The 72089-nt window shown below is 36.7% G+C and overlaps 4 protein-coding genes across 4 annotated transcripts; 1 reads left to right on the forward strand and 3 right to left on the reverse strand.

Moving 5' to 3' along the window:
• Positions 1–2698: 2698 nt before the first annotated feature.
• LOC113336047 (SKP1-like protein 1B) lies at positions 2699–12601 on the forward strand. The gene is made up of 2 exons (XM_026582043.1): positions 2699–3096; positions 12556–12601. The coding sequence occupies exons 1-2, from the start codon at positions 2699–2701 to the stop codon at positions 12599–12601; spliced, it is 444 nt and encodes a 147-aa protein (XP_026437828.1).
• A 16556-nt stretch (positions 12602–29157) lies between these two features.
• Positions 29158–30956, reverse strand: LOC113314340 ((S)-N-methylcoclaurine 3'-hydroxylase isozyme 1). The gene is made up of 2 exons (XM_026563140.1): positions 30074–30956; positions 29158–29871 (listed from the first exon to the last, which is right to left on the reverse strand). The coding sequence occupies exons 1-2, from the start codon at positions 30929–30931 to the stop codon at positions 29266–29268; spliced, it is 1464 nt and encodes a 487-aa protein (XP_026418925.1). The 5' UTR covers positions 30932–30956; the 3' UTR covers positions 29158–29265.
• A 438-nt stretch (positions 30957–31394) lies between these two features.
• Positions 31395–36847, reverse strand: LOC113314349 (MACPF domain-containing protein At4g24290-like). The gene is made up of 7 exons (XM_026563149.1): positions 36347–36847; positions 35323–35561; positions 34789–34987; positions 34626–34703; positions 34365–34548; positions 33916–34079; positions 31395–32456 (listed from the first exon to the last, which is right to left on the reverse strand). The coding sequence occupies exons 1-7, from the start codon at positions 36614–36616 to the stop codon at positions 31752–31754; spliced, it is 1839 nt and encodes a 612-aa protein (XP_026418934.1). The 5' UTR covers positions 36617–36847; the 3' UTR covers positions 31395–31751.
• Positions 36848–41900: 5053 nt separating this feature from the next.
• LOC113359226 (polygalacturonase QRT2-like) lies at positions 41901–43844 on the reverse strand. Its single transcript, XM_026602896.1, has 7 exons — positions 43695–43844; positions 43372–43581; positions 43070–43277; positions 42894–42975; positions 42680–42788; positions 42467–42586; positions 41901–42361 (listed from the first exon to the last, which is right to left on the reverse strand). Exons 1-7 carry the CDS (start codon positions 43842–43844, stop codon positions 42116–42118), a joined length of 1125 nt encoding a protein of 374 aa, XP_026458681.1. The 3' UTR covers positions 41901–42115.
• Positions 43845–72089: the final 28245 nt, after the last annotated feature.

Raw genomic sequence — 72089 nt, forward strand, 5'->3', positions numbered from 1 at the left:
TCCTTGTCTTTTCTCTGCGCCGTGTCTTCAAACTTCTTCTTAAGCAGCGTCAGCTTGATGGCCTTTGTCCTACTAGTCTTAGATATATAGAAGCTTTCCACAGAAGTTTTGTAGTCCCAACCCTACAGCTTGTTAGTAAGAGCGTGCAACTTCGACCATTCTAGCTCCGGACAATGATCTCCTCTGCAAATGATTTTCCAGTAACACTCAAGCCTAGAATGTTCTGAGCATCATCAGAGATCAAGGTCATCTCGCCAAACGGGAAGTGCATGGTATCTATTTCACCATGATACCTTTCGACGAAGCAATTGACTGTCACAATATCTGGCTTCACATAATTTTCAACCAAAGGATATAGACTAGAATCCTTTACTAATGTTTGGACCTCTTCACATTCCTTAGACAAATCCCAATGATACGCGGCTTGGTTTCGGCAAACACGCACAACCTTCTTATGATCGTACAATTAGGAGATAATACGATTAAGAGATTTTATATAAATACAAAACAATACATATGCACGGGATAGAAATTCTTACATAGGTTTGATAGATAGTACGAGCCCAAGAGTCCTTGTAGCCAAATAGATGCCCCGGATCAAAAGAAGCTGCACCCCAAATTCTACCACGATCAAAGTCAGGTATCATGTCATCAATATGAGGAAGGTGTAAACCTTTAACTTTTACTTTGCTTGTGCCCTTTACTTGTGTCGGTTGTTGACTTGGCCCACCTTGTTCCACTACTACTTGGCTTTGGGTTGCTAATTGACTTGGATCAATCTCATTATCTTCCTCCTCACTTTCCTCTTCATCTTGATCATCTTCCTCCTCAACTGCTCCGGTAGGTTCACGGATTGGGAGTTTACTACGGTCACAACCACTCTCCCAAACTTCACCTCTTGTAGATGCCCCCAAACGCTTGTTGCGCGACCTTGTTCTTTCCCTCTAGGAGGCAGAGATTGAGGAGTACCAAGACCGTCCTTCCTTCTTTTCTTAATGCCATCATCTTTAGTTTTTTGTTTGTTAGCTTCCTTTGCTTTAGCCCTATTTCAAAAGAAGCACGTAATAAATATAAGACAATTAACTTTCATTTCTAATACCGGCATAGATACACCACATAACGGCATAGAATCATCACTACCGGCATACCTTAACAAAGTATCGACCATGCCGTTACCAAAACACGGCATAGAAATTCAAACCATTACATGTCGGGAACCATTACCGGCATGACCAAATAATTATCGTGGATGCCGGTAATTTCTAGGAAGTTCCTGGATACCAAAACACCTTTGCCGGCACATACGTAAATCTAAAACACATGCAGTAACAAGGTACCGGTATGGAATCTAACCTAAAACCTATGCCAGTACCCTTCAGAAAATCCAAATGTTCTATGTTTATTAGAAGCTCAATATCGGCATGGTATTCAACCTAATTTTAACGCCTTAACATGGTTCCGGTGTGGTCTTCATCCTAAATCAAATGCCGTAACTAAGTTCCGGTGTGATCTTCAACCTAAATCGAATGCCGTAACACAGTGCCGGCGTGGTCTTCATACTAAATTGAATGCCGCTACACTGTTCCGGTGTGGTATTCATACTAAATTGAATGCCGGAAGCTACTGAAACTTAACTGTTTCAGTTAGGGTTTGCGATTTTGACCTAAACCATAGCTACAAATCGATTGAAACACTAATTAAAACAGTTCTAAATCACTTACCTTCTCACAGAAGCCATGTTTATGAGAGGTTGATCGTCAGAGTTCTCTTGTTCTTCTTCCTCTTGCTCTTGAGCAATCAAAGCAATCCTCTTTTATTTTTTTTGTTGAACAATCGATTTTGATTTCGATCGGGCATCTGATTTCTTTCGTGGAGGCATTCTTATGGGTTGGTTTTAATCGACGAAGAAATTTTTGATTAAACGACTAATCGTAGAGTATATGAAGAACGATGAAGAAGAGGAGAGGAAGATGAAAGAATTTTCTTTTTCAAAACCTAATCCTAACACACGAGTATGCCGGCACACAAATGGGGGATAACTTATTTTGTTTTTAGATTTTGATTTTAAGTTTTTTATTTTGTGGGAAGGGTATAACAGTCTTTTCATAATGTTTTTTAATTTATCAAAGGGTGTTTTAGTATTTTCGCCCCAAAAAACACCCGTTAGCAAACACCTTTGGTTGGGGGAAGTAATTCATATCCAAAAATTAGTTTTGATATCCCCCAATCGCGCGTTCATAAAAAGGTATTTCAGTAACTTTAAAACATAAAATAAGCTAGCCTATGGAAGCCATAACCATGTGAATTTTCAAATTTATCTTAACTTATCCCTGGTTACCAGGAACAACGTTTCGGACTAGTCGGTTTCACGCAACATGGTATGGGTGTTCTTCGGAAAATCAGGCTTCAAGATCAACTGTATTGTCATGTCTTCAAGATCAGCTGTATTGTCCCAAGATCGAACAACTCACAACTACTAAAGACGCGTCTTTTCGCTCTTACCATAATATTCCGTTTCCCAAACGAAGACAACTTCCATATTGCAGTCTTTCCTGATTCTAGAGTCTTCTCATAAAGCATATATATATATCTGCGAACGAAGGCATTGGTTCTCAAGTTCAATCTTTCTTCGCATTTCTTAATTTCTCTACTTATAAGATTTTTTCTGAATTATATTTTTCTTTCCAACCTTTTGGATATGTCGACTGCAAAGATGGTAACCTTCAAGAGTTCCGATGGAGAAACTTTTGATGTTGAAGAATCTGTTGCTCTTCAATCTCAAACCATTAATCATATGACCGAAGATAATTGTGCTAATAACGGAATACCTTTACCCAATGTAACTATCAAGATTTTGGCTAAAGTTGTTGAATACTGCAGGAAACATGATGATCCTACCAATGATAAAGACAAAGATCTCAAGGACTGGGATGCTGAGTTTGTTAAGGTCGATCAAGCTACGTTGTTCGATCATATTTTGGCTGCAAATTATCTGAATATTAAGAGTTTGTTGGATTTGACTTGCCAGACCCTTGCTGATATGATCAAAGGTAAGACCCCAAAGGAGATCCGCAAGACATTCAACATTAAGAATGAAAGATTTTTTGGAGACCAGCCTTTTTTTGGGGGGACCATTGTTTTATAAGGCCATCTACCCTATACTTATAAGGGATGTCCTAAATTGTATACATTACTAATTTTCCCTTAACCCTAATTAAGATTATAACTAAACTAATAACTACCAAAATATAAATTTAACCTAATCTAATCTATTATCAAAAAATCAAAATCAGACCTACCCTAGCCGCACAAACAGGTTTTGGGAGATTTTTTTTTTCTCTTCTTTTCCTTTCAACATCGTCTTCATCGATTAATCATCGATTCATGAAATTTTCATCGTCAATTAATCAATCGATCATAAGAATGGTTCTTCGAACGAAAAACCCAAGACTCCCTGGAAAAGGTCATGAATTAGGACATCTAGCAAATCTCCCAAATGAATTTGAGATTAATAATGAAGTGAAACCGGAAAGTGAAGTCGTAATCGGATACAATAGACGCAAGAAGAACCCTGAAACTGCCATGGAAAAAATCCGCAGGTATTTTCCCACAAACCCATTACTTTTAATTTGATTTTGATTCGTTAAATTGAATAGAAATCATCAAAATAGGGTTCAAATAGAAGTTAGAGTGTGTTGTTCGGTTATGACGAGTTTCAAAACAACCCTAGCTTTCTAACCGAACTTCCTGAAAGGAAGAACACGAAGAATGGTTCGGTTCCACGAAATTTAAAATTAGGTTACCAAACTGGCAGTTCGGTTGGTTCACAAAAAGTGTTAATACTCTTTTTCAACCGAACTTAACCATTATTACAAAAAAAAAAAATTTGAAACTTTGTAACCGAACTTTGCTATTTTGCCCACTATATTGAGTTTGTCTTTAACCGAACTTCCAGTGGATATATGGACTTCGGTTGGTTCGCAAAAAGTGTTAAAAATGTTTTTTAATCGAACTTTACCTTTATTATCGAAATGGCACTTTACTAGAGAAGGTTGTTCATCCATTGGTATAGGTTGGCATTCAATCTACAAGAAATGGAAGAACATCAATTGCAATCACAAATAAGTTCGGCAACGAAATAATTTTATCGAAATAACCGAACACATAGTTCGGTTGGTAAAGCAGTTTTGCGAACCAACCGAAGTTAACAGTTTGCTTAAAAATATTTTGGTACGTGAAGTTCGGATGGGAACTTGGTTGGGTGAAAGTTTGCGAACTAACCGAACTTCTTACATTTGGTATAATCTTATTTTGGGTAAAGTTCGGTTAGAAATTTGGTTGGGTTATAGTTTGCGAACCAACCGAACTACGTACACTTGGTATAATCTTAATTATACGTAAAGTTCGATTAGATATTTGGTTGCGAACCAACCGAACTTCTAGACCCTAAAGTTCGGCAACATTACGGGCAAACCGAACATAACTCTGTAAATCCTATATACAAAGTTCGGTAACATGTCTGTTAACCGAACGACTAAAAACCTCCATTAAGAGCGAGCTCGGTTACCTATGTCTTTGGAAAAAGTAACCGAACTATACTTTCAGATGTGTTCGGCTACCTGTTCTTCACATAAGGTAACCGAACTCCGTTGAACTACACTTTCATATTTACATTTTTTTTTTTGAAATTTTGGATCAATTCAACCAACATTTTCTAAGTTTGAAGCATACCTGGGTACTGATAGGCACATTTTTGTGTCTTCTATAATCTCAATTGTATATATTATTAGTGCTCGATTTTATATTTATTATGGCTTTTTATGTCCCTGTAGGTATTTTTGGAGAAATAAGCTTTTGCGGCGAAATTGGCTAAAAAAATGGTTTTTGCGCTCGTGGGAGAAAATTACTATACGGACTCTCAATTTGGATAAGGGGTACTCAATTACTAAGGGGCAACCACTTGCTATTTACACCATGAAACACCCAAGTGCTAAAGGCACCCAGCAGTTGGTTAGGGGGACTCCACCTTCTTCACGTTTTAAAGAGAAAAATGGCGGGAAATCAAGCTGGTTTGCTGCGGTGAATACTGGACGAGTTCTGTTGGATTCTCTTCATGGATACGAGTTGGATTGGGCCTGTTGAGATAAAACAGGGTTGAGAGGTGTTTACAAATCGTAAGAAAAAGGAAGTTAACCTATTTTCCTCAACTAAACAGCGTATATAGAATATCATGGGTATGATCTATATTAGGCAGTTACGTGAAGCTAGGGATATATTGACGGCTAAGATTCAACCTTCCGAGTTAGGATATGTTTCGGATACTTTCAGCAATTACAAAGACGCGTAGAGAAGTGAAGAAAAGGAAAGTTACGTCACTTTGAGCTAAAACAGGGAAGGAATAATACTCGGCTGTTGTTTTTCGGGAATTACGTGGAGTAGATGATGAAGAATATCTCCATGAAGATTCAGATATGTTAATTAGAAGAGTTTGAAAGGAAATAGAGGCGTGCAAAAGGAAACATGGAGAATAAAATCTCTGGTGACTTGTAGAGAAGAAAAGGGAGTTATTACAAAGATATTCTCGGGATTTACGTGTCCTGTTGTGTATATAAGGTGCTTGGGTATCACAGTAGAGGGGGTCGAGAGTTTGGGGTCGAGAGGAGGTCCAGAGAAGCAGAAATCAAGAGTTTATGAAACTCTGTTTCTGCTGCTGCTGATGATGAAGAACACCAAGAACACGAAGAACAGACTCGCAAGCACAGTCGTTTTTCAACAGTTCCAGCAGCAGTGGAGAAGTGTCGCAGTTTAGCGGCAGTTTTCTGGTATCGTTTCTTTCTGGACGTGTTTTGTGAGTCTCAGAACCACTGTTTTATAACTTTTGACTCTTTTAATCATACTTTGAGCATCAAATATATATTTTGAGAACATTATTATTATGATTAGCTAAACCCCAACACTAGGATGATGGAGGAAGCCGTTCTTTACGCATATGATAATTATATTAATTCTTTTTTTGACTACTTGCACTTTTTATTAATCGATTTATGATTTTTCTTAATTGGTTGTGATATCGTATGATGATGTATGCTTGGTCGTAGTGCTTTTGATGCGTCATGCTAGTGATATACAATAAATATTCTAAAAATCTACCTTGGCAAGAATGAGAGTCCTTATGATTTGAGCTATAATTGTTTCGAATAAATATATGAATTGTGTGAATGATTAATGGTGGAATCCTGTGTCCTAGTGTCTCTTGATCCTGTGACAAATATTGTGTATATATTTTTGTTTTAAAAATCTTTTCAAGTCCGAGCAACGAATTCTTATTTACCGCAATCTTAATACTACAACAAAATGGCGCCGCCGACGCGGACTTGTTTATAGATTTGTTTTTAGGTTTATTTATTTTTTTACTATTATTTGTTCCTTTTTACGTTTCTTTTTATGTCTTTGATTTACAAGTTCGAAGTGGAATACTAAGGACTTGGGAACAAAAAGCTAAAAGCTAAAAGAGAAGAAAAAAAAGACATAATTTTTTTTTTAGGATTTAATTTTTATTATTATTATTATTTTTTTGTATATAGCCTTTATTTATTTATTTTAGAATTTGTAAATAGGCTTTATTTTTCATAATTTTTGTTATTTTTGGACTTTTTATTTGGACTTTATTCTGGACAATTGGACTTTATTCTTTTTTTAACCCTATGGAAGGGTATTATTAAAAAAAAAAAAAAAATTTATAAATTGTGTGCAGGGAAGGACGACGATTACTATATCATCTCGGCCCCTCGGGTTCGTACATGACATAGGAGTCGTGGTCCGAGTCGACGTCAACGGTTCATCCCCCGTCTGGTACGGGAGGTAAGTCCATCGAAACACTCGCGAATCTCCTGTCAGCGGGTTTACTGTATTCCTTAAGGTGATTCATTGATTGAGGACGAATTTGGACTGTTTTTAAATTCCTAGTAAAGGGCAAGGCCTGGCCAATACAAGATAAGGGTTCGTATTTCATCACCGCTCCCTTCTTGCCCGCCTTAGGAAAACGAAACCTAACGCGAACCCAAGCTTAAAACTTGACTAGAACGAGACCGATAGGGTATCGCGCTTATCAGGAAAAATTTTCGAAGGATACTGGTTACTTTCTTAAGCACACCTCGAAGTTCATGATGGTTTCTGTGAGTTGAATGCGTGACTGCGCCGCCTTGTGATAGCGGTGAGGCCTTGGGTATCAAAGCTCCACTGAGCTTCCCTCGCCTCAATTCAACTTACTTTGACTCGGATTGATTCCAGAGGGGTTTGCTTAAATTGTAACGAATTCCCCTTCGAGAGATAGAAACAAGTCTAGAAACAATCTAAGTGAAGCCATCATGCTTTTTGTTTGCTAGAAATCTTTAGGTTTGTTTTGGTGGAGTCGAGTCGGCCTTGTTTGTGGTTGTGTAGAATTCCCTTGCAATTAAGAATGTCGAACTGGTATGATAGAAGCCAATACAATGAGTATCGACCCGAATTTGAATATGGACATCATCAGTTTTATGACCATGGTGGGAATAGTAGTTGGGAACGCCAACCTTTTCAAGGTTATGGTTCATACCATGGTGAGCCCAATTACTATCCACACGCGAATTGGTCTTACGAGCAAGAAAATCAGGAACACTGTAGTACTGGTTACTCGTTTTTGGAAACTAGTCCTGATTATGATATTTCTGAACCTGTTCCATCTCTAGAAGAGACCCAACAACGGATTGAAAGGACGTATAAACGTTAAGTTGCAATGAATAGTTCAAAAGAAGAGTGTACACGATATTCTGAGATGATAAACGAGAGTGGTGAACGTATAAGTGTTATGCTCAGTGAAATTCAGGCACGTCTAGAGGCAGAAAATGAACAGTTGTCTAATGTTGCTCGAAATAATCTAAATTTCCAAAATAGGGTTTCTAATTCTACCCTTGATATCAATAGTGAATATTTACCTAATTTAGAGGACGAGGCTAGAATAAAAGACACTACTTATTTAGATAAGGTTCAATCATCTTTGTACTATTATGATGATGAGGATAGTAGTAATGAAGAATCTGAAATATGTAGGCATAGTGATCAGGAATCTATTAATCCAATTGAGCTTTATAATGATTATATTATTTCTAGTTCAAATCCAAATAATTTTTATGATTATTCACCTATTCAAAAGGACGAGGATTTGATTAGGGATACCACCGTTTTATACGATGTAGTTCATGATCCTTTAGCCTGCAGTATGTTGGATAATCCATTATTTGATGTGCCTATCAGTGAATCGGAGGAGGTAACTACGATTAAAACCTTAGTTTATGAGCCTTTCTCTGATAATCGTTTATATGATTGTGATGATGATTTAGAGGAAAGAGTTTACCCTGAGAATACTGTTTTAGAATCTAGCGATTTAGAAACACTAGTCTTAGAAGATGATAAACTCGTAGAAATGAGTGAGGATGAACCCAACTTAGAAGAATCTATTGACCATTTCTAGGAATCTGATGACCTAGAAATTAGGGAAGTTGTGACTAGTCTTTCTAGAGACACAGAAAACTCTAAGTTTGGGGGTGATTATCATTCTCCGTGTGCTTTAACTCTTACAAAGTACCCTCCTGTAGGACTTGACATTTGTGCCTCAACCATCTTACAAGATTATCTTCATACACGTTTTCCCGAACCTAATGATGTCCAGAAAGAAGCTCAGTTTTTAGAAACCCATCCTCTGGTTGATGTGGTTAACCCAGGCTATGATACCAAGATTGACTTTGTTTTCCCACAAAAAACTTTTTTCCAATTGTGGGAACTTTTGATTTTAAGATGTGTCGGTTATTAAGTTTTGAGACTAAACCTAATCACTTTAGGATATTAGGGTTGACACATTTTCTTAAGGAAGAACACCTCTTTCATTGTAGTCAACTTTGTGAGTCAAATCTAATTGACTTAGAGGATCCCCTATTATTCAGGTTGTTATGTGCTTCTAAGTTCTTAGTTGAGTTTTTCCAGACTCTAATACCTGAACCGGATCTTAGCATTGAGGAAATCCAACCGATGAAAACCTTTTATTTAGACCCTTTTATAGAGCCTGAACCTGAACCACAACTAGATGTAGTTGACTTAAGCAAGGGTATGTTCGGTATCTTCTTGGTCTGTTGCAGTTTCCTCTTCTTGTGGGTAACACTTTTTGATCCAGATGACCCACAGTTATTTCGACTGTTACTATATGATTCTACGTGGTGTCTAATCCCTGCTTAGTCTGGCTGAAGACTTTAAACTTAGCACTTCTTGGGAGGTAACCCAATATTCATGCGACACGGTAATATCTTTCCTTATCTCTTTTGCTTCATTGGTAACAATTTCTCCTTGTTCATGCTTTTAATTTCATCTTTTGAACATTGAGGACAATGTTAGATTTAAGTTTGGGGGTATGGGAGAAACTTGTTAGTTGCAATTATTAAACTCCAGAGCCTAGAAATTTATGCCTATTAAGGTTTGCACTAACTAATCTAAGTGGATGGAAGCATCTTGGTTTTAGGAGTTGAGGGACCAATCTGACTAGATGGACACATCTAAAGAGTTTATTCATAAAAGCACAGAGCTCAGGTGTTAGAAATAACATGATAGTTTCGCCATATCTCGTTGAGTCCTTTTCATTTATGTTTCTATTTTTATTTTTAAACTATGTTTCTCTAGGTGATTAGGTGGGGCTCACGATTAAAGTTGTTACCACTGCTAGGGTAAAATAGAGTGACTGAGTATTGAAAAAAAATATTATTAAAAAAAAAAAGTTTTAGACCAGACCATTTGGCCAAACGGAATAAAATTCGATAAAGTCGGCCACTGGAACCCTTGTATATGCCAGTTGTGTTGACATAGAGTTAGGATTATCGAACACTGGTTCCCTTGTATATGCCAGTGATTTGATATTAGTCAGACTATCCCAGTCATTTAGGATAGGTTTATTTTGGTAGTGGCCTTCAGACAGATATGAGAAACATCGTTCACCTAGTTAACATCAAAACCATCTATATTTTTTCTATATCCATTTCTTAATCTATCCATATGATTAGTCTGACTCCGAGTATGATGTCCATCGTGCAACTATTTGAGTAGAGCTCTGTCACTTTATGTGAATTTTAGTATGCTTGAGTGCAAACTCGTGTACAACAATTGGAATTTCGCATCAGGGTACTTCCTCCTATAGTCAATGATTGTATGCCAACCAAGGAGATTCTTTAGTGCCTTCCAAGGTTCTGCGTAGATAGCTAGGGTCTGGAGTATTGTTTTTTTGGGTACACCTCTGGTAAACCCTCCCGAGATTAACTCGGTCACTAGGGGCACCCAGTGAGTTAGGATTTTATTTTCTATTTGATTTGCTCGAGGACTAGCAAATAATAAGTTTCGGGGTATTTGATAGGCACATTTTTGTGTCTTATATAATCTCAATTGTATATATTATTAGTGCTCGATTTTATATTTATTATGGCTTTTTATGTCCCTGTAGGTATTTTTGGAGAAATAAGCTTTTGCGGCAAAATTGGCTAAAAAATGGTTTTTGCGCTCGTGGGAGAAAATTACTATACAGAGTCTCAATTTGGATAAGGGGTACTCAATTACTAAGGGGAAGCCACTTGCTATTTACACCCTGAGACACCCAAGTACTAAAGGCACCCAACAGTTGGTTAGGGGGACTCCACCTTCTTCGCGTTTTAAAGAGAAAAATGGCGGGAAATCAAGTTGGTTTGCTGCGGTGAATACTGGACAAGTTCTGTTGGATTCTCTTCATGGATACGAGTTGGATTAGGCCTGTTGAGATAAAACAGGGTTGAGAGGTGTTTACAAATCGTAAGAAAAAGGAAGTTAACCTATTTACCTCAACTAAACAGCGTACATAGAATATCATGGGTATGATCTATATTAGGCAGTTACGTGAAGCTAGGGATATATTGACGGCTAAGATTCAGCCTTCCGCGTTCGGATATGTTTCGGATACTTTCAGCAATTACAAAGACGCGTAGAGAAGTGAAGAAAAGGAAAGTTACGTCACTTTGAGCTAAAACAGGGAAGGAATAATACTCGGTTGTTGTTTTTCGGGAATTACGTGGAGTAGATGATGAAGAATATCTCCATGAAGATTCAGATATGTTAATTAGAAGAGTTTGAAAGGAAATAGAGGCGTGCAAAAGGAAACATGGAGAATAAAATCTCCGGTGACTTGTAAAAAAGAAAAGGGAGTTATTACAAAGATATTCTCGGGATTTACGTGTCTTGTTGTGTATATAAGGTGCTTGGGTATCACAGTAGAGGGGGTCGAGAGTTTGGGGTCGAGAGGAGGTCCAGATAAGCAGAAATCAAGAGTTGATGAAACTCTGTTTCTGCTGCTGCTGATGATGAAGAACACCAAGAACACGAAGAACAGACTCGCAAGCACAGTCGTTTTTCAACAGTTCCAGCAGCAGTGGAGAAGTGTCGCAGTTTAGCGGCAGTTTTCTGGTATCGTTTCTTTCTGGACGTGTTTTGTGAGTCTCAGAACCACTGTTTTATAACTTTTGACTCTTTTAATCATACTTTGAGCATCAAATATATATTTTTAGAACATGATTATTATGATTAGCTAAACCACAACACTAGGATGATGGAGGAAGCCGTTCTTTACGCATATGATAATTATATTAATTCTTTTTTTGACTACTTGCACTTTTTATTAATCGATTTATGATTTTTCTTAACTGGTTGTGATATCATATGATGATGTATGCTTGGTCGTAGTGCTTTTGATGCGTTATGCTAGTGATATACAATAAATATTCTAAAAATCTACCTTGGCAAGAATGAGAGTCCTTATGATTTGAGCTATAATTGTTTCGAATAAATAGATGAATTGTGTGAATGATTAATGGTGGAATCCTGTGTCCTAGTGTCTCTTGATCCTGTGACAAATATTGTGTATATATTTTTGTTTTAAAAATCTTTTCAAGTCCGAGCAACGAATTCTTATTTACCGCAATCTTAATACTACAACAGGTACCCAAATACTCTTCCTCCGGTTGTGGTTGGTAAAATCCATCGTTTTCATCTGGATATTGAGTTTGGGGAAGAATACAATCACCATCTAAGAAATAACTCATATCCGGATCATTGTGAAGATTAACGAATACTCTAGGAGAGGAAGGAGATGGAGATTCAGATGAGCTATCATCACTTGAATACTCAAGCTTAGTGAACTCAAAGAAAAATTATTTTCCATGTTTTTCTTCTTCATCTTGTCTAACTTTACTCTCTCAGTAATTCTACTTCTTTTTAAAAAACCCATCAGATTTTTTAATCTCACCAATTATCTTTAACTTAATCATTTCACTAATCATTACACTAATTATTATTAACACTAATTAATCATTATCCAAAATTAATCAGGAGGGTAATTTAGGTATTAATATAAATATCGAGATAAGGGGTGATCTAGATTTACTTCTACTGTCTAACCCAAAATAAAACAATAGTCCCTCCAAAAAAAGACTGTTCCCCAAAAAATCATTTTTAAGAATGACTTCACCCTAAGGAAGAGGAGGAGGTCCGAAGGGAGCACCCGTGAGCTTTTGAATGATTTGAAAGCTAAACAAGCCAGATTATCATCTAGATGGGCTTTACTTTTCCTTTTATTATGTGAGTTACGTTGCAACTATTGCTTTAGTTTATGTTTTTGAGTAATCCAGACGGTTTTGTTTTTTAATGATTGGTAGAGATTTATTTATATGATTTGGTTTCTTAATTATTTAGTGTTTTATTCTTGTTTTGTTATTATTATTTGAAACTAATCTTACGATCAATGAAGTTAACTTTTAAAAGATTGGTGTCAATTCCTTTTTTTTTTCCTAGCTAAATTGGGGCCATGATATCTAATTTGGGGCCATGTATTAAAGGACAAAAAAAGTCATCCATCCTAATTTGGGCCACCCCTTATCAATTTTTTCTAAATGGCTAAAAAGCCCCTGCATAATTAGTAATAATTTTAATTAATTAGTGATAATCTTACTTAATTATAGTTTAACTGTTTTTTTCAAATTTTTTGTTTATCCATATTGTATGAAAAATCGCTGAGATCATGAATATTTTTTTTTTTTGTCCATATGAAAAATCGTCATGGTATTGAAGTGGTTCATTGACGACTCTAAACAGTCGTTAATGTTTAGACTGTTTCAGTGACGATTCGAAACAGTCGTTATTTTTTTATAAAAGAGTCGTTATCTGACTGCTGTTAACAGTCGTTACTGTTTCAGTGACGAAACTAAACAGTCGTTAATGTTTCGACAGTTTTAGTGACGACTCTAAACAATCGTTATTTCTTATAAAAGAGTAATTAATGGCGGAAATGTACGACAGTTTGGAGTCGTCATATAAAGATCAATACCCTGACGACCCTTTGAAAGGGTCGTTATTGTTTTTATTATGTATATGACAACTCTTAAAGTCATTATTGTCTTTGAAGGATCGTTAATTAGGGTCGTTATTTGAAAAAAAAAATTAATCAAGGGTAAAATAATATTTTCATAATCAGATGAATACGCCCCTGAAAATTTTGGGGTGCAAATAAAATGTCATGGTCCCCAATTAAATTTTATGGCCCCAATTAAACTAGGTTTTTTTTCCCCTTCATAATATTGTAAACATTCTTGGATAAAGATTAGTATTAGTTGCTCTCTTGAATCACGTGAATTATCATATGAAGCTCTCCTCTTAGATTTTTGGATGAACATCTAAGAGGAAATGTATAACCAACAAATGGAGTAGGGGTAACCATAATTCAATGAGCTAAGCACACCAACCAATTGGAATTTTAAGAGCGTGTGTTCGATCTTGTTGCCAGAGAATCTTAAGTCCGGAAATGGTCCCAATTTGCTTCTAACCAAACCAACCAATTGGGCCGCACATAGTTGCATCTTCAATGTGAAAATTTCCGCATAAGTGTCTAGATGGACAACTACTGCTATTTTTTCTTTCTCATGGCGAATGCTGTTCGATTTGGTTGTGCGTATACGTGCCTCGAGTTAGACTGTGCAACCTCACATTTTATTTTGATCATCTTTGAGACACGTGGAAACATACCAGATAGAAGTGCGTCATATTGTGTTGTGCTTAGTCATTGAATGCACGAGGCATGACACATTTTGCAAGAAGAGCGGGCGGAGGCAGCTTGAAGTATGGATGTGAAGGAACGATTTTTTTTGGGACCATGGCTTTTTTGAGGGGACCATGATTTAATTAGGCGACCTTTTTATGGTTATAAGGGGTGATCTAAAAGACGGAGATGACTAAGTTACTTTTTACTAATTAAATAAATATTTATTTAATTAATTAATTTTTTGAGTTTTTTAATTTTTAATTTTTTCTTTTATTTTTTTTTAATGAATTATTTGTATGTGGTTCGGCTAGGAGAAAGAAAATAAACCTAGTCGAACTTGAAGTTCGGCTAAGAGAAAATATATAAAAGTATTTTTAGATAGTAGTTCGGTTAAGTAAAAGTTCTCTAAAATTTTTGCGAACGCACCGAATTTTTAGTTCGGATTGCAAAAAAATTTATGAATATAACCAACACATGTTCAGTGTATTTTCACACAGAAGTTCGGTTAAGTAAAAAATTTCTAAAAGAATTGCAAACCGACCGAACTTAAAGTTCGATTAGGTACAAAATTTCCAAAATGAGTTCGGTTTGCAAGGAAATATTTCGTTCTAACGGACGTTTATACTTTAGTTGCACCCTTGCAAGACTTTGTATCCCCACAGTAAGATTTCTGGCTCGACCTATAATTACCCATGTTCTTCCTTCTATTCCTTTTTTCACTTGTTTAGTTTCTCATTATACAAAGGTTGCGTTTAGATATTTTTGATATGAGCGGATTTTTCATGTTTGCCGTCGTTACTAAGCAAGTGTTTCCTGAACAAGCCTCTTTCGCTTCTTACCACTACAAACGTTTACATAACAATTGTTTACAACATCTTCAGAGTAGATATTACCGTACGACATCAGTTGTTTCAAGTGCCTTTCAATGTACAAATAGCCCAGTGTTTTGTTCAATTCCAAAACAAGCATTCGCCTCGTTTATTTACTTTATTGATCGTATATGTAAATAAAAAAAGCAACATATTACCTGATCAAATTCATATAGTGGAACGTAATCATAAGATTTTACACAACATCTTACCTGATCAAATTCATATACATGTAGTTATTACCGTAATCGTATCTATAGTTAGAATTATATTCAGCTTTCTCCACCATCTTACGAATCAATTTGAGTAATATTTTGATTGCGTCAATGTTGGTAATATTTTGTAGTTTTACTCACTTCTGAAATTTTGAGAATCACAAAAAAATGAAAAACTACTGAAACAAGAGTTGAGCAGCTTTATAACCAAGTTTATTTAAAATTAAAATTATGTCGGCGTGTAAATAACTTGTGTACAAGTATGTGATGCATGAAGTTGGCATAAAATTGTTTATGTTTGTGAAGCATTTTTTCTTTCATGAAGAGTACATTTTTTATGATATAAGGGACACTTTAAGTATTATGGAAATGGTTGGTAAATACTAGAGCTGGGCACTGCATTATCAGGAAAGGTCATGAGAGAATTTTTTTTTGGGGTAGCTGCTGGTATAGTAAGTCTTCTATCTGTTGAAATTCACGAGCTTTTAAGAATCACACAAGTGTTAACTCCTTCATTGTTTACATTGCAAACATTCTTGAATGAAGCACCAAGTTCACTGTTTTTTGGATGGAAAATCTAAAATAAGAGGACAAGCATGGTTAATGGATCGAGTAGGGGTAACCACTATTCAATTAGCAAAACACGCCTTAATTGGAATTTTAAGAGTGTGTGCTTGATCTCATCGCCAGAGAATATCAAGTCCCAACATGGTCCTATTTTGCTTCTAATTAACAACATCAACCAATTGGACCGCAAATAGTTGTTGCATCATCTTCAATGTGAAAATTTCTCTGTAAGTGGCATTTTGATGGATAGATAGACATCTCTGATAGAAGAGCTAGATAAGGAGATTGATGATATTGACTGTATGGAAGAATTTACCATCTTACATATTGATGACATTATCCAGAGATAAAAGAGCTAATTAAACATGCTTCTGTCTCTCTAAACTTAGGTAGAAAATTGGGTCAAAGAGCTAAGAATAAGTGATCTAAAGATACTGAAAGATATACTAGATATCTTCATCAGCTTGCTTCTTATAAGTATAAGCTGAATAACATCAATTGCTTAAGAATCGGTGGGGATCTGTCTTATGATAAATCAAAGATTTCAGATGAAGCTGTTAATTTTTACTCTAACCTCTTTTCTGAGCAATTTCTAGTTAGACCAAGATTTGATGAGTTACAAATGCCATCTATTTCTGTAGAAGGCAGAATTCTTCTTGAGAGGCCTTTCACTGAAGAGGAAGTCAAGAATGTCATTTGGCATTTTGGAACTAATAAAGCTTCAGGTCCAGATGGATTCACTATGGAATTTTTCAAGTGTACTTGGGAGGTGATAAAAGATGATCTTATGAAGGTTGTCAAAGAATTTGAATCCACTTCTTCACTGGATTGGAGATTAAACTACACCAATTTGAAACTGATTTCAAAGTGCAGTGGAGCTGTTTCTCTATATAACTACAGAAAAATCAGTTTAATTGGAGGAGTCTACATGATAATTTCTAAACTGTTAGCTCAAAGAATGAAATTGGTCATGCCGTCAGTAATCTCTGATTTTCAAGGGGCTTTTATACATGAGAGACAGATAAATGATGGAATTCTTATTGCAGCTGAGCTGATTGACTCTAGGAAAAGAGAGAATAAACCCAGTATAGTATGCAAAGTAGATTTTGAGAAATCATTTGATAATATCAACTGGGGATGTGTTGACATTGCTTTGGAGAAATTTGGTTATGGTCATATTTGGAGGAGCTGGATAAAATGGTGCATATCATATGCAAGATTTTCAATTCTTCTAAATGGTGAAGCTACTTCTCTTTTTAAATCACAAAAAGGAATCAGGCAGGGTGATCCCATTTCTCCCTTTCTATTTATTGTAGTTGCTGAAATTCTCTCTTTAATGATTAAGAGAGATGCTTCTTCTGGTTTAATATCTGGTTTCAAGGTCTCTTCAAATGGAACCGCAGTACAACATCTCCAATTTGCAGATGATCTGATTGTATTTTTAGATGATACTCCTGATCAAGTTTCTAATCTGAAGAATATTCTTTTCTCTTTTGAGTTGATTTCTGGCCTTAAAGTTAACTTCAGAAAGAGTACAATTGTTGGTATTTGGACTAATCACAATGTTGCAGATTGTGCTAGGATTTTTGGGTGCATCTTATCTCAATGGCCACTGAATTATTTTGGCATTCCTCTGGGAAGTAACTCGAAATGTAAAGCAATATGGGAGATCATAGTTCAAAAATTTCATCAAAAACTCTCAACTTGGAAGTGTAGATATCTCTCAAAAGGTCAAAGACTAATAATGGTAAACGGTGTTTTATCTAGTCTATCAGTTTATTATCTTTCTTTGTTTCAAATGCCTGCTTCAGTCATGAAAGAAATAGAAAAGATTATGAGAGACTTTATTTGGGATTCTACAACAAATTCAAAGAAGAGAAGTTGGGTTAAATGGACAAGAGCAGTAATTTCCAAGAAGAGAGGTGGCATTGGTGTTAAAAAGCTGAAGCTTATCAATAAAGTACTTCATTGTAAGTGGATTTGGAGATATGGCTCTGAAAATAAAGCTCTGTGGAGACAAATTGTGCAACAAAAGTTTGGTGGTGATTTGAAGGGTTTTTTCCTAAGAGCTCCAATTGGGCTATTAAGAGTAGCTTATGGGCTAGTATTTTAAAAGCTAAAGAGCATGTATTACATAATACTTCTTTGACCGTGGTTTCAGGTGACATAATTATTTTTTGGGAAGACAAGTGGAATGGTGATTATCCATTGAAAGTTTCTTATAACTCACTTTATAAGCTATCTAGAAAGAAACTTTCAACTATTAAAGATTGCATTTCAGATGAAGCAGCTTGGAATTTTGGTTTTACAAAGAATTTAAATGCTTCTGAATTAGGAGAGGTTGTTCTTATATTGCAGGAGTTGGGTGATCCTTCTCAGTTTACTGGCAGTTCAAGGGGTGAAGATCAGAGAAAATGGATTGCTGAGGGTGGAGACTTCACTGTGAGTAACTGCTATATATCTTTGGATGGTTTTCTTTTCTTTCCTCATAAGCAGCTGTGGAATCCTAAAGTTCCAATGAAGGTTTCATTTTTTGTTTGGACCCTTTGTTATGGAGGTGCACCAACTCTGGATTTTCTTCACAGAACTGGTAGATCCAATACCAGTACTTGTTTGTTCTGCAATATGGCACATGAAACTAACAATCATCTTTTCCTGCATTGCATTGAAACTACAAAAATTTGGAATTATTTCCTTAATAGTTTTGGTTTTGATTGGGTTTTCTCTGACTCTGTCAAATCTACTTTGTGGGAGTGGCCTGCTAAGAGAGGGAAATCTATGCACAAGAAACTATGGGATTTATTACCCTTTCCAATCTGATGGAACATTTGGACTGAGCGAAAAAACATGCTATATGGGAATAAAAGAAGAGGGGTTAACCAGTTAATCATTGATTTTAAATGTACCATTTATAACTGGTGCAGATGTACTAAGATTTTTAGCACTTTTATTTAAGTACAATCATCTGTAATTGGGATGTTGTTCTGACATGAGCTTTTAATCCATGTTTTTTCCTGTGTTTAGTCATGCCTTTATGATTGAATGCTTCTTTAATGAAATTTGCTATTTTTCAAAATAAATAAATAGGCATCTCTGATTTTTCAAGATTGCTAATAGGGGGTACCAAATTACTTTGGGGTATACTAATATGCATATAGAACAAAATACATATTGGACCCCCAAGCAATTTGGTACCCCTATTAGCAGCCCTGCAATTTTTGGCACGGTGAAATTTTTGCAATTTGGTTGCGCATATGTGTGCCTCCAGTTAGACGGTGCAACCTCGCGTTATACTTTGATCAACTTGAGACGTGGAGAAATGTTATGCGGTACCTTTCACTTACCAAAATACCCCTAACAAACTTCCAATTACCCAGTCAATCCTTAGTGTTTTTTCTTTGTAATTTTACTTCTCCGTATGTGTTGCAGAAAAAACTCATTCTCCTTCCGCCACCCTACTCCACCTTTTTCTGTCACCACCACCACCCCTCCTCTTTCAGTTCCAGCAACACCATAACACCATTACGTTTCTAATTTCACCATCACCACCAATTTCATATTCGACCAACCTCAACTTCGATTTAAGTTTTCCCTGATTTAATTTTCAGCTCTAAACGGGATGACAAGATGATCACTAATTTTTCACCACCACCACTACACCACCAACACCAGCGTAACCAGCTCAATTTACTTCAGGTACAATTGTTACATCTCAATTTCAAAATTTTGGTTTCAAATACAGCTATTGCAACACAATAACATCGTTACATATTAATTCTACCTTCACCACCAGTTTTATATTTGACCAATTCACCAACTCCGAATTCAATTTTCTCCAATTCTGATGGCCAATAATTCTTTCACCACCGCCACTACACCATCACTAACATCGTAACCGGCTCTACCACCAAATTCTCACACAAGTATTAAGAATTTGGTCAAGTTTAAGTTTGTGAACATTCATTGGTTGTATAAATGCCTAACAAGTATTTACGTATTTGCAAAATCTATTCACTCAAACATCCAACATAGAAACAACATTAAAATTTTGAAGTAAGTTATGTCAGTAAGAATCAAGGAGAAAGAATAAAGAATGAGGTATATATACTAAAATTGGAATTAGATTCATAGTCATTTAATATCTTTGTATTCGGATTTATTATGATATTATCTTTGTAATTGTATTAACAATGAAATTTTTTTAGTCTACTTGATACTTGACTTACATGAAATTTTTAGTAGGTGAACTCATTTTGTAGTACAAAAATCTTCACATATTTTAATCCATTTCTTGGGTTGATTACTTTATAGATGGATCCAAAGCAAGGCAACGTTTCAAGTTTTCCTCCATGTCTAAGACCAAGAATTCTTGAGCTAGTTCGAATTTGAGAGTTAACCGAGAAGGAGACAAACAAAGATAGACAATCCGAACGTAAAAACAACTGCGACATATGTATTATAAAGCAATAAAATAGAGAATAACTGAAAATGAAAAGGAAGCAACAAAAGTGAGAAAATATGTATTACATTTTAGTATCAACTGTATGTGAATTTTCACTTACTGAAATTTACGTCATATCTTTTTCAGTTGATTACAAGAGATATAATTGTGAAACAGTAATTTGTATTGTTTCTGTTTGAATACGTTATTTTAGTTTGTTACTCCCTATGATTTTCTAACAAAACGACAAGTCGGCGGGGCATCGCACGTGCATCTTTGCTTGTAAAACTAATTTTATGACATTTGCTTATAAAACTTCAAATAATTGAGTTAGTACTCCACTTACAAAAATTAATTTTCATTATTATAATATGACATAGTTAAATTGTAGTTATGTATATAAGAATGAGATGTTGGCAGAAGCTGAAATTGTCTAGCAAGAAACTATGATTTGTCATGTGTTTAATTTAGATGCCCATTCAAACTATAACTTGCAGCATAGTTATGCTTATCAAGAATTTTGAAGAAACTTATTGATATCTCTGAAATTATTGGAAATAGTATGAGAATTTTTCTTTATCCAGTGAAAAGATATTTTAAATAGTATCATATTTAAAAACTATATATTTTCATTTGAAATAAAGAAAATATTTTTTAAAAGATCAAGAAATACGATATGATGTCTGATAACCAACTATTAATTAGTTATCCTTCTCTTTTTTCATTTTTTTCTCATAGTCAATATATTTTTTTTTTAATTAATATATGCATGTTTATTCATTATTAATTAACTGCAATATGTTGTTATGTTTTTTTAGACATTACGATTTCATTTTTGGTTTATAGCTCTTCAAAGTAAGTAATAACTTGAATCTGGGGTCGTGTGGAACGTCTCAGTAAATCAAAGCTTATATAAGTTGTCTTTCTTTTATCTTTAACTTATTTTCTATTTGCATTTATGTTAATTTAGTTATGAAAGTTTCGTACATATTAAAAACACAATTAACCAGTGAAAGCTTTTATTTTTTAAAATAATAAAAAAAAAGATTAAACATGCATATTTTTCCCCGTATCTATCTTATAAAGCTTAGTTTGGACAACTTAGGCAAGAAAAAGAGCGACCAGGATTCGTTATTGGGAAAGCTAAATCTACGGCCGTAAAATGATCAATTTAATTAACTTTCAATAATAAATGTTCTATAAGTATTTCATAATAAATGTTTGTTTAATTAATCAAATAAATACTTTCATTAACACAGTACATATAAATTTATCTTATATTAAATCAGTAGACATTAATGGTGGTTGTGATGGTGTGAGGAGGTGGTGGATCAGCATTGGGGATAATGGTGGCGAGTGTTGGTGAGAATGTTGAAGTGATGACGTTCATGGTGTGGTGGTGGAAGAAATAGTGGTAGTGGGATCATAAAGGTGTAAGGTACATAAATTACTTAATTTTTGAATTTTTTTTTCTTTTATTTTCTTAATTTTTTAAATTTAAATTAATACTTTCATTAATACAGTACATCATAAATTTATCTTATATTAAATCAGTAGATATTAATAGTGATTATGATTATGGGCGGGGTGGTTGATCAGCGGTGGAGATAACAGTGGTGGGTACTGGTGAGAATGGTGGAGTGATGTTGCTAATGGTGGTGGTGGTGGAAGAAGTAGTGGTAGTGAGATGAGAAGGTGTATGGTACATAAATTATTTAGTTTTTAAATTTTTTTTTCTTTTTTTTTTCTTAATTTTTTAAATTTAAACTAGTATTTTTTATTAATATAGTACATAATAAATTTAGCGGTGGGGTAATAGTGGTTGTGATGGTAGGCGGGGGTGATGGATCAACGATGGGGATAATGGTGGTATGTGTTGGTGAGAATGGTGGAGTGATGACGTTAATGGTGGTGGAAGAAGTAGTGGTAGTGGGATGAATTACTTAGTTACCCTTGGTTTATTTTTTTATTTGATATTAGTTTTTAAATTTGTTTTTCTTTTATTCTTTAAATTTTTTTAAATTAAAATAAATATTCTAGGACATATTTTTGTTGGGTCGGCACATGAAAGAAGATGAACCGTTGAGGACTATAGAGTAACCAAGCTCATTCTGAAAGTTAGATACCAAACCAAGATAAAGAGCGGTTATAATTGGAAAAGGGCTTTATTAGAGCAAACGTTTACAATGAATTGATTGTTAGTTGAGCGACAAACTGGGAACCAACCCCCTTTTGACATATAATAAATTATTTGCATATAAACTGTAAATAATGTTTTATTTTGTGTAGCATACCAAAAAAAAAAATTGTATTAATATAAGTTTTGCATTTGGACAAGTTAGTCAAGATAAAGAGCGGTTGAGATTTATTTAAGGAAAAGATATATCAATGGTTTTAGTTGTTTACATCATTATTGTGTCATTAACTTCATATAATAAATATTTTATTAATCTCTCATTATAAATGTCTTAATAAATATATTTTCTTTAAATAAATAATAAATTTGTTGATAAACATTACAGATGATCGGGGTAGTCTTTATGAGTGGTGGTGCATAGAGCCAGTGACGATAGTGTTGGTGGTAGAAAAGGTAGTGGTGATGGGTGGTTCCGGTGATGGTAGTGCAGGTGCTCAGTATGTTAGTGACAATGTTTATTCTATGTGGTTAGGACACGAATAACATTATTATGGATGTTGTGGTTGATTTTTTTAATGTGAAAGTAAGATTTTTATTAATACAAAAGAAACAATTGCACAAGATGACTGCTAGTTTTTCCGAAAAACAACCAGAGAAAAACCCAACAATGATAATGATAGTAAAGGTTTTCAATTGGTCTCACTACATGTTTCACCCAGTGGTTTTTTCAAGACAAATATTAGGTCAACCTAGCAATTCTCAAAAATATAAAACATAACAATTAAAAAACATAAAATAATTATGATTTTATATAGAGCCAACAAAAAAATGATAAATATTAAAATTGACATAATTTTTTTACTTACTATGGAGGCTCTGCCGTTACGGCACGGGTGAAGTTCTAGTATTCATACAATCAATAAAAAATTTATTTTCTTATAATCATTATGCTACCAAAAGTTACTAGCAGCAAAATGGTAATAGCGAAGAAAGTTTAACATAATTAATTAAATACACCTAGTTATAATTAAATCTTACGAGCATTGAGTCTAACATCATCAAGGTTACTGTACGAAGTTTGTTCATGTTAATCTATATGGATGGAAATTAAGATTTGATGTTTTGGTATACATCTGCTGGAAGCGTTAATATGTTGATACATGTGTCGTTATTGTCTTACGATTTTAGTGCTATTGTACAGTTTTTTAAAGCGTCTCAATATGATTATTTTGCTACATTTAAAACCTATCTTGGTTATGCCCTCTATAGTCTTTAATAGTCTTCTTTCTGTTTTGTTTACAGGTACTTTAGAAGATAATGGACAAGGATATTGTTACAATCTCTATGCTTTTAGCTGACTGGAATCGTTACCTGTTTGATGAGAAAGCAGTTGAGTTAGACCATTTATTAATAGATGTTCGCAATAAGCTAAGCACAAGTCGTGGTTTTTACGCACCAAATGAGATGTCTGAAGATCTAAAGCCAAGGTAAATAATGTATATGCCGTATTTTTATCAAATTATGATATCATTATCTTGTTGTAATTTATCGTTTTATGATTTTTGGTTTAGGTCATTCTTGAAAAGTTTGATGAGGAAGAGAAACGTATTGAAGTTGATGGCAACGTTTTTCAACTCAGACGTTCCAGATTGAATAAGAGAGTACTTGAGGTGAGGTTTTCTTCTTCTTTTTTCCTTCATATGGTTTGTCTTAAATAGTTATGTTATGTAATTTTTTTAGAAAACAGATTTTGAGTTGTGGGATATGGTAATTTCTTCTGAAAGTCTCCGAGATGAAGATGAACGTTGTATAAACTGGAAGGAGGTGCGTAAGATGGATAAAGAGCAATTTTTAGGAACGATTAAGATATATAAATTAAGTTGAAGATGATTTGTATGAATATTTGCTAAAGTTAAGGGGAGTTGAGTTGAGTTGTCGGAGAAGGATTTCATGGACATTACCTCAAGAGTGATCCGTGAAATGTTTAGCGAATATCGGGTATTTAACCTACATTCAGTTGTAGTTTCTGAATTTATTAAAATAATTTTTGGTTTTTTACATTTATAAGAATAGGCTTAATTTGGATGTGAAGATGGGCCGATTGGAATATGGATGAAAGAAACCTTCATGAAAACCCTTATATGGTGAGTGAGACTAAAGGACATACATTCCATGGATACAAATCAAGACTGCAACATCTCTCTAGAATCTTGGAAACCAAACTTTCAAAATGTAAGTTATTTTGTTTAATGTTTTCGAAAGAATTAATTAGCTTGATAATTTTTAAGTTGGTTTAATGGATCTGCGCTCAGGTGTAACTGGTCTGACTTAGGATGCATAAATTAAAAAAATATACTGAGTAATAACTTTTGCAGCCACATCAACAAGCTGATGATATAGTGTTGCATATTTTCGTAGAACCATCGGTGCGAGTAGTGCAAGCAGTGAAGAATTGGTCATTTGAAATAGTTAGGCTCTGCTTTTATGTTTTGTAAAATTATTTGTACTTGTATGCAACCAAACTCATGTCCATGTGTACTTTTGGATACTTGATGATGATTGGATGTGTTTGCGGTGAAGTTTCAGTCTAATGTTTATGTATTCCTAATATATATGCGACGGGAAAAAATTACACTTCTTTTTGTTATAATTATACATGGTCCCACAGTCCTATCCATTGATGCATTTTTCAGGATAGACACAACCAGTAATCATTTTTGTTTATCGCTAGATAGGAACCCATACTATGCACCAGGTAGCAGTATTTGTGGTTGGTTGCTTGTGTTTTAGTATTTTATTTTATCCGTTGAATGTGAGGTTAACATCCTTATTTTCTTGTTTGCATGTATGGTTGGTTACGAAGGTAAAGATGTCAAATATAGATGTTATACACTCTTTCATGTATACCATATACAATTTTCCTAAGTATACCACAATACGTACACATTGATTTTACTTTGGTAAGTTCATTCCTCTATTGATATTGTACTTTTGATTTGCCAAAATCAGTTACACGATTTGCTCTTATTGTGTTATTTTCTTGAGTTTGCATTTTCCAAATTCAGTCAACTTGCTTTGACAGTGAATTGCCAACTTTTTGATGTTATAATGAAATTCGGAAGAATTTATTACGGACTTATACCCGCTACTTAATTCTGTTTTTTACTTCAATTTTTCAATTGATCCTGATCATACTAGCTACGATGTTGCACCCAATACTATATGAAGTTTGTCATCATTATAGTTCGACCAAGTTTTTCAACAACTTCAAAAACTATTTATCTGATACTACTTACACGAGTAGCTTGACGTGGCTTGGATTCTCTTTCCTCATTCTACCATGATGACCTCAACAATTCCATACCCCAATCTTTGTTTGTACTTAGACCAAAAAGACGATAATTTCTCAATCACAGCCGACAATCGAAACGTAAACTTATCATTGATAATGCGCTAAAGTTTAAGGAATTGATCAACCACAATTTTTTCATTAAAAAATTTAAATTAAAAAAACTTAGCTACCATAAAATTCTTGCTTCTAGCACTTTCAGCTTGGCATTTTGCCTCTTGCAGCCCACAAATTAAAAATATTAAAGCCTCCTTCGCATTGTAAAACCATACAAAGCATCTTTAAACAACATCATTCTTTCCCATTGTAAGAAATAAGCTATTGTGTTAAGATTGTTGTAACTTGTAATTTTAAAATAACAAACGTTAGATGAATCTAGCAATCGGTAGAAAAGAAGGTTTATGTATTGCGGACTCACAATCGAGCGATGATCTCTTGCAATGATGGAGCAGTTTGGATACATAAGCTGGTCGCATTCTTGAAACTTTTTCAGACGAATTGTTCACAAACTGGGTAAAAGTTGTTAATATACTTTGTCATCGGAAATTTCAATTGACAAGGAAAACTGACGGCCTTTTTAGTGGACTCTATCAAGGATTTTGGCCTTTGTGAAGGATCTGAAAGAGAAGCAATTCTTCAAGAGAATCCAAATGTTCAAACCCAGAATGAGTTTCAATTCAAAAAAAGAATTAAGTGAAGAAAAACTTTAAATAGGTAAGCTAATTAGCCACGATATAGGAAAAACCCAGTATGAAGTTTCTTGCGTATTAACGCGCGCTATTTGTTATGATTATCTTGATTAATCGCTAGTTTTTATTTCTCAGTTTTCCAATTCATTGATGGGCGGAGGGAGTATCTTTACATTTTATATGAGATCTCATGTATATCAAACTGCGTCCATCAATATATGTCTGAAAAAAACAATAACAAAAATATAACCTTTCGTTCACTCTTCAATGATAGTTTCTTTTGGGTAGCAGACAATAAAATGTAAATAGCTAATAAATTAATTGAAATTAATATGTATCCAATAACAAATTTTATGCACACCAGTTGGAGCAAAATAAATGCCAACAACATATGTGTGTCAATCGTATACAATTTCGAACATAAATGCAAAACAAACATTAGACAGGATCATACATCTCAAGAAAAGAAAGTTGAAAATCCGTAAAGTCTATGAGAGAAGCAATGAAAAATAATACGATTTACCTTTTGCTCAGAAGTTTTGGAAATGATATTGATCAATATCTAAAATTATTTGAAAGTTATATATTTTTGGCACGGATTTGCCTATTATATTTATTTTTACCAATCACATTTACCTAAAAAAATACTTTACACTGCACAGTTTTGATCGATAAATTTTTCTAATTTTGGATAGCCACTATATTTTCTGATAACGGCTCTTACTTATTGCAATATTTTTGTCCAGAAAATACGAAGTGTATCCTCCCCAAAATAAAAGTATGGAAGTGTAAAAAGATAAATCAGAGTAACGTGAAGATCAAAGCACCAAAATGACGAGTAGATATTCACTTGCGGACTAATTCTTAAATGAAGTACCCCCAAAAGATATTTGTCGGTACCCGAATAAAAGATATTTGTTGGTACCTGAATAAAACTCTTTCGAACTTTCAAAAGAAAATGAGATAAAAAATTTTTTTCCAAGTGACTGCATTTTAAAGAACAAAAAGCAATTATTTCGAATTTCATACTTTGTAGTATATCTAACTGACTGGAACTTAGAACCTAACTATGATGATTTGGCATCTGTAAAGATAAACAAACAAAAGCACATAACCAAGCATTCAATATTTATATTTTCAAGCAAAAACAGAAGACATTCAATATTTATATTTTCAAGCAAAAACAAAAGACATTCGTATTGAAAAGTATTTCCCAACTCAAACAATAGTATTAACTGAATAACTAGATAAATAGTTGTTTTATTTGAAAATACATTAGATGAAGGAAATCCATATAATCATGTTTTGGAGGTCATTGCTTAAATACCTCATTTTGTATCTAATACATTTTTATGTTCGGTCTTGTGATCTACTTATCTCTTTCATGACTGCACTTTCTCTGGGCTTATTTTGAAGTTAGGTTATGTCAGTGATGTGCATCATAGTTGGGATGAGGAAATATCTTGGTGTGCTCAGAATTTTAAAAGTTCAGGCTGCATTTCTTTAATTAAAAAATTGGTTTTGAATGGATTCATCTATCATATTTGGACTAGCAGAAACCAAAGAATCTTTAAAGCTCAATACGACTTTCAAGATCAGATTGGTCTGCTTGTGGTTCAGGATGTTAGAATGAAGATCTCAGCTTCCAAGAAAAAGGTTGATGATAACTTAAATAACATATGGTTTATGAATAGATGGAGTGTGGATTTCCTTTTTGTCTTGCCTAAAGTTATTGATTGCATTTGGTAAGGTCCTTCTGAGGATGAGGTGGTAATTAACATAGAAGGATCAAAGTCTGAAGATTCTGGAGATTTTGGTGTAGTTATCCGAGATCATAATGCAGATGTTTTAAGTGCAGCTAATGGTGGACGCTTTCCAATTTCTGTTCTTGCCCATGAGTTACAAGGTGCTGAATTAGGGTTGAAAATGGCTGTCCATAAGAGTTTGTTGAATGTCCACATGGCTACTGATTCAATGGCAATGGAAAACCTTTTCACTAATCCGGGTGTTGTTCCCCCTTGGAATGTTTTGCAAATCTGGAGAAGAATTAAAATACTTCGTAATAGATTGTTTTCTTAGAAAATCTCGCATTGTTACAGGGAAACCAATAGCGCAGCTAGCAGTTTAGCCAGTAATCACCCTTCTAGCAGCTGGGTGGAGATTCGTTATGAGGATTTCTCTCCTAATTTCAGAGAAATCTTGGCAGCTGATTAGGCGAAGAAGATTTATCATAAGAGGAAGAGGAGAGATCTGATTAACTCATTTCCCGTCAGCTTCTCTGTTTTTTAGTTTCTTTTGTTTTTGTTTTGTTTGCTTTTTTTTTTCCTTTTGTTTGGTTTGGATTTTCTTAACCCAGCGGAATGTATCAAAAAAGAAAAAAGGGTTCCTCGTCTATTGTTATTGTATTGTCATGTAAACTACAAATGTATATATATAAATAAACTATGTTTCATCTTTCATGCATACACAGCTATTCGTTTTTATGACATTTCTTATAAAGTTTCAGATTGTAGAGTTTGTGCTCAACTTACAGAAGTTAAGTGTCATTAGAAAATATCTACTATAGCAAATTGTGTGTGAGAATGATATTTTGGTGGAAGCTGAATCGGTCAAACAGGAGACTATTGTTTGTCATGTGTTTAATTCTGACAAACATTCTAAATATAAATTCTTGGCACATCTATGGTTACCAAGATGCTTAAAAAAACTTATCAGACAAATGTAATTTCAATGTTGTAAAGATGATAGTAGAACTATTGTTATAGTGAAAAGTTAGTCTAACTGCATCATATTTAAAAACATTTATTCTTTTTTCAAATAAAGTAGCGAGAAATCCATAATCATGTGAATTTAAGATTTCTTGATTGAGATTAATCCCGAGTTTTAGGAACAATATACAGAGGTGGTTCCTTTTGCAGTGTCAACCCAAATTTCTCTTCCATGATCAGTTGGCTAGGATCCATTCCCTTCGGTAATCCCCAATCAAAATTCTGTACCAAACTAGACACAATAAGACTAATAAATTGAGTTGCCAAGGGCACACCAGGACATATCCTTCTCCCTGCACCAAATGGTATCAACTCGAAGTCGTTCCCTTTGAAATCAATGCTCGAATTCAAGAACCTCTCTGGTGAAAACTTCAATGGATCAGTCCACCTTTTTGGATCCCGACCAATGCCCCAGGCGTTCACCATAATCTGACACTCTTTCGGGATCGTATAGTTCAAAACTTTGCAGGTCTCAAGTGCTCGACGTGGAAGCAGCAGAGGAGTTGCTGGATGAAGCCGTAGAGTTTCTTTAACAAAAGCTTGAAGATAAGGCATGTTTGGTATGTCGGATTCCTTAACCGGCCTCTTCCCTACCACAGATAACAATTCCAACCGCATATTGGCTGTTACTTGAGGGTTTTTTGTGAGCTCAGACAACGCCCATTCTATTGTAGATGCACTTGTCTCTGTTCCCGCACCAAATATTTCCTGAAAAACCAAGAAACATAAAATGATGTTAAAACAACCAATTCAGTCTACGAGTAGACAAAATACGAATTGCAGATGCCTCTTTAGCAGAATATTGGGTTAAGTTGGTTTTAATACCGGTTCAAAAAAAAAAAATGAACTACACCAAAAATCAATTGTGTAAATGAATAACTGGTAGGCACATGGATAAAATTGAGTTTACCATGAGCAAGGCATTAATCTGCTGGTCATCGAGTCCGGAATCGAGCAAAATCTCAACAAAATCATTCTTCTTGCTGTTGTTATGCTGCTTGGCTATTTTTCTTTCTTTGAGCATAGCACCCCAAACACTATAAATCCCTTGCAGACAATCAGCAACATCTTTTCTTTGTCCAAACAAATCGAATTTACCCAAAAATGGAAAATAATCAGCTGGATTTGTCGAGTTCCCCAATTCCAGCATTCTCCATAGATGTTCTTTCATTTCTACACTTCCACTACTTTCATCACCCAACTTGAAAATATTTTGTGAAAATATCAAGTTACCGAATATATTCACCAACGTCCCAAATACAACTTCAGCAATTTTCACTTCATTTCCTACATTTTTCTTCAAATACTCCACCATTTCCATAGCCTTACTTTCTCTAACTTCAGCTTGACTTTCAATCATCTTCTGCGTAAAAAGTTCCGTTCTACAAACTTTCCGCAGTTTCTTCCATGTTTCATTACATTCAGACCACACAATAGAGTTCTCCACATGTTCTTTTACCCGGAAACTTTGAAACACGTATCGACCAGAGAGAACACGATCATGCGTCTTTAGAATCTCGCTAGCTGCTAATGGAGTTGAAGCTACAACAACCGTTTCACTTCCTAGTTTCAGTGAAAAGAGATCACCATAGGTTTCAGCAAGCTGAGCAAACTGAGAATGAGGTTTCTCACCAAGTTGAAGAAGGTTTCCAACTATTGGCCAGGGTTTTGGACCTGGTGGCAAACCTTTAGGACTTGAATCTCTGAAGATTAAGTATAAGAAAGTAGTGATCACAACTGCTACAAGTGATACTGTGACGATCTCCATATTTTCTCTCAATGTATTTTTCTTTGGTTGTTTATATAAAGAAGTTAAGTTTCATAGAGCAAGTATGTCCAGAATCTTGTAGGGAAATTCAATTTGGATGGCACTCGTGGATTGTCAAGTGCTACACACGAGATGCATGTGGGCATTTTTTTAAGGGGGTGCGTGGGAGAACTTTTTTGAATAATTTTTGGTTTAACAGACAAAACTTGTCAAATTGTGCATATCCACATGCTAACATATGGAACAGTAGCCTGCCTGTAGGTGTACAAAATAGTGGTTGATTCAACATGGAATCTAATCCAGATAACTGTTGGAAGGTTTTTTCTAATAATTTCTTTGAATGAAGTTGATGTTTTCAACTTACATGTACAAGAAGTCCCAGGATATGAATAACCTTTCAAGGCACCCATATGTCATGTTCTGATTTCACAGTTAAGAGTCAAGTGGAATTGATACTCAGAGATGATATAATCATAATAAGCTTAAATGAAAATACATTATTTGAAACCACCAACCAAACTCTATAACTTCTCAATTTACATACAGATTAAATTTAATGAGAGAAGAAAAAAAAAAAGAAAAAGGAAGAGGGGGAGGCCTTGAGATTTCTGTACACGGTTTCTTACTTCTAAAGCTTTATAGTAACTATCCCCAGCGACAAAGTAGAGTTGGTCGAAAAACTTCAATAACTACGGATCCATTATAATACTTACATTACATTAGCATGGGGTATTCTTCGAACCGGAGTTTGAAACAAACTTCTCTTCAGGAGGATAGATGGGGAGATTTAGGTGAGATCCAATGTGGATCAAACTTTCTTCTACTCACTCGTGGGACTGGAATAATCAAGCAATGCAAATTTTACAAGTAAACCAATCTTGCCACCTTCTGTAACTAGCTTAGCAGCAATTACCATCCAGTGTCCGGGAATATCGTGTGGCCCCCGGACTATTTCTGACGTCTCAACATATTTAAGAAGCTTTTGAGAGTGAACTGGTCTTGGAGGGCCATCAGAATACACTCCGGAATTTATAGCTACCACAGGAGCTGCCTTTGAAGGACCTGAAGTCGTGAAAGTTGTGCTGAAATTGGCGAGGAAACTTGATTTTTGTGAAGATGCTGGTGCAACTGCCCATTCTGTTTTCTGGATGCTGAAACCAGGAATATGTGTGTAGAGTAAACGAAGGTGAAGAATGTGTTTTGGCCATTTCCCCTTGGTCATGAGTTGAGCTCCAGTGACAATGAATACACCTGGTGATTCTCCATGCAACCAACCTGGATCATGTTTTACGACTGATGTGCAAATGTTGGAGTATCTTTTCCATTTTATGGGTTCTAAGTATGGGACACTGGATTCATCAGACCCTCGCCATTGACATTGTTTCAGCGTAGTGGGGCCAGCCCATGAAGATTCAAGTAACCTTGGAAGGTTCGAGAGGTGCTGTACATGTATGGCCAAGCGGTTGCATGCCTTCCCTTCTAGGTAAAGACGAAGACCTACCACAGGAGTCCTGCCACTTGAGACCTAGAATTGACGCCAAAAATTTATTAATACAAGTCATACACGACAAATTCTGCTCTTAACCTAAAATATTAATGATTGTGATCCTACCAGGTAATGTAATTGAAATTGGTAATAACTACATTGATCCTACTGAGGCTCCGGAAGTCATATATATGTTTTGCTTATCATGTGATGATACTTTACATATGAAAGAGGTTCCGTTGACATTGTTAAATTGACACTATCTTACACATTCGACCCTAGTTTTTTTATGCGGTTCAAATAAAAACTAGTTATAATCTAATTCTTTAGGTATGATGCTCTTCTCATTATGCACTCCACTCCCACCAAAAATTAGTGCATTTCGTAGTATGTATCCATCATTTACTGGTTTTGATTTCAATTGTTGCTAACAAACAGTTGAGTTTCAAACTGGTAAAAAGTTAGGGTACAAGTCATGAAATGCGCTAATTTTTTGCGAGAGTGTACCACATCAAGAAGATTGTTAAATATGAACAGTAAGCTTCCGACTATTTTCACTTGAATATTAAAAAAACTTCAGCATAAAAAATGTCGATAGTATAAATTTAACAATGTCAATGGGACCTCCCTCTTTTATTATGATGGCATCAATGCTTAAGAAAGCTTCAAATATTAACAGCCTGCTTTAAGAAGCATGCTAAAATCATTTTAGAATAGCCTGCCTTCTGAAGCATGCTAAAAGCATCAGTTTAGCAAAAAAACAAATTATTACTATATTTTATTAACAAAACGGTATTTGTACTTAAAGCTTTATCTATGGGAGCAGGATTTAGAAGGGCAAACCACCTTTATAAAACCTTATGTTCTGTCGGTTTAACCATTATTTGAAATATGGAGTAAATCAATTACGATTTGATCCTTTTTTCTTATATGCATTGGCTAGGAGATAATGTAGACAGGTTAAGATGAATCAACCTAACTCTTACCCATATGATCAAGCCTATTTTCTCCAATCTATCTCTGCTAACCCCTTGTTAAATAATATGCTCAAAACATAACAAATTTACTTAATGTTAGCCTCAGTATTTGTACAAGTATTAACATTATTTTGTTTCAGAACAATTATTATAGGTTTCAGGTGCCGTGAAAGCACACAGGACTAAAGTTTGAAACTCAACAAGCAGGTTAATATAAAGCAAGCTCTGAGCCAGGTTATACAAGCATGTTAAGGTCGCGTTGAGACAGTCTTCTACCAATCTCTCAGTGTTCTATGAAAAAACGAAATGATATACCCAAAAACTACTATATCCTAGTTCACCTTTTCTAATCTATTGTTTTTGGATCTTCTATTCGAGCCTAAACTCTGTTTGGAACTCTTCATAAGACCTCGCTTAAGTAAAACACAACTAAACAACCAGGATTGTTTTAGACAGTAGTACAGCACAACCAAGAGTATTTTGGTAAAAATAAGATATATCCAAGAATAAATAGAGTGTACCTGCGTAGAGTTGACATGAAGCTTTGATCCCATGAAACTGAACTGCAAAGAAGGACAAGAGGCCCTCCTTTGGTGCCCAAGAGGCAGCTCATTAAACATAGGTGCCCACTGCCTTGGAACTTGGAACTCCAGGAAGTATTGCAAATCCTTTGGATCAGGTTTATCTAATGCCAAATATGATTTAGAATATTAATAGCCAAAAGAGAAAAGAAGACACAATGCACTTCTCATGAATATAAATGAACATTCAGAGATCGATACATCCAGAAAATGAGTCATGCTACAAGTGGTAGTGGAGAATACTAGTTTGAATCGGTTTGCATTGTCAAATAATAAACATGTTGCTGAGCAGCTCAATTGAGTCCGAGGAGAATATAATTTAAGCATGGAAGGAACGGATAGACATAAAGTAGTTTTAATTCGTTTCAAATCCACAGTAAAGAACTTACAGCGGAGGTACAAGTTAATCGCATGACTAAGATAGCCACTGCCTGGTATACCAGAAAGAAGAGACGTAATAGGTACAAATTTAAAGAGTATAGCGTCAGGATTTGATGCTACTGTTTGGAGCCACTTGTGATGAGTATGTAAATAAGCATCCCCTCCTCTTTTTGAGCAAACAACAGTGAGTCCCTGTAGTTAATTCACTAAAATAAGCTAAACCCATTTCCATAAGCCTGCAAGAATTTGCTATGTGCATCTGGACTTACATCCTTGCTTGATGTTTCTGTGATTCTGTTCAATTGCATCCTATTCGACTGCAGAACTCGCTGGAACACCTCCGGAACCTGGACGGAGGGATAACATGCATCAAATTTCATCATGCATGGGAAAGAAAGAAGAAAAAGATTACAGATTACAGTAAAAAATTACCTTTCTTTTTGCATCTCCAGTTCTTCGGAATGGAGAGGTGCTTCCACCGTCTGAAAACCAAGAATCTCCAAGGTCTTCTAAATATTGTTTAAGATCCGCAGGAGGAATTGAGGAAGAATGTTTCTGTCTGACACACACTACATCTTGACCTCCAATAGCCAATCCCACAATTATGTGAGTCCCAAATGTACGGATGAACCTGTTAACTAAAGCAATATTAACAAAGAATAGTATTGATACTTTTGCAATATTTTCTTAAAGCTATCTGTGATCCCTTTGAAAAGCAGTTAAAGATAAGGTAAAATTTAGGCTGCTAGATTGTCAATCGAATTAAATTCTGCATGTGACAAAGAATGTTTGCAATTAAGACTCGCTAAATGAACAGATTCAGCTGTTCAATGTTGAACTGCTAGACCGTTAGACTAAAATCTTTCTGAGAACAGAAACAGCTCAAAAAGCTTTCTTCCTGACCCATGGTAATGACAGAAGCATCGACTCAATGTATAAAGAGTAAAATGTGAGAATAGGAACTACCTGGAGAGAGATGCAGGATCCCAGTTAGAAGGAACAGCCTTTTTTATTCTCCCTTGGAGCACTAATGGAGATGTCGTTAGGTGCAAATAGTACATTGAGATGAAGTAACCATCAAAGGCAAGATATTTAGTGTCTGTGGCATCAGCCATCCATAGACCACTAAAATCAAAAATAGAATTAAAATACCCTGAAGGGATCTTTCCTTGCACTGTAGACTTCTGATTAAGTAACTCAGACATCTGCCAACAAAAACAGCAGTAAGGAACTAGTAGTCTTTTTAGATGGGCCACAAGCTAGAACGCATATCAGATATCAAACACAAACTAGATTAATAAGCGTGTAAGCTGAATAATAGACCAAGGGGAATAAAAGGAAAAGAAAGACCAACTGAACAATCAAAACCAGTAGTAAATGAAACAAATAACATTGCATGTTATATACAATGACATGCCATGTGCAATTGTTTTGGTTTAGTGGCCTAAAATTTCTGATACGTATTGGCCAAAACAAAGTATCAGTTAAACTGTTAAACTATCAGTCGCGCAGACAAGGTGCATTTGCAGAAACTAACAATACCATAGACAAATGATTGAAGCGTAACAACCAATTTAACAATTGATCAAAAACTGCAGGACCTCCTGAGCGTAGGCCGTGACTGAGAGATAAGATATCTCATGGGTAAATCCAAGGAGCGTTAACTATAATCTTCAACTGTCCCATGCCCATTTCCATTTCCATATAAATCTGACTCCAGCCCAATCGCAAGTACTCTATTGTTTTCCCCTCATTAAATCTATACAAAGTCATCTAAATTTCCAGAACTGACTTTTCATTATCAAAATTTGACAGTGATATGGACCTTAATTCTCTGTATTGAGTTCAAATAATCAAAATTTACTAACAACATGATCCTAATATATGCCACAATATGCAAAAAATTCAATCCAACCAAATAACTAAAACAACAAAAGATTTTTTAAGAAAACTGAGCAAAAAATTAAAATACATGAAGTAATTCATTTACCTGATTAAACTCAACCACATCTGATTTAAACCTAATACGATCTCCTTTATCACATTTAATATCTCTAGATACACCAGATATAATTTTACCACCAGGAAGAACAACATCTCTTTGATCTTCTTCATCAAGCACAATCAACCTACCAATACCATCATCTTCACTTTTATTTCCTTTTTTAGCAAACTTTAATCTGAAATCAGATGTTAAATCGAACCCTAAACCTAATGATTGTAAAGCTCTGATCTCAATTGGTTGTTCTTCTTCCTCCATTAGAAAAAATAATAATAATAATATCACAAAATCAACAAATAAAATCAGGATTTGAAAAATTGATGATAAAATAGAAAAAGTAGATGGAAGTTTGATGGAGTAGTTGATTTAACAGGTGGATAAGAAGAAGAATTGAGATTTTGATTTTGACTCTGTCGTACTATGTTGACTAGAGTCGCCATTAGAGGTGGCTGACGATTTAACGTTTGAATTACTATACCAGTCACAGACATTATGAGAAGAAGAAAAAATATATTTTGAAAAAAGGGAAATGAATTTCCTTTTCATTTATGGAGGGAGAAAAGTACATTTTTTCACCGTAATAGTCATCCTTATTTGTCATCCTTAGATCTATACCGTTGGTATAGTTTATTTGAATGATCTAACGGTCAACAGGTAAGGATGATGGGTGTATGGGAGGAGGTCAGGTGAAACAGTGTTTGAATTTGTGGTGTCAAAGTGGAACATTCTGTTTTGACTTTTTACTGGTGTTCATTTCGGGTCAAAGTCTAGAGTGGACTGGCTACGGTGGTGGATATACGTTGTGGGCTTGTGGTTGTGGGCGTACTACACTGTATTTTAGTACCAACAGCAAAAGTGAAACTAAAATGAACCCTGATTTTGGGCATACCAAAATCTTCCTAGGCATACAAAGCACTAGTCCTAATTTGGGTGACCTTATAAGGGGTACCCTATGGGATGGTTCAATTATCTATATGCTCTTAAATCCTTTAAATTACTAATCTATCCCTAACCCTAATACAAAAACCTATAATCAATAAACCTAAAATCAGTTTCATAACCAAAATCAGTTTCATATCCCTAGCCCCTTCTTCTTCCACGATAGCCAACCCTTTTTCTTCTTCCTTTTTTTTGCATCGTATCATCGGGGAAATTTAATCGTCGATTCGTGAAAATTTAGTCGACGATTAAACTAATCTATATAATGGGTCGTCGTAAGCCAGTATCTCGTTCAAATCGATCGACTGAACAACCTATTGAATAATAAGAAGATTTAGAGAGTGAAGAACAAACTCAAAATCAACCACAAAATCAACCGGAAGAAGAGATTGAAGAAGAACCAACTCCGGAAATGAGAATAAGAAGGTTAGTTCTACAAACCCATCTCGTATTTGATGTTTTAGATTGGTTTGGTCGATTTAATTCGTCAAAATCATGTTTCTGCGGCGGTGACAGTGTATAGTTCGGCGCAAAACAAATCTTAGATGTGCGCCGAGCTGTTCTTGAAACTGAACCCTGAAAGTGCATATGAACGGCTCGGCGTAAATCTGAAATCCGTTTTGAGCTGAACTTAGTGACACAGAGACTTATATTTAGGATCGGCTATTCGATGGTGTTAGTTTTGTGCCGAATATGTTTTGTGAATTTCAGAAATTTTGCATGTGCGTAGGCTCGGCTTGTATGGTAGTATTAGTTTTGTGCCGAATAAATGTTGTTTGAATTTCAAAATTTTTGCATGTGTTTAAGATCGGCTTGTATGGTTGTATTAGTTTTGCGCCGATTAATATTGTTTGAAATTCATGAATTCTTCATGTGTAGGATCGGCTTATTTGTATGACACCATTTTGCGCCGAATAAATGTTTCAATTCATAAGTCTAGATTCGGCTTATTCGATAGTATTAGGGTTGCGCCGAATATCATTGTTAAAATTCCATAAATTTTACAAGTGTATAGGATCGGCTTATTTATATGATATCATGTTGTTCCGAATACATGTTTGAGTTCATAATCATAAATTTGTCTTATTCGACAGTATCGGTTGTGAGCCGAATATATAGGATCGTCTTATAATTGTTTTGTGGTATGAGCCGATCCACTCTCTGTGTAAGCTAATAAAAATTTCAAGACATGATTCGGCTCATATGTGTTATTTCGGGTAAGCCAAGCCTTCTTATTTTCTTACAAGTTTTTGGCTTTCCAAATCTCTTTGTTGTTCGAATTAGTCTTATAACTTTCATACTTGTGTCAGGACCAATGCAGCTACAAAGAGGAAGAAGATGGAGGTAACACCTTCTACTTATAAAACTCCCGGTCCTAGAGAAGGAGGTAAGAAAAAATTGGGAGCGGGAGGTAGAGGAGGAATTTTAGAAGAAGAAGCTGAACAAGAAAGAATTGAAAGACAATAAGAAGGAATAGCTGAAGATGAAGAAGTTGATGATAATCAAGAAGTTCATCAAGAAACACAACCCCAAGGAAAACCCAAGAAAGACAAGAAAGGTAAGAAGGTAACAGAACCCGAGAAAGAGAAGGACGATGATGATCGACGGATCACTGGTTTACACATTCCTGATGAAGATGACGTAATTACACCTCGATCAGATGGTTTGCCTCATGGTCTTCCGGAAGATGGAGGAAATGTGTTAATTGGTTATGCCGATTCTTGGGCGAAGAAAATTTATGAGACTCCTGATCACAACCGTGCAGTCCGAGTATTGAGACACCAGAGGGCAGCGGAATGGAATCTTGATGAAGAGGTTCCTGAGGTGATTGCTTACGTACAACGCAGTGCTTTATGGCCTATCATCAATTATGGACATAAGGAATATGATAGTGTGCCGGCCTCTTCCTTTACCGAGCGCTTTTTTCCAGAAACTTACACATTTCAATTATCCAATATTGATCTTCTTTGTTCATGGACTTATTCTTGAGGTTGAAAACGATCTTGAAAGGGCAATTTATTTTCTTCTTCTTCGTCCTATTCTTTCTCCCGGTCTTCCCAACGTATACAATACCCTTTTTAACCTTGCTAGCGCCGGTTCCACTACGCTCACAAATCATTTCAAACCGATCCCATCGGCTTTGTTGTCCTTTAACTAGTACACAATTTATCTTCATCGCGTGTTCCTCAAGCCAATACAGAACTTCTGGTTTAGTTTTCCATATCTACGTTCATTCCAAAACAAGTAATTTGTAAGAAAAACTTTGGAATATTCAGACAACATTAAGGTAAACAAAAGGTTCTTACATACCAAATCATTTTGGAAGTGATCCTTGGTATCCTCGTGAATTATGTCTACTGGATCAGGTTGATTTTTCATGGGTCCAAGCACGATCTACAAAGAATATCACAAGGTTAAACACTAGAAAGGGAATATAATAACAAGGTTCGGCGCATTCGATAATCACATTATGTGCCGAACTATAAACATTTACAGGTTTCGGCTTATACGATATCTTCAATATGTGTCGAACCACGAACAATATTTTAACCCAAAAATTAACAAATTCATGTTCGGCTCAGACGATAATCATATTATGTGTCGAACCTTGAACATAAGAGGTTTCGGATGATACGATATTCTCCATATGTGCCGAACTAGTAACAATATTTCAACCCAGAAATTAAAAAATTATGTTCGGCACATACGATTTTGGATATATAAGCCGAATTAGTAATGATTCTATTCCGGGCTATTCAGGATGTTGTTCGGCTTACTATGAAACTTTCATATAAGCCGAACTAGTGTCTAGCAAAAGGGTTGGAATTGGAAATTATAGGTTCGGCGGATGCAATAAACAGATTCAGTAAGCCGAACCGTTCATCAATTGGTAGATTCGGCTCATAGATGTGAGCCGAACCTCAACCTGTTTCGCCGAACCATGATTCAAAAAACCTAACTTTTGATAATTGAGAGCTATAGAAGTGAGATTAAGTATAGGATATAAGTGTACCTGTGTGTTAGAAGCATTGGGTTCGTCATCAATGTCTTCATCATCTGGATTTGGCTCATAAAAATCATCATCTTGAGTTTGTGTTTGATTTTGAGCTTGTGTTTGAGTTTGTGTAAAATCATTCTCATAATCTAAGAAATCGGCCATTTCTGGATCATTTTTGTAGTTGATATGTATTTTCCTAGGTTTTTTGGATGAATGATGACCCTCCTCATCCTCCATTGAATCAAGAATTAGAATTTTCTCACTTTTTCCTTCTCTTTTCTCCTTCTTAACCAAACCAAAATTTTGATTTTTTTTTTTCCTCAAATTTTTCATCTAAACAACTCTTATAATTCTGAAAATTATTTTAATCACTAAACAAAACATTTAATCACTAATCAAGATTATTAACACTAATACGTAAAGGGCAGATTTGTCATTAAAAAAATTTGGGTTAAGGGGTTATCTGATTTTGCTATTTCACAACCTTTTTTTGTCTTCATTCAGTATGCCTTGGAAGATTTTGGTATGCCCAAAATCATAGTTCACTAAAATAGAGAAAATTCAATTGTTGATCAAAATTGAAGAAGAAAAAATGTTGGCATCCGGAGGATTGACTATCGAGTGAATCTGGACAGATAGAGAATTCAAACACCCATGGGAGTCTAAGACACTAAATCCTGATTAAAGGGGTTGTTAACCCTTTTAGGTGAACTGGTGGATCCATCGATGATTGTGGTATGTATGGTTATTTTCTCGACTTGTATAAGCAAGAAAGTCGGAAGTTAGGATGGCAGTTAAATTCCAAAATGCCTTTAGAAATACAAAAAAAAAAAAAAATTGTGAAGCAAAATTTTTGTGTTTCTGGCTTTTGGGATTGACTCTTGCTTCCGAGAAGCAAAAACACTATTAATTTTGATATCTTATCAGGCCAACACCCTTTTATAGGTTTTCTTGGATACATACTTATAAGTTGTTTTTTTGACTTCTAAAAATAAAAAGAGTCTGAAAAGAAAAATCAATTATCTGTGAAGTAATATGTTTTTGTTTCTAATTTCTGCTTATGATATCCAAACACACGATTAGTGATATCTTTAGTCTAAGTTGGCAGAAGAAAAATCAAAGATAAAAAGAGGCGAAAAAGTCACAATGTAGAGACAAAAAAAAATACATGATATTCACAATTTGTATACTAAACACGGATTAGCATGTCACGAGGGTCATGTTACTTTTGTTAGTGGGTTTTATCTGAAAAGTTAAGCAGAGATGAGAAGTCTAGATAATGAATGATGTAACACTTTGTTTTGGGTTCTTTCTAGAAAGTAGAGATGAGAAGAAGAACTCAACATTTATCTTGAATATTGTGAGTACATATTCAAATTTTGAATTTGAATTCAAAATTAGATATTTCTTCCGTTGAACTTGGCACTTCTGGTTTGAAACCATAAGGTAACAGTAGTCCTAATTAGATATCGATATATAACCAGGCACCATAAAATTAGTTAGTGTTATACAATGCGATTAAACACTGATATAGAAATGTGCTCACGTACGGATAGACATCGCATGACATGTAGAGGATTGAAGAAGAAATTATAAAAAAATAAATTTAATTTATTTACGTTTGTCAAAATTGATTGAGATCGAAGAAGATTACAGGAAAAAAGCAAAATTAATTTGCTATAATCACGCGCGATCAAAAATTTATAATGATACATGTTCCCGGGATTGAGAGAAATACTCGAAGGTTGGACCAAGTTATTTTTTTCTTGACACTCGTAGCCAGACTTTACTGCACGGCACTGAGCTGCACATACGCATCCTTATGCTGAACTAATCAGACCAGTTACGGCTGGTTCAACTTTTCCAAGAATGGCTCCTTTGGCATTAGTACAATTTGTGGTAAGCTTTGTCCCAGGTACCGCAGGTGTTAAGTTGATGTTGTTCATTTTAATACCGGTGCAAGGAACTGCTTCACTACATTTCAAAGTGATAGCTGCGGGTACTTTTACGTCGGTTGTTCCTGTTAAACCTTCGAAAGTTACGTCGCTGATACTCACAGCGCTCACCTGTACAAAAATAAATAAATCGCGATATCGTTAATTGCCACCGGAGTAAATGTAATTTTACAAGGAAATAGCAAGAAGTGTATGTTTGTTGGAATTTTTACGTACCGCATTCGATGTATCACTCACTCCTACATCAAGGTAGAATTGATCGATGAATATTGGATTCATCACATTAGTGAAATTGCTGTTCTTATATGAAATCTTTCGGCAATAGCCCTTTCCACCCTAAAGAACCAAGAGTCATATATAGAAGTCAGATTTTAATCAAAACAGGCCACAACGAAGAATATTGAGATAAATGAATTCCCTCGACGATACCTTGTAAGTCTTGATTCTAGCACCGAACATGGTCCCGACAAATTCAATTCTCTCAACATGGATCTCCTCTACGTCCGCATTTTTTCCACCCTTACCTAAGCTTCCAATACTGCATATGTATGGCAACCGTACGTATACCTCATTATTTATTTCGTTGTCATAATTTCTTAACTATGTCTAATAGCTAGATTTTCTTCTGGATACTCATACTAACCTTACTCCGTGTCCAGGTCCGCAGTGACAGTTGCGGACATAGACAAATGAACTTCGATCTCCAATTGAGACGCAGTCGTCACCTGATAAAAGTTGTTTATAAGTCTTCGGAAAACAAAAAATGTGTGACATTTTTATATGCATCCCAAGAATCCCCAACTATGTATGTTTACGTACCTCCCCTAAACTGGCTGTCAGCAATGGTGACCTGTTTGACATCCTGGGTGTGAATACCATCGGTATTGGGACTACCTTCAGGGGAGTTAATCTTGACATTATAGACTTCAAAACCCTCTAGTTTCAAGAGAGTTATATGAAACATCGGACTGTTTGTAACCGTGATGTCTCTGAATGCACCACCGTTTGTCCCCCAGAAGTTTACCGCCTGCAATCCCAGGAGGTGTGTAGTGCGCATTAACTTCTATGGGAAAAAAAACTGAAAAATCCGTCAGATATATATAACGACGGAATACACTTACAGCTGGTTGTATCTTGGTGCATCCTGGTGCGTTTAGATGTCTATTTTGATGGCAGGACTTTTCCCACCAGCCCTGACCACGTCCATCGAAAACACCACCTCCATTTACTAGGAGACCAGTCACACCATTGAATACGATCCATGTTCCTGAACCACCCTTGGCAGTATCCCATGCTGAGGGATTTTGGGGTGCAACAATTGTTCCACCAAGCTTGACGAAAGAAAAAAAAAATAAATAATAATAATAATAATAATAATAATAATAAGAAGAATTAATTAACTCATTGATCTCGTCCCATGCACAACCAAACATTCTTTACGTACCTCAAAGGTGACATTTTTGGCCTTGCAAGGACCCATAAATGAAGTTGGCCCAACGTAAAATGTCTTTCCTTTAGGAACAACCAATTTTGGTATCCCTGCTGTTGCTGCGCATGCATCAGCCCACGCTTTCGTAAATGCCGGGATTATCATAAATTCTTCGATTAGAAAATAAAAGATGAACTACTTACCTGAGTATCGTCTTTTTTTCCATCACCAACTGCTCCATATTTCGGATCCGTAACGTCGAAAACTCCTTGCGCTGCTACGACGTGTAAATGGGTTGAAATAACAACCCCCAACACGAAAAGAATGTTGAAAGTTCCCTGTAAATTCACAAATGCGGAAGAAGAAGACGAATCAATTTGTATATATATGGTTAAGAAAATTGTGAACTTTAAATGATCATAAGATTATCTTGCAACTGGATATAAATTTAAGCTTTTCTTACCATGATTTTTTTTGTTAGCACTGATTATTAATGTTGACAGGAAAAATGAGAAAATCAAAGAAGTATTTAAGGAAGATTAAGAGGAAATGTAGGTAGAAAATAACTCCAAAAGGGTCGAACACTGATGGTTTAGAATTCTTTCGATGGTACAATGGTAGTTACAGTTTCTTAAAAGAAAAAACATTAGTAGTTACAGTTAATTTTTATGCCTTAGAATAGTTAAGCTAAAAGAGGTATAATATGATTGAATTTGTCATATGTACAAAACCGAATTTCGATACCCAGCTTATCCTTGGATTATCAAGGATATTTTTTCTTTGATCCATTGTTCGAGTATTTTTTTATCTAACACCATCACATCCGACTATTAAAACATATGAATGACATTTGTTCAACTCAGTTAGTTTGGACAAATTTCAAGAGTATTTATAAATATTATCAAAATATAAGTAAAATGCTACACCATGGTGACCCTACTAAAATCAGTGAATTTATGTTCTTACATCAGAAGATAATTTTTGAACTTATTTTCTTTGTTTTTAAAAAGTAGGCTGGTTTTGTTATTTGGAAATGTCGAAAAAAAATTTTGGCTAGTTTCGATAAATGAAAAGTTAAATGCTGTGAGTTTACTAATGTGTCCATGAAGGGACCACTTCTCTCTCTCTTAACATAAAAGTGGCCGATTCTCTCTCCCCTTTTCTCCATTATCAAATGAATGGGACCAAAGACTAATTAGGCAAAAGTATGAAAAAATGGTTACAATGATTAGTTTTCTTAATCTTTGTGCAAACCTAAAAGTGTAAATTTAGAAACGGAGGGAGTACTTACTAGATAGTTCGCCATAAAATGTGTCTTAACAAAATATGTTGGGAATACTATGTAGTAATGAAACAATAAAACAAGCAAAAACAGGATTTAAATAATTTGGAGTTTATTTTTGTCGTTTGATATTTGGTGGGCAATATGTAGGGAGAGGAATGATAGACTTTACAACAATGTCCTTATGAGTTCTAAGCAAATCATTATATCAGTGTTTGTTGTTTAATTGGTTTGTAGATATAGATACGTTAGCATTCAGCTTTTTGTGGGAAGTTAAACGAATCTTTTTACAAATTGTCTCTTATATATATATGTAGTCACCACATAAAGTAGGCACACGTCATACTGATGGCATAGATCACACCATGTATGTACCATTAAGCTTTGCCCAGTAAGCTAATTTATGAGCAGCCTTGTTAGCAAATCGGTCGGTCTATACAAAAAAGGAGAGATTGAAATTTAAAAACTAGGTTTTTAATATCTTGATATTCTGGAGAGGTTTGCAAATCTCCCATGAAAATCTTTCAATTGATTTGCTTCAGAATAGTCGTCTCAGTATCGCTCTCGATAATGATTAGATTCTGTTTTTTCTCCTGACCAAATTTTAAGACATCTCGATAATGATTTGCAGAATTTAGTTTATCAAACCCTCATATGTAATTGAGATGTTGTGATTGGTACATTCCCATAACTCTTATTCCTTGTTATTATCGGGGTTCAACATTCTTTTTACAAAATTTGTCCTTTTATATGTTAATATAAATAAGTAATAGTATAATTTATTGGGAAGTACTGGATGAAATTAGAAGCAGAGAGAAGAGAATAGTAGTACAAAATCGCGAAAAGGTTGAATGTGTAATTGGAACCATGAAACATGCACACGGAATTTTGTTATGTAGTCGACAATAACCAGACTAACATCATATAGCGTAGACGGACTTAGGTGGTTTAAAAAAAAATCTTTCATGAATTAAAATATTAAATAAGCTTACAAATTTTTTGGGACAAATTTTTTTAGTAAAAGTACACGAGGAGTTGATCTGCGCTGGAATTTCAGTTAGCCCCATATTAATTCCGTCATTGTCACATGGCATTTATAAATGTTAGTGACAAGTCTTTTTACCTGTAATCCTTGATTGGAGGGATCTAGTTTACTAGCTAGGTCGGCATGGTTCAACCTTAACAAATGGATGAGAGAGCGATTAGTAGGTCCTATATAAAGAAGTTACTTGGATGATTTGTTACCTATGTCTATGTTTATTTTTTGGTGGGTTAAAATTGATAAAACAGTGCCAAGAAGGCACTAGATCCACGAGCGGAGCCAGGTTTATGAGAAGGAATAGGGCACAAAAGAGAAATTGACCTACCGATATTAAGGAATGCAAAATGGGCTTAGGAGACCATTTTATTTCCAAAAGGATGCATATGATCATCACCTTGAAGATCCCATACTTTTTTATGAAATTGACCTACGCTTTCTCAGGTTTTGTAGAAATGATCAATCCTCATGTGGTAGTTTTTCAAAACTTATTTTATGATTTAGATGATTGCTTGGTCAAGATAGCACTTGAAGAAATATTCCCTAATAAATTGATATTGTGTAGCTAATTACTTGGACATATGGAATTTAGTAACTCTTGTGGCAGTTGTCACATGTCCATTTAACGGCTTAAAATTTTCATGGGACATGACCGGCAATAATCTTTGGTTCAGTGAATCAATTTCACCCAGAAGTACTCAGCCTTGCATACTTGTATCAAAGTATGCATCTGCCTTCACTCTTAAGGCTCTATACAACGGAAGTCTTCATCTTCTTTCTCTCTAACACTTTATTCCCCCATAAGCATAAGAGTTTTTCCATGCATCAAATCAATTGATCAACTCACACAAATCAGCAACATAAGAACACAAAAATATACTGCAAAAAACTCATTTTATTGCACTAAAGGAAGATTACAATACTTGGTCATCACATGGACCAAAACAGGCCATCACCTTCTTGGTGATGCCTTATTCTCTCAAACAATGAGACTAACTCTCGTCTATGTAGCCTATTGATTTTATAATGTCTCTGCTAGAGCATAACTCGGTTGAACCCACCAAGCGTTAGTATGTCAAGTTTGGTTGATATATTTTAGTGAATCAAAACATATTTTAAGAGTCGCTTGATTATGTACTAGAGTCAACTTCGTATAGGTTAGCTTGAAAGTATTAGGATATGAGACATTACAAGTATTGTGAAGACTTGAAGAAGTGAAGAAGTAAGAAGCTACAACGACAACATCATCCTTCTACTTGAGGTTAGTGATATTTGACTTGAACTGTTTCATTCCCTAACGTATCTTTCAAGTCGTGCATATTGAAAACAAAACTACGAAGCATGAACACTCTAGATAGACATATTATTAAGGAGTACAATATGAAGTTTATTGCTTAACCATTAAAATTTGTGGATAAGACATCGACATAATCGTTTAAATGCTATTGTGAATATGTAAGGTTATGAGGTGAGGATTTCATCCTAGGAAACAATGTTTTACATGTGTTTTAAGGAAGTAAGTTCATAAACTTGTTTATGAATCGAAAAGGAAATCGCCAGGCGTTATTGGTATTGTTATTCATTGCATATTTTATGAACAACCAATATGTGTGATTTAGTATAACCGCTCATGACTTGTTTGTGTTCTTGGTAAAACTATTCACAAAGACATGACTTATGTATTGGTATGACTTTTATTAGTGAAACCGATCTTAAGTAATCACCTGAGATGGTTTGATCGAGTTTGTGATTTGTGTATGACCAAATCTAGGTAAAGGGGAACCGATCCTAGTAAGAGGTGCAACACATCACAAAGGGGAATCGATCCTTGTATGAGGTGCAACAAGTTTGTAGCACAAAGGGAAACCGATCCTATGGACATGTGCAACACGTTTTTAGGCAAAGGGGAACCGATCCTATGGACATGTGCAACACATATAAGTTAGATACCATATATATGTGGGGAACCGATCCTATTACCTAATCAACCGAATTTTGGAAAGCTAGTGTGACTATGCACAGTACTCACATGGAGGTAGAACCGAAACTTGTTTTCGTAGAATCGTTAAACCCATGATTTGTGATTGAATGTTCTTGATCAATCACATAGTTCTTGAAAGTCAGATGAACCAATTCTAAACTTGTTTGGAAGTGTGGTGCATCGGTTTCAAGGTTGTAAGTATGAAAGAGGACTTGCAAAGTAAGGATGTCGACACACTTTGAACACAGGAAGTAATGTTTATCTTTAATTGTTCAAAGGTATTCCTTAATAGCTAACGGAAGAAAATCCTTGGATCGAAACATAAATAAGTTAAGAATCTTTTAATTAAGGTCTGAATTTTATTTTAGGAAAATGAGAATTAGAAGTGTGCATTTACTAGTTAAAGATTTTCCAAAGATATTTGCGGTCATTATTTTGGACAGAGCATTTCTAGCAATTATGGAAACCGAATTTGTGATTTATTGAATATCTTGAGAATATTTTCGGTTTTGGAAATTCCTTGGTGTCCAAACTTCCTTGTCTATAAATACTTGAAGTTTGCATTTCTAGCAAAATAATCCTTCGTGAAAACAAACTTCCTCGGTTGTGTTGTTACTGGTGAAGCCGCCTATTCGGAGAGGAGAGTAAACTAATTAGGAGAAATCTCTTACGGCCGCTCAGTTTAAAATATTCTTTGGGATTGAGAAGCTTTATGAGTACCGTTGGTGGGAAACTAGATAATTGCGATTTATCTTGTGTTTTTGATTGATTTGATTGACTAACGGTGGTTGAACTTTGATTGCACCTAATTTGTTTATGCTTGAGAATCTTCTCTTATGATATAAGATTCACTCAAACTAGATTGAATTTTCGACGGGGATATTTAGACTGTTGTTAATGCTAAAGACGATCTTGTGATAATCCATTGTTAACGGACTCCGTTCTGTGCGTGATTGATCACAAGAGATTCAAGTTTTTGTGCGCAGGTGTTTATTGAAGATCTATGAAGATTTTAAGACAATGAATATATTAAAGATTTATGATTTGGGGTTCATAATCTATGGTGTGCACAATACTTGTTTCGGTATAAGAGGATCCAACTATAATCGGTTTATCCTTGTGGTAGATTGGATTGATTAGTTGTGTAGATCGGCATTAATACAATTCTTTGTGATTAAAATTATTGATTGCAAAATCTTAACAATTACTTCGGTAGTTGAGAATAAGATAGATCTAAAAACCTGACAAAGGAGTTTATTTGAGATAAACAGAAGAGCCTTTGTCGAACTCACATCACTTGGTTGAAGAGAGTTGCTACCAAACAGATTTTTTGTTCCTTTATTGTTTGGTATAGGCAAAGGAATTCTTCCAAGTACGTGATTTATTCATAGGTCGGAGGCGTGGGAATACAGACGGAACTAGGTGAACTATAGGTTTAGCTTCTTGGTCTCAACTACACGAAGTTGGTTTAATTTTTTGTAGCAGATTAATCCTCAGAGTATTCAATTCTGCACAAGGTCCCGGGGTTTTTCTGCATTTGCGGTTTCCTCGTTAACAAAATCTTGTTGTGTCATTTACTTTATATTTCCGCATTACAATTGTTTTATTATAATTAACGTAAATTACACAAACGTGAATTCTTATTTACTTGATAAGCAATCCTATTGTGTTTGGTTAAGTCCGAACCTTTTTATCAAGTAAACATACTTCGTTGTTGTATTGTCTCGATCTCGTATCCATAGACGATCACACGAAGTGTGAACCGATTAGTTGCATTGTCTCGACTCTTTTCATAGAAAATCACTTTCGGAGAAATGACTTATAGGTAGGAAAAGTTTTAGCTTGAGGTATATTTGAGTACCCTCTCCTTTTCAATTGGTATCAGAGCAGGCAAACACGAAAAGATCTAACAATCTGTGTTTGGTACGATCCAACCTATAAGAAATTGAATCTATGTCTGATTCAGTTAACGTAGAGCAAGAAGAAGATATACTTTAGAAAGGATGTTTGCTTTCAAAACCTGATAAACAGCTCAGCACTGTTAGTTCTCTGTTGGAACACATCTCAGGAAATATTAACCATGATGAGTTAATACGAAAACAAATACTTGTGACAAACAAGTCAGATTCATAAGACAGTAATGAGATTAAATTTTTCATAAAACTTGCTGAAAAATATAATCTAAAGGATAATGTATATTATCCATCTGCCGAGAAGCTCGTCACAGAATTATTGATTCATGGAGATGTTGAATCCAAAGGACTTGTTGTTGTTCAAGCCAAAAGGAGTATGTTAGTTAAAACAAGGATATGTGATTATAATCTCCAGAATCTCTTAGCTAATATACTACATCGTGATTCTAATAGTCCAAACGCCTACAAGAATCAAGATAGATGTGTCTTAAGGGATAATCCTTTGAGTAGTATCCGGTCAACTCATCCAATGATGATTATCTATTAAATAGAGAAAAAGATCAACTCATGAATACAAAAACAAATGATTTCAGATCATGCTGCTTTGTTGTTGATCAAGTGTCTAAAATAGAATCCAGGAAACAATCTCATCAAATGATGATGTCATATTCCAAGGAATTATTGGGTCGATATAAGAGTTCTGATTATTTCGCAACTCAAAAAACTTCATGTCACGCTTATGATTTTGATTATCGATATAATCATTCTGCTAATCAAATCACTCCAGCTGTGACACAATGAAAGAAGTTTACTCTTGGAAGAATCCCAAAAGGATAGATATTCAAAAATATCATGATGGATCATGTTCCATAAATTCTGAGCAATCACTTACTCACTCCAACAACTGATGTTGGTCTTTGGAATTTCCCTTGATGTGCTCAATTCAAATAAAAAGGGAAATTCTGTAAAAGAGCACAAGAATATGAAGATCGTATAATATTATCTTGAATATCTAAAGTATTTTTCTATACTTGGAATATCTTCTCTATTTTTGGAAAAATACTTTCGATCTTTGGAAAGTCCATGAGAAAAGTTGGGAATTATATTTTCAGAACTACCAGGTTATACTGGTTCGGAAAAACTCTATGATGTTTCCGAAAGTTTATATTTTCACAAATAAAAATACCGTGATAAGGTATTTCAATCTTGGTAACCAAGTTTGGGTTATTATATAAACCATCTATAGGACCGATCCTTCTTCTGTCCACGGTAAAAGATGGGTGAAAATACTATTGACATTGAATCTCAACTTCGAAAACTTGAAACCTTTCCAGTTGAGTTCAAATGCTACTTCTCAAACGAACATAAAAAGAATCATATTTCTTTTGAGCTTATGCTTGTGTTAATGAGAGATTTTGAAGTCGCTCGTGATCTTTTGGAAACTGCAGTGATGAATGAAAAAATGCTCGAGTCAAACCTCTTGAAGTCGATTGTGGAATTGAATCTTCTGAAACAAAGACTCAATCATCTGAAAGAGAAAAGAAGACTCAAGTATCAAAACACCGAGGAATCGTCGGTAAATAATGGAAGCACCACTAGAGATTAAGTTATTTGTTGTAATACTTAATCTAAGAAAATAGACATCAATTTTTTATTTCTTTCAATGATTGCATTAAGTCTATTATGAATAAAATTATTTGATTTATAATTTTTCTTGTGATGCTTTTTGATTTACATAGCCTGTGCTTGAATGCTTTATTATTACTATGGATGTTTGTGGGATGTTTGATTTCGGTTTTTATTACCTTGATATTCGATCTCATAATGTTGCGAACCCTTATGGTTTGGGTGACTTTTTGATTTAGAAGGATTAAGTTCTAGCCCATGTTGGTAGGCTTTATCAAAGGATCATGGGGGATTCTCGTAGAAACAATATGTGAAAAAGTCACAATATGTTGAATCGGTTTTGGTTTAGCATAAAAGCATATGTGTTTCGGTGGTTTTTCAACTTTTTCTTGCAATAGTTAAAAACCGGTTTTCAACCTTTCTCTGGTAAAGGTTGGTTGTTGTTATTCTTTTGTTTTGCATAAGGATGACAACATAATGATATTTCGATATCAATTCTCCTTGGAAGAAGATGCAAACATATTGGAGAAGCGGATACGAAATTTGAGGTAACAATTTTGTTAGTTAATTGTTTTCCTGTTTAAGAAAAGCCTGATTTTATTTCATATATATTTTTCTTTTGCTTAACAAAATTTCGGTATAATTGATGATTTACTCCATTATGTGTGTATGGATGTGTGCGTGATTCAATTGGTTCCGGTTAAGAAAAACTATTGTTATCTTGCTTTATTGTGTGGTATCAATTGTACAGGCTTACAAAATTTCGGTGCAATTCCGGTGCTTTAATGTCTATGTTGTTTCAATTGCTTCCGGTTGAGGTGAATAATCATGCAAGTTGATTTATTTTGGTTTGTATGAATTATTTATGGTTTAACGAAAGAAAAAGTCTACGGGATGGATTGTTTAGTCCAATTCGATTCCGGATAAGAGAAGCTAAGTTTATCTTAGTTAGACTTATCAAAGTGGAGGTTTCGGTTATTCAAGTCTAATCGAATGCCTTAACAAGAAATGCTAGTTAACTAACCTAGTACTTGTCTTGTTTAAAATTTAATGGTCTAAGTTATATGGATAAGTAGAACCTGATGAGAAAAATAGAGTTATCTTTATTTTGGCCTTATCGAATGAAGCGATTGTATTTGTACAATCGGTTTAGCAAAGGGACTAAGTTGCTTAGTTGATTTTTGGTTTGCTAAACTAAATTGGGAAAATTGGTTCGGAAAATTATTTCCTTGATAACATATCAAAACAAATTACTTTGAAGTTTCGATTTTGATATTGGTTATCAAAAATGGTTTGTGGAACCCTCGTGCTTAACTCTATAGGTTGCAAGTCTATTTTGAGATTTGTAAGATTCTTTTCGGTTTGTCCTTTATTTTTTCATTTCTTTGTCATTTTGTGACAAAAAAGGGGAGAAATATATGGAGTAAACAAGTGATATTGGCATTGATTTTATATTGATTGGTATCACTAAGGAAAAGGACAATTGTGCTTAAATGTTTATCTAACGAAAGTGTGAAAGCATAGACTAAGGGGGAGTAACATATCATATTAATTGGTATAACAAAGACGTGCGGATTGATAAAATCTACCTATCTCACCTTTAGGGGGAGTATTAGCTTTGTTATTATAATGTCAAAAGCCGGCATTTAAGGATTGAATGTATACAAGTTATTGTGTTGTTAAATTCGGGAATCAAGCGTATGTGTAATGAATTCTTGTAATTTGTTTATCCATATGATTGTAAGAGTTTTGTCACTAAAATTGACAAAGGGGGAGATTGTTAGAGCATAGCTCGGTTGAACCCATCAAGCGTTGGTATGTCAAGTTTGGTTGTCATATTTTAGTGAATCAAAACTGATTTTAAGAGTCGCTTGATTATGTACTAGAGTCAACTTCGTATAGGTTAGCTTGAAAGTATTAGGATATGAGACATTACAAGTATTGCGAAGACTTGAAGAAGTGAACAAGTAACAAGCTACAACGACAACATCATCCTTCCACTTGAGGTTAGTTATATTTGACTTGAACTGTTTCATTCCCTAACATATTTTTCAAGTCGTGCATATTGAAAACAAAACTACGAAGCATGAACACTCTAGATAGACATAGTATTAAGGAATATAATATGAAGTTTATTGCTTAATCATTAAACTTTGTAGATAAGACATCGACATAATCGTTTAAATGCTATTGTGATTATGTATGGGTATGAGGTGAGGATTTCATCCTAGGAAACAATGTTTTACATGTGTTTTAAGGAAGTAAGTTCATAAACTTGTTTATGAATCGAAAAGGAAATATCCAGGCGTTATTGGTACTGTTATTCATTGCATATCTTGTGAACAACCAATATGTGTGATTTAGTATAACCGCTCATGACTTATTTGTGTTCTTGGTAAAACTATTCACAAAGGCCTGACTTATGTATTGGTATGACTTTTATTAGTGAAACCGATCTTAAGTAATCACCTGAGATGGTATGATCGAGTTTGTGATTTGTGTATGACCAAATATGGTTAAAGGGGAACCGATCCTAATAAGAGGTGCAACACATCACAAAGGGGAATCGATCCTTGTATGAGGTGCAACAAGTTTGTAGCAAAAAGGGGAACCGATCCTATGGACATGTGCAACAAATATAAGTTAGATACCATATATATGTGGGGAACCGATCCTAGTACCTAGTCAACCAAATTTTGGAAAGCTAGTATGACTATGCACAATACTCACATGGAGGTAGAACCGAAACTTGTTTTGGTAGAACCGTTAAACCCATGATTTGTGATCGAGTGTTTTTGATCAATCACATAGTTCTTGAAAGTCAGATGAACCAAGTCTAAACTTGTTCGGAAGTGTGGCAAATCGGTTTCAAGGTTGTAAGTATGAAAGAGGACTTACAAAGTAAGGATGTCGACACACTGTGAACACAGGCAGTAATGTTTATTTTTAATTTTTCAAAGTTATTCCTTAATAGCTAACGGAAGAAAATCCCTGGATCGAAACATAAATAAGTTAAAAATCTTTTAATTAAGGTCTGAATTTTAATTTAGGAAAATGAGAATTAGTAATGTGCATTTACTAGTTAAAGATTTTCCAAAGAGATTTTCGGTCATTATTTTGGACAGAGCATTTACAGGAATTATGGAAGCCGAATTTGTTCTTTAATGAATATCTTGAGAATATTTTCTGTTTTGGAAATTCCTTGGTGTCCAAACTTCATTGTCTATAAATACTTGAAGTTTGCATTTCTAGCAAACTGATCTTTTGTGACAACAAACTTCCTCGGTTGTGTTTTTACTGGTGAAGCCGCCTATTCGGAGAGGAGAGTAACCTAATTACGCGAAATCTATTACGGCCGCTCAGTTTAAAGTCTTCTTTGGGATTGAGAAGCTCTATTAGTACCGTTAGATGGAAACTAGATAATTGCGATTTATCTTGTGTTTTCGATTGATTTGATTGACTAACGGTGGTTGAACTTTGATTTTACCTAGTTTGTTTATGCTTGAGAACTTTTCTTCTGATATAAGATTCACTCAAACTAGATCGAAGTTTCGACAGAAATCTTTAGACTGTTGTTGGTGCTAAAGACGATCTTGTGATAATCCATTGTTAACAAACCCCGTCCTGTGCGTGATTGATCACAAGAGATTCAAGTTGTTGTGTGCAGGTGTTTATTGAAGATCTAAGAAGATTTGAAGACAAAGAGGATATTGAAGATTTCTGATTTGGGGTTCATAATCTTTGGTGTGCACAATACTTGTTTCGGTATAAGAGGATCCAACTATAATCGGTTTATCCTTGTGGTAGATTGGATTAATTAGTTGTGTAGATCGGAATCAATACAATTATTTGTGATTAAAAGTATTGATTGGAAAATATTAACAATTACTTCGGTAGTTGAGAATAAGATAGATCTAAGAACCTTACAAAGGAGTTTATTTGAGATAAACAGAAGAGCATTTTTCGAACTCACATCACTTGGTTGAAGAGAGTTTCTACCAAACAGATTTGTTGTTCCTTTAATATTTGGTACAGGAACCAAAGGAATTTTTCCAAGTACGTGACTTATTCATAGGTCGGAGGCGTGCGAATACAGACAGAACTAGGTGAACTATAGGTTTAGTTGTTTGGTCTCAACTATACGAAGTTGGTTTAATTTTGTTTGGCGGCTTAATCCTGAGAGTATTCAATTCTGGACAAGGTCCCGGGGTTTTTCTTCATTTTCGGTTTCCTCTTTAACAAAATCTTGCTATGTTATTTACTTTATATTTCCGCATTATAATTGTTTATTATAATTAAAGTAAATTACACAAAATTTAATTCCTATTTACTTGATAAGCAATCCTATTGTGTTTGGTTAAGTCCGAACCTTTTTATCAAGTAAACATACTTCGTTGTTGTATTGTCTTGATCTCGTATCCATAGACGATCACACGAAGTGTGAACCGATTAGTTGCATTCTCTCAACTCTGTCCATAGACAATCACTTTCGAAGAAAGGACTTATAGGTAGGAAAAGTTTTAGCTCGAGGTATATTTGGGTACCCTCGCCTTTTCAGTCTCTACACTAATTTATAAAGTGGTTATAAGGGCTAAAACCCGTGAAAAACACTAGCACATAAATGGAACAGCCATGTGTTCCATAAGGTAGTTCCATAACCGCCAACATTGTTTTTCAATTGCTAACTTTTGTGTTGTCCATCCAATTGATGTTGTACGTGTCCCAAACGGTTTTGGATACTCTAATAAGGTTATAAACTCACTTCATAACCCTTCCAACTTTTCTCACATCTTTGGCATGCTTGTGAAGCCAATAAACAACTTATAACCGCCACCTGAGTCATGTTGCCCTGCAACCTTCTTTCTCTAATCCAATGTACGGTCAAACATTATACTTCAATCATCACGGCCAACTTCTTAAGCTCATTCTGGTTATTCATGCGCCATATGCTTCACTTAGCCAATTCGCTTGACAATAGCAATGCTACTCTTGCGCATTACTAGCTTGCTTGTATTGTTCAAGCTTTGGCCAGCCTTGAGAGAATGCATAGGCCAACTCTTGGCCTATTCTATACTCTTGCATCATCCTTGAGTTTGGGCCAACTCAATTCCGCTGATATGCATCAATGTCAACATCGCATGTTGCATTTGTAAACTTGGCCTGCCTTGTCTTCCTTAATGAAGCTTCATTGTGTCGGCCAATAAGCTTCGTTACTTGGCCACTGAATTAACAGTGCAGCGCAATCCTTGCACTTTACTAGCCCTTCATGGTAGCTCAACCTTAGCGCTTTACAGTCTATGCAGTTATGCGCAACCTTTGCGCATCACTGACTTGGCCGGCTAAGCTGTAACGCGCAATCATTATGCATCACTAGCCTGGACGGTCATAGACCTCCCCCACCTAATTTGTTCAACGTCCTTGTTAAGCGCAACCAAGTATAAACTCTATACTGGTATCAATCTTCGCTACATGGACTTTCAGAACCCTTTCTGAAATTCAGCAATCTTTGCTAGCTCTTGCACAACGCCCTTAGCTAACTTTCATGCCTTAGCATCAACATCACTTAGCTTTACTGCCTTTCTATTGATCCTACTATCTTGAACTTTGTGGTTGCGTTGCGCATATATTCCAACTCCAGTTCAAATTGTATATCAATATTCAAATGCAAAATGGAAATTCCTCTTGCCAATTCCCTGAATTAGGCTTGAATTTCACTTGAATCATTTGCGCCTAAGTGTACGCAAGCAATGATTCTTCTCAACTGATCATAATGATCATTTACATATCCTTATGCCTTCACTTTCTTACTTTAGTTGCACCACGCAACGTAACATGACTTATACAAGACTTGGCCTCATTCTTCAATCATATGCGCCTATGCCAAATCATTCCATGCCTTAAGGTATGCACTCTATGATTTCATACCACTCTTGGTATGCGCCATAACCTATAACCTTTGCTGCACTTTGCAAGCATCATCCCTTTTACTAGATTTGTCCTCCAAATCATATTGCAAACTTCACCTTCTTGGACTTGCATCATTTGTATGCCAAAGAACCACCACCTTGTTGTTCTTTTCTTGCATTGTCATAACACCATTATTGAAATGCATGACTTTGGTATAGTCATGGCTTAAGATTACTCAGGACTTCCACCGTCACTTTGTACAAGGCATCATCTTAATGTGCCTTTGAAACCAGCAAAGCCTCACTTGCTCTTTCAAACTGCTATGCTTTAATGTAGTGGAAAAACAACATCATGTGCTTCCTAATTATGAGTTACTCTTAACTCATATACTTTATGGACTTATATCTTCATTCTTGTTGTGTTACTCCATGCTATCATTGCTAAATGTCTGTCTGTGTTACTCCATTCTTGCTGTGTTACTCCATGCTATTGTTGTGTTATTTGCTTCTTTTACTTTCAGCGTCTTCTATCGCATATTTTGGCTTAATATGCTATGTATCACCTTCCAAGTGAACTAGCTTTACTTTGAACGAAAGAGACAATAAATTTCGTCTCAAATACCCTCATTCACTGCTACTTACATAGACAGACAATTCCCAACACCAAGGTACACTCGAACCAAATTGAAAGTATACTCAAACTTGAGCAAATACTCGCACCAATTGATTGCAACTTGTAAGACCTAAAAAGTCTTGCAATACTGACTTCATTATCGCTTCTAAGCAACAAACAAGGAAGCGAGACAACACCTACTATCTCCAATGTTGTAATTCACCTTCCCCGATGCATTCTTCCAACTACCAACGTTCTTATGCAACTCTCATAACGAAGCACAATATAATTGACACTTAGTTAAATACTCCTTCAAACTGAGGCTATCATGTTGCTTTAGATTTCATGAAGATTTCTTCAAGAATGACCACCTGTCATTCTTATGCATCGCCACTATTTTGTCCTTCTCTTCCCCGCATCTAAAATTTGGCTTAACTTGCATTTCCAACCGCATAATGCATCTTGTTCATGCCCAAATCCTTTTTGGCGCATGATAATTGTGACTACTAATTTTCCCATAGTCTACGTAATGTATACAACTCATAGAATCGGATGCTAAGTAGTATCGATGCCTCTGTTGAACTGAAAATGCTAAGTAATAAAAGATGTTAAAGATCACAATAGTAACTAATAACACAAATATAATGTAAAAGCTACTAAGTTATCATGAGACACAAGAGATTACGTGGTTCGACATTTGTCTACATCCACGGGGTAATGAGTGATTGTTTTGTATTAAGTTATGGTGGTTACAAAGATCTTAAATGCTTCCCAAAGTAATAGAGAGAACTCAAGCTTAAGTAAATACTTAAGTTCCAAACATTAAAGAGGTATAAGGTTAAGACTAGATCTTTACTAGTAGATATTGAATGTCCTTAGTTTGTTGGTGAGGCTTGGTATTTATAGTCCCCTTTTGCTCCAGGTATATCTTTGTTGTCTTTGGATCCATCGTTTCCTGATGTACCTTCCGTACAAATGGTACCTTCGTTCGCCGTGTGCTTTCTCCATTCGAACTATGCCACCTCAGCTGACCCACGTTCCTTCGGGAACTTCCCAGCCTCAGTACAGATTGTACCTTCGTTCACCGCTATCCTTTGCCAGTCATATTCTGCCACGTCAGTGCTCTCCACGTTCTTTGGTTATGCGTGTAGATAAGAGATTTGTGCATTTAATGCTGATTAGATGCGTCATCTAACTTTTTCTCTTCGCCAGCTTCCTCTCCCTAGACTAGGCTTTACTTTATCCATCTTGGACGTCGAGGTATCCCTTCTTGGGATAAGATAAAGTAGATCTGCGAAGGTACCATATGTCCCTTAGGCTTCTCTGTATAGCGAGGGATACACTGTTATTCTGTATGCGACCACTAAGATCGTGACACGTGCTCCACATAATATTGGTATTCACAGTTTGCCCCTTTTCTTTCATATTCTACCATTTGGTAGGATTGGAAGAAAAACTCCCGTAACGCCGCCATTTTTGCACGTACCGATTGGGTGTTCCCCACATGTCCTTTCATGCAATAACTTCCCCTTGAATTTCGGGATGTCCAAAGTTTTGGATTCTTCAGCCACCTATAAGAAGAGAATAAAGAGGAGGAATTTTCATTAACTCATTTTCTCTCCCTCGAACTGTCGCTCTCTATCTCTTTCACGGAGACTCTTCTTTCGCTGTTAATTGTTGATCTTCCTTTCTGTTCGCTAAGGCTCCTATTCAACACTCGATCATCATATTCAAGTAAGTGATACCCTGCTTCTTATCTGTCTATCTGGACTTTCGTCTTGGATTCTCCTTGCTTCGGCTTTGATTAATTGTCAATTATCTCCATTGATACTCTTGAATGTCTGCATGCGTTATTTTAAGCTTTTGTTATGTTTTCCATGTTGCATGAGAATTTGGGTTTGCTTCCATTTCGTATTTTGGTGTTGATTTTGCCATGATTGTTCTTCTCCTGCAATCTTTCTCATGGTGATGAATAACCTTCGATTTCGTCTTATGGTGGGTTTAAATCGCTTCCCCAGGTTGGTTTAGTTAAACCCATGCCCAAAGTATGCTTGTTTTTTCCCCCAATTCGCTTTTGAGTTGACTGTGATTTTCAGTCTGCCATTTTTGATGGGATGTTATTTCTGCTAGTGTTAGGAATTATGAGACTTTCGAAGAATCCTACGCGTAAGGGACAAAGAACCTCTTCGTCTACTGATCCACCTCCGCGGATGGATCATCATGATGCTACGCGGTCTCCTCCTCTTGAGGATGCTGAGATACCTTCTGGTACTGAGATGGCTGTGGTCCCTGGGGTCACTGCGGACCCTGAGGTAGGAAAAGTTGTTGTTGAGGATCTTCCACCTCCTCCTCCTCACTATGAGCTTCACAGGATTCAACTGCGTGACAAGGATAGCTATGCTCACTTATCTTTAGCCGAGATCACCAAATCTTTTCGCCTCCATAATTTTGAGATTTCCTTTGTTGATGGACCTGATGTTCTTACTGAGTCCTTGATCAAGAGTTTTCCTTATGATGAGAAAAAACTTCTGATTAGTGTTGGCCAGCTGGCCGCATGTATGCTCCTCCCTTTGTTTAGTAGAAAGGACCCCTTCTACTATGACGTGTCGTCTACCAGGGATAACCTGGTAAACAAGACTCGGGTCCGAGGAGCTATGCAAGTATACTGGTAATTACTTGCGTTCCCTTCATGAGACCTGGTACCGTAGTAAGGGAAAGACCACTTTGAAGTGACCCCTTTGCTAATGGGAGGTCTAAGAAAGTGGATTATACCCCTGCCAACTTCAATGCTACGTATGCTGATGCTATTCAAAATAGTAATCTTCTTCCTTGGAGTGTTGGCCCTCGTCGCATCCATGTTACTGCTAGGAAAATTAGGGAAGGTAACAGCCTTCGTCTGCTAGAGGAGATTGATAAGACTGGTTTGACTGTTATCCCTTATTCTACTAGGATACCTTTGACGAAGTCTGACCGTATCCGTCTTTATCATGATGATCGGTGGGCTCGTACCCCCTTCATATGATGGGTTCTTGGGCCTACGGTTTTACTACCGCGGATCCCAACGTCCCTCGTACAGCTCTTTCCTTGCCTGAAAAGTATGATGGATATCAGCCTTGGGTTTTCAACCCTGCTGCTTCTCATGAGGTAACCTTCGTTTTCCTAGAAGTTTTTTCATTTTGTGCCTTTTTGTAGCCTTTGTTTAGTATTCTGATGACTTTTTCCTGTAGCCTGCCCCTACTTCTTCTGCTGGAACTACTCCGGGTTCTGCTGGTAATTCTGTAGCCACCAGGACTAGGAAGAGAAAGTCTTCGGTTGAAGCAGCTACGCCAACACCTGCGGAGGTAAGGATCATTTCCATACCTTTGTGTTTGTAGGTTCCTTAGTATCTTTCCCCTGATCCTTAGCTGGCGCAGGTGTTTTTCCACAGTCCTCCAAGAAAAAGGGCAAGTTGAAGGTTGTTATTGATCTTGATGAATCTGATGAGGACCCCAAAACTGATGAGGAGGTGCCGGATGACGAAGATATGGAGGACATTGAGGATACTGGACTTAGCCCTTATTTGGATGATACTGAGGAAGATTTTTCCAAGTGTGACCCCAGTCCCATTCGTGCTGGCTCTGTGAAGGGTGAGAACCTCGTAGTTGGTGGTGACGTTCCATTGGTGAGCCATGTTAGTTTTCAAGCTCCAGCTCCTACTTCGCTTCCAAAGGTACCCTCGTTTTCTTCCCCCAGCGGTGCACTGTATGTTGTCTCGGCTACTACTGAGGCTGTTGTTGTAGCTTCCAAGAGTCTTCCTTCATCTCATGTTACTTCGTTTCAATCGAGTGGTTCGTTTTCCAAGGGTGTTTCCCCCGTAGTGAAGGTTAGTAGCTCGGTCTCTCAGTCGAAGAAAAGGGTTGTGCTTTTACTGCCCAGTTTCTCCTTCAATGCTACGCCCGCCTCATTAGGGAGTGCTCAGTCTGTTTCTACTGCTCATATTAGTAAGGTTGTTGTACCTCCATCTTCGTCACCAGATTGGACCGTACTGGGTAATCTTCATTATGTTGGTGATATGGATTTAGGTGGTGTTCAAGTTCTTTCTTCAGTTCCTAGCTCATCCACCATGCCGTCTCTCCACCGCGGTGAGGGCTCATTGCTCGCGCCCCACGCTTGATCCCAAGTGATTAATGGATCCGTTGCTGGATCTGAGAAGGGTAAGTTACCTGAGAGTTTGAGCCTTAGGAGTTCTGAAGATGTTATTCTTGAAGCCATCCTGCGGGATTCAAATGGTCCCTTTTCCGCTGAGGTTGATCGTCACCATCTAGCTGGTTCTTTGGAGATAGCTTCGCAGTTGGACGTCCAGTCTGTTCAGTATCATTTGACTAAGGATCTTTTCTTTGAACCGGACTTCCTTCGCTCTAGTCAGAGCTTTGGTGAAATCCGCAGGGGTAGCATCCAAGATATGGAGGCCTTCATGGACACCTATGCTGATTTTCTTCCCCGTCTTTCGGTGTTCTCAGTAAGTGATTTCTTGCTTGACTGTTTCATGCTTTTCTTTGAACCTTCGTTTGTTCTTATGCTTCGTTGTTTGCATCTTTGCAAAAAAATAGATGTGGGTTGCACCTTGTTCAAGTTTTATAGGGATAAGTGTACTCACTTGAATGCGTTGTTGGACCGTACTCGTCAAAAAGATACCTTTGCTGGTGCACAACAACCTTCGTCCGGTGATACTGCTTCTGCTGCTAGGATATCTTCGTTGGATGATGATTTTGATAAAGACTCAAAGATCCTTGGAGGTTTGTTTTCTGGCACTTGAGAGAGCTAACAATGCTGCTAGAGTTTCTTAGGATGGGCGCAAAGCTGCTGATTCTGCTTTGGCTACTGAGTCCTCCAGAGCCATAGGTTCGTTTCCTTTCTCCCTTAGCTTCGTTTTGGTTTCTGTTTGATTGCATAGTCCTGAGTCATCCTGCGCCTGTCAGCTGGTAGCCCTAGTGAGCTTAGACATCTCCAGGAACGGGTATCCAAGTTGACCTCCGATGTTTGGTACTATCCGAAGAAGTCTGATAGGCTGATGAACGTGACTGTTCATAACGAGGCCCAACTTTCTCTCGAGTCCGCTCATAACGCATATCTCGTAAAGCAGATGTCTTTGCTCCGTGAGGAATGTGATGAGGCCCTTAAGTGGAAAAAGGGTCTCATTTTAAAGCAAAAGGAGGATATTGCCTTTGTCGAGGGACACCTCTCAGCTCAAGAAATCATCCGCAAGAAATATCATGCATATTTTGAAGATGCTTGTGCTTCGTTGGCTAAGGTTACTGCAGAGCGTAACTTTTTGTCTTCTAAGGTCTGCTCTCTTAAGAGTATACTTGTTGAGGCTGGCTCCGCATCGTCTTCTATGTCCCATGCATCCTTGGTTAGGAGGTTGAAATAATTAGAGAGTATTTACCAAGTTTTATCCTCTGAGAATGCTTCACTCCAGATCGATGTTGATGATCTTCGGACTGAAGGAGATACCCTTGTAGAAGATCTCGAAGCCGCTGAGGTGGACCTTGTTGAGGCCCAGCGTAGTTTAGAAGAATCGTATAGCCATGCAGGAGGTAGCTTAGGGTCCTTTATATTTCTGGCAGCATCCTTTGTTTCCTTTGTTTCCTTTGCTTATTACTTACTCTTTTGTATCCGCAGGTCTCCAGGAGAAGATGATGGGTGCAAACGCCAAGATCAGTCGTCTTGAAGGCCAAATATCTTCACTGGAGATATCTCGTCAGTTTGATGCTGCTTCTAAGTTCAAGGCAGAGGCTCTCCAGGAAGCTAACGATGAGCTTAGTGCTCAGGTGATGGATCTTTTTCAGAAATCGGCTTCGGATCTGGAGGCTCGGTCCTCTAAGATGAAGGTGCAATTTGAGCATTCGGCCATTGATTATATCAATGTTGACTTTGTTGAAGCCGAGCTCCAAGATGAAGGAGTTTTCTTTCCTCGTCTTCCTTACCCATGATCCAGTCGTATTCAACTTATCTTAACTGAATTCTTTGTTGTATTATGCCCTCAACTGAGGTTCCCTTGTGTTGTCTTCTTTTCTTAAAACACTGCTTCGTGATGGTTTGAACCTTCTTTGTCTGCAAATTTTTAAGACACGTCAGTCGTATTCTGGTAACATTATTACTTTACCTATGTTATTGCATAAATATTTTGTTTATAGACGTATTGACATATGCGCAGTTATGTCTTGCCTTGTCTCATCGTCAATCCCGACGGAGGGTGTCTATTCTAACCCAATTGTATTGACCGAAACTAAAAGGGTTTCTTTCATTGATTAATAAGGTTTATAATACCTTTGATCAGGGATAGAACATGGTGGGCTAAGGCTCGTTCCTTTCTTCTCCTGAGTAATCACCATTCTCTTATGGGTAGTACTTTTTTAGGTACATTGCATTCCAAGGGTGTTGTAATACTTCACCTTTTAGGGTTCTTAGGTAGTAAGACCCTTTTCCGGCGACGTCATGTATGATGTAAGTCCCATCTCATGTTGGAGCTAGTTTGCCCCACTCCTTATTTCTTTGATACGGTGGAATCTGTCGTAGCACATATTCCTCGACCACAAAGTTTCTAGGGATGACTCGTTTGTTATATTCCCGAGATAGACTTCGTTGATTATTCACTATCTTTTGTAAGGACACTTCTCTTCTTTATTCAAGATCATCCAGCTTTTCCATCATTAAGTCTGTTGTTAGATTCTTCTCTTATGACTCCATTTTCATTGTTGGAAATATTATCTCCGTTGGGATGACCGCTTCCGCTCCGTAGGTCAGCAAGAATGGATTTTCTCCCGTAGCCGCCCTTCTTGTAGTTCGGTAGGCCCATTGTGAATACCAATATTCTGCGGATCACGTGTCACGATCTTAGTGGCCGCATACAAGATAACTGTGTAGACCTCGCTATGCAAAGAAACCTAAGTAACAGAGGATACCTTCGTAGATCTGCTTTATCTCATCCCAAGAAGGGATACTTTGACGGCCAGGATGGAAAAAGTAAAGCCTAGTCTAGGAAGGGGCAGTTGGCGAGGGGACAGAGTTAGATGACGCATATAATCAACATTAAATGCACAAATCTCTTATATACACGCATAATCAAAGAACGTGAAGAGAGATGATATGGCGGTACCTGATTGGCGGAGACTGGCGGTGAACGAAGGTACAGCCTGTACTAAGGTTGGGAAGTTCCCGAAGGAACGTGGGTCAGCTGAGACGGCAGAGTACGACTGGAGAAAGCACGCGGTGAATGAAGGTACCATTGGTACGAAAGGTATATCAGCAAACGATGAACCCAGAGGAAGCAAAGATATACCTGGAGCAGAAGGGGAAATAAATACCAAGCCTCACCAACAAACTAAGGGCATTCAATATCTAGGAGAGAATATCTAGTTTTAAGATTATACCTCTTTAATGTTTAGAACTTAAATATTTACTTCAACTTGAGTTCTCTCTATTACCTTGGGAAGCATCTAAGATCTTTGTAACCACCATACTTAATACAAAGCAATCACTCATTACCCCGTGGATGTAGACAACAGTGGAACCACGTAATCTCTTGCTTCTCCTGATAACTTAGAAGCTTTTACATTATATTGTGTTCTTAGTTATTATTGTGATCTTTGATATCTTTTATTACTTAGCATTATCAGTTCAACAGAGGTATCGATATTACTTAGCATCTGATTCTCTGAGTTGTATACGTTACGTAGACTATGGGAAAACAAGTAGTCATAGTTTGGCACCCACCGTGCTTTGCTCACACGCTTGAGTTTAGATATAGCTTTATCTTTAACTTAAGCATCTTCTCTAACGAAGGGATCTGTTCTTTAAAACGATGAATCTCACTTTCTAGTGATTTGTTCATCCGTTATTTATGTATGTTCTTTGAGTTCATAGCCTCTAAAGACGTGCCATGTCACATATCTACAAAAAATTTCACAAAAACGTACTCACAAAACGTTAAAACCTTTATTTTGTACTAAAACAACCTTTTCCAACAAAGCATCTTTTAGATCTGAGAACCTTTGACTGACAAAGGAATCTCAGTGAGGATTTTAATGAAGAAAGATATTCTCAAGCATTTAATAACCTTGTTTTTTGCGAAGATCTGACACCCCTTTTTAATTGGTTTTAAATGTTTAAGGTTGTTTTTTTCCAATGGTGTCATAAACATTTAATACCTGTCTTTCAAAGACGTTATTTCAGTCATTTTTTCTGAAAAAGCTGCTTAGACGTCTTCTATGTCAGAGCATTAATTGTTGTTTTTGACGAAGGCACCCAAGTAGCAGGTTTTGTCGACTTTCTTTGACTGCAGGATAATAAAAGCCGAAGGAATGCAGAAACCAAACGATATACCAACAAACTCACGACCAGCATTTACCAGAGGAAGATCTCAAAATCCGTCTCAAGCGAATCAAAGAACCGAAGTAGAGGACGGACAAAGCGAAATAGCAAGAAGAACGATTGCTAACAAATCACCTATTCCTTCTAAAAAGATGGGGTAAACATCGGGAGCTCAACCACTTTACGGAATGCCGTTGCCGGAGCATCCCACCACTACACAGCCACCTGCATCCAACGCAGGGTTACCCAGAACCTTAGTTCCTACGGGACGAGGGTTGGGAAACCTAACTCCAATCCAGATAGATCCAGACGCACCATTTATAGAAGAAGGAGCTTATAACTCTGAAGATCTGGCCGACATCACTCCTCAGGGTGGTGGAATCCACAACGAAGACCAAATGGAAGCACAAGTAGCAGATTTGTTACTCCGTAACATGGAGCATGAGAATGCAATGCACGAGAGGCACCAAGAGAACCAGAACCTAAAAGATATGCTATACATACAGATCGAAGGTTCCCAAACTCACCCTCCGCTAAAGAGGCATGAGAACGTAGCTATCTCAAGAAGACGAAGGGTGGATCCCAACCCACCAAAGTCTAACCCAGTAGAGAGAGCCAGGAGAACACGCCACGATCCAGACGAGACAGATTCAACATATAAGCCCTCTCAATCCTACTACGACGAAGCATTTTCCAAAGATGCTCACAATGTGAACATGGTATGAAGCAAATGGAGAAAATGCATAAGGAGATACAAGGCCTAAAAACTGGCCACGCAGGGGAAAGATTAGAAGAATTGCTTCATGAGGAAACCACATCCCCATTGTCTTTTCGCATTCGGAGGGAACCTATCCCTCCGAAATTCCCGACACCTATGTTTCAAGCATACAATGGTACCTCAGATCCCACATCCCACCTACGGTATTACACTCGTGTCCTTGCCCATTGGGAAAGAGATGAGGTAGTAATTTGTAGGTACTTCCCTACAAGCTTGACGGGATCAGCACTAACCTGGTATGACAATTTACCAGCAAACTCAATTGACTCTTTTGAGCAATTGTCAACGGTGTTTTTGGAGACATACATGTACAACAAATCAACTAAGGCAGGGTTAGATAGGCTATTTGATTTAGCTATCGGACCCCGGGAAACGTTGATACAGTACACAGACAGGTGGCAAAAGACGTGCCAAGCAATTGGAAAAGTCAATCCAGAAATTAGCATTAACTGCTATAAGTATGGACTTGATAGAACCTCAGCCATCTTCGTGGAGCTTCACAACAAAGCCCTCGATTCCGAAGGAGAGCTCAGGGTTTTTCAAGACCGCTACATCAGACTCGAAGAAATCCAGAAGGAAAACCCCAGGGTACAAGCAAAGGCGACAACAGCTCCACAACGTACCAACTCTCTGGAACCAATTCCGGAGATACCTAAGCGACAAAACGAAGCCGGGGGAAGGACCAGCTCTCGAGACAAACGATCCAAATACGGGGATGACAAAAGAGGCAAAGGAAGAGAAGAATTTGTAGATAAAATTTACACGAAGCTGAATACAACTTTCTCTCACATTCTAAGCAAGGAGGGAGCAAAGCCAGGCTTTCCTTACCCTAATACTAGGGGAAAGCAGCCAGACAAAACAAATGAGGCCAAGGAATATTGTGCATTCCACCAATACTATGGGAATACAACTGAAACGTGATAGAGAGATTAATAGACGAAGGCAAATTCATGGAGTAAGTACAGCTACAGCCAGCTGAAACTGAGGAGGCCCCGAAGAAAATTGTAGAATTACCTCAGGACGGCAAATACATCAACATGATCACCTTCTCCAGCGGAGTTCAAGAAGAACTGCTCGAAGACATCCTCGAGTTAGCTCGAAACAGAAAAAAGCTAGAAGCCTATGAGGTGTTCAAGCTAAGTGGACCACCTACTAGCACTTGAGAAGAGTGGATGGCCACGCCATTAACATTCTCAACAAAAGATGTCAATCAGGAGGTCGAGATGCACAACGATCCACTAGTGATCACTCTTCCAATACACGGATGGAACGTTACGAAAGTCCTCGTTGACGGGGGAAGTTCGTTAAATGTACTGTTTTACGAACCCTACCTACGCATGGGTTTGACAACGGAGCAGATGGATTCTTCTACTTGCACAATATACGGATTCAATGGAGCAGTCTCTAGACCAAAAGGAGAAATTGTCTTGCAGGTGCGTGCAGGACCTTTAGCAACCAATACACGGTTCTGCGTGGTGGAAGAACCTTCACCCTACAATGTGATCATGGGCAGGCTATGGGTCCATAGATTACGAGGAACAACTTCAACATATCATCAATACCTACGATTTCCTACACCCATGGGTGAAATGGAAATCAAAGGTAACCAGCAAGACGCAAGGCTATGCAATCTAGAGGTCAGACTCAACGAAGAAAGAGCTGCTGCCCAGCAGCACGAAAGAAAAAGACGCAAAGAAAACACTAAGGAGGTGAAGGACGGAGCCTTCTCAGTACCCGAAGGAATCTCAGTTCCGGAGACAAGCACCTCCGCCACTCCAAGGGCAGACGTCTCCGTCAAATGAAAATTACAGAAAAGGACTCCTCAACGGCCTCAGCAACAAACCTGCTCACTGGTGGAACCAACGAAGAAAATCAACATCATAACGGAGACAGAACCAAAAATGCTCAACATCGGAACCTTACTTGAAGAGGAAGAGGAGATGCAACTACAAAGGTTACTAAGGGAATACGCATACGTCTTCGCATGTTCAATGGAAGACATGTCAGGAATTGACCCGAATTTGGTCTCACACCACCTTCGGCTCAAACCGGAAATGCAACCATATAAACAACGCATCCGCAAGGTGGTAGACATCTATCATGAAGCGGTAGAAAATGAGTTACAAAAGCTACTCGCAGCAGGATTCACACGAGAAGTCAAATATCCCACGTGGATATCTAACATGGTCATCGTACCTAAGAAGAACGGGGGCGTGCGCATTTGCATTGACTTTAGAAATCTCAACAAAGTGTTCCCCAAAGACAGCTACCCACTTCCAAATATTGACCAACTGGTCAACGCAATCAAAGGTCACCAGAGGCTATCCTTCATGGATGGATACTCAGGCTACAACCAAATATCCCTTGCAGAAGAAGATCAGGAGCATACTGCGTTTTTTACCCCACAAGGCTTATATTGCTATACAAGGATGCCTTTTGGACTAAATAGCGCGGGGGCAACATACCAGCGATTAGTAGACAAAATCTTTAAGCCATGGATAGGCAAGATACTGGAGGTCTACGTGGATGAAATGCTCGTCAAGAGCAAAGAAGCAAAAAACCACCTGTCATACTTAAGGGAAATATTCGAAGCCATGAGAAACTTCCACATGAAGGTGAACCCGGAGAAATGCACATTCGGAGTAACCTCAGGAAAATTCTTGTGATACTTGGTAACTAAACGAGGAATAGAAATAGACCCCGAAAGGGTCAGAGCAATAATGGAGATGCCATCTCCACAAACTTTAAAAGGAGTAAAAAAGATAAATGGAATCTTAGCTTCCATGGGAAGATTCATAACAAGGTCGTCGGATAAATGCAAAGCATTTTTCGATACGCTAAGGAAAGGAAACAGGTTCACATGGACCACAGAATGTGAACAAGCCTTTCACAAGATAAAAGAGTACTTAGTATCAATACCCATCCTACAGAAAGCAAATCTAGGTGAGGTGCTCACCTTATAATTAGCAGCAACAAGCTACGCTGTGAGCGCAGTGTTGGTACGAGACCAGGGGCAAGGAGAAAAGCCCGTATACTACATCATCAAGACACTCAGTTCAGCGGAGCGTAACTATACCAAGGTGGAGCAGCTCATATATGCCTTAGTATTGGCAACACTGAAACTAAGGATATATTTCGATGCACACACCATCAGAGTCTTCACAAAATCTCAGATAAGTCAAATCCTCGACGGCACGGAGAAAATCGGAAGGGTGGAAAAATGGAGCGCCATGATCAAACAGTTTCACATAATCTTCGAACCAAGGAAAGCTGAGAAATCATAAATCTTAGCGGACTTCCTAGCAGACCTACCTCTCAACGACGAAGCAGAGATAAATGACATCCCAGGAATGGAGGAAGATAAGCCGGAACCAGAAGACCTCTTGGAACCACAAAATTCACGAAGGTGGGAGATATTCGTAGATGGATCCTCCAACAGAGAAGGCGCAGGCATAGTGATTGTAATTACAACCCCTACTGGAGACCGACTCATCTATGCATTCAGGTTAGAATTCAAACAATACACTAATAACATCACGGAATACGAGGCGGTTATACACGGTCTACGCTTGGCACAGGAGCTAGGCTTATCATATGTTCGTTTGACTAGTGACTCACAGCTGGTCATTAGACAAATCGAGCTCAAATATCAAACTCTGGATCCAATATTGTCTTCATACCTAAAGTTAACACAAGAGCATGTGTCAAAAATCAACAAGGTCACATTCAGACATGTCTGTCGGAAAGACAACAGACACGCAGATGCCTTAGCATTCATATCATCAATGATGAGGGATAAAATACCACCTCCGTACAAATAGGAAGGATATATGAACCCTCAACAGAAGGTCCAATCTCAGGCGTTGAAGAAGCCTTGGCCGTCCAAACTCGAGCCATGAGAGAAGGAGAACAAGAAAAAGAAGACGAAGGAATAGAAGAGCTGGATAACGAAGCTTACGAGTCCGATAAAGATCAATCCATGTCAGACGGAAGCAACAAAGATGAAGCGGAAGATGATTTGAGAACCCCAATTCACCAGTACCTTGACAAAGGTACCTTACAGGCAGATATCAAAGAAGCTCGGATAATTGAATCAAAGGCGGCGATGTACAGCCTACGTGATCGAATACTGTATAGAAGGTAATTTCTTGGACCTCTGATGCGGCGCCTCTCACAAACCGAAGGTAAGAAAATACTGCATGATATACACGGCGGAGAAGCTGGCAACCATAGTGAAAGAAGGTCCTTGGCGATCAAAGCCAAGATGCAAGGATACTATTGGCTAAGCATGGACGAAGATTCAAAGAACGTGGCTAAGCGCTGCGAAAGATGCCAACGCTTTGACAGGATGATTAAAGCACCAGCGATGGAGCTCAACTCAGTCATCATCCCATGATCGTTCGTCAAATGGGGGGTTGATATTGTTGGACCCTCGATAGAGGGAACATCGAAAAGAAAATACCTTATCGTGGCTACGGATTACTTCACCAAGTGGGTGGAAGCAAGGGATTTGGCAAGAATTAGGGACACAGATGTCTTTAAGTTCTTGTTTGAGAAAATCATCTGCAGGCTTGGAATACCAGCCGCCATAGTCTCTAACAATGGCAAGCAGTTGGAAGGAAAGAACATAGACATGTTGTTCAATACTTTCAACATTCAGAAAAACAAGTCCACTCCGATATACCCTAAGAGAAATGGACAAGCAGAGGCGACTAACAAGACGATGGCAATGAACTTGAAAAAATAGCTGGGAGCATACAAAAAGAGATGGTGCGGGAAGCTACACAATGTCCTTTGGGCCTACCGAACTACAAGAAGGGCGGCTACGGGAGAAACCCCGTTTTTGCTAACCTACGGAGCCGAAGCGGTCATCCCAACGGAGATAATACTCCCAACAACAAAAATGGAGGCATGGGAAAA

The sequence above is a fragment of the Papaver somniferum genome, chromosome 1, assembly GCF_003573695.1.
Source record: "Papaver somniferum cultivar HN1 chromosome 1, ASM357369v1, whole genome shotgun sequence".
Lineage (NCBI taxonomy): Eukaryota > Viridiplantae > Streptophyta > Magnoliopsida > Ranunculales > Papaveraceae > Papaver > Papaver somniferum.

Coding starts and splice junctions, on each gene's coding strand:
- LOC113336047 (XM_026582043.1), top strand. CDS start 2,699: ATGTCGACTGCAAAGATGGTAACCTTCAAGAGTTCCGATGGAGAAACT. Junction 3,097..12,555: donor ACATTCAACATTAAGAATGA/AAGATTTTTTGG, acceptor TTTTTAAGAATG/ACTTCACCCTAAGGAAGAGG.
- LOC113314340 (XM_026563140.1), bottom strand. CDS start 30,931: ATGGAGATCGTCACAGTATCACTTGTAGCAGTTGTGATCACTACTTTC. Junction 29,872..30,073: donor AGATTAATGCCTTGCTCATG/GTAAACTCAATT, acceptor TTGGTTTTTCAG/GAAATATTTGGTGCGGGAAC.
- LOC113314349 (XM_026563149.1), bottom strand. CDS start 36,616: ATGGAGGAAGAAGAACAACCAATTGAGATCAGAGCTTTACAATCATTA. Junction 34,988..35,322: donor GATCCTGCATCTCTCTCCAG/GTAGTTCCTATT, acceptor TTTAGTTAACAG/GTTCATCCGTACATTTGGGA. Junction 34,549..34,625: donor CAGAAACATCAAGCAAGGAT/GTAAGTCCAGAT, acceptor AATTAACTACAG/GGACTCACTGTTGTTTGCTC.
- LOC113359226 (XM_026602896.1), bottom strand. CDS start 43,844: ATGATAATCCCGGCATTTACGAAAGCGTGGGCTGATGCATGCGCAGCA. Junction 43,278..43,371: donor GCACCAAGATACAACCAGCT/GTAAGTGTATTC, acceptor CTGGGATTGCAG/GCGGTAAACTTCTGGGGGAC. Junction 42,976..43,069: donor TGACAGCCAGTTTAGGGGAG/GTACGTAAACAT, acceptor AACTTTTATCAG/GTGACGACTGCGTCTCAATT.